Here is a 72,089-nt window from a genome sequence, read left to right on the forward strand (position 1 = left end):
TGATATTGGTGGAATTCTATGGCTCCCCGAAAATTACCATTTGAAGGAAGGACTTGAATTCGATTTCACTTTAATGGCTATTTTCTTTTATTAAAAAGAGAAATATGTCATTCTTTTCATTAATACTATAATTATTGTACCTAGTAATCTTGAGATGTCTTCAGCAATAGAATATGTTATTATAAAGGAACCAAGCGAATATCGGATTTCGTATGTTTTTGAGGATTTTGGAAGCATTTTTTGAAAACAGGTGTGTGTCTATACTGCCCTAGTTTACAGTGTTTATAGTGACCTATAGCATCCGTAGTGGCACATTTCCTAAAAGGTTCAATGGAGTTTGGTTGATATCACAGTTCTTAACTATTAATTGCTTGTAATGTAGTTAACAAAGCTGTGGCATCTGCTATTAAAGGGGGAGTTTGCAGATGTTATGCAGGCGGCTCTTACAATGCTGGTTCTTGTAATGGTGATCCTCAGTACCACTTGTTCATTCGCTGTCGCCTTTACTATCGTTTCTAATATCACCCGTACTATCTGCCAAATGAAGACGCCAAGAGAAATGGAGGTTAGAGGCCATACATGAAAAATAAAAGAAAGGTTTATTGCATTTAGGATACCTATAATAGTCGAAGAAAACGCTAAACCTCTTCAACAGCTTGCTTGGCTGTTCAATTGACTAAAGAACAGTGTCAGAAGCTGCGGAAGTTCTTCAATTATATTTAAACCTATATCACGTGCTAGGTTATCCAGACCATGGACGGCCGTATCCGAAGCCGTAAGTGGATGCGCTCGTGTAGGGAGATGAGAAGGGCGACGAGCCACCGATGATACGGTACTGTCGACCAGCGGGGAGTGGGTTAGCGTTGTACACTGCGTCGGCGCTAGCACCAGGGGCGGTTCCGGGCTCGTTGGTGTCGATCTTTGCGCGGAATCCACCAGCGTCAGCGATGTACTTCACCTGGCGGTAGATGCCGTTGGCGTCCGAATACCCGTACATACCGGTCTTTGTGTTCGAGGCGTCGCCTTGTTCTTTCTGGTAGGTCCTGGTGCCGTACTGGTCTTGGTTGTTGTAGCCGAAGCTGTACGGTTGGGCTGGCTGCATTAGAGACAGCAGTTTAGTACGACAGCCTTCATTAACCTACAAGCGATGTAAGCCATAAAATAATTAATTCCGATGGTTGCCTTCATGCACCCTGTACCTTTAATCAATGTTTTTCCTCCCCAGGAAGCCCGCGAGGTGGTGCAGAGGCAAGACCTCGACGTTCCCAGGTGAGAGGCCTAGGCCGCGCCACTGAAATTGCTGGTTCTCAATAAAGATTATTTCTCCTCCTCCTTAGGCTTAGGGACGGCTGCTTGCCACTGGACGCCTTCCAGAAGAAACTTCGCATATCGTCACCGTGTTGTTCGATTTAACCAGGCACAATTCATGCTTTCTCGGTACATATTATCAGCTATTTCTACTTAAGAAGTACTACAGCGACATATTTATTCTGAATGTAGTGCTTGATTTAAAAGAAAGGTTTTATTATACAAGCGAATACAAATGCATGACTCAGTTTGAACGGAAAGACTAATGATTTGAATCCTTGTTTTAAAAACGAAATGTACTTCCCCCGAACCTTGCGACACGCGGAATCTATATTCTCACGCCGAATGTTAGTGATTGGCAGCGCAATCCTCATTTACGCAGGCGAAGGAAGAGCGCTGAATTTTCGTTAGTTCCAAGCGTAACATACTACGATCGCATGTGCGCAATGTCCATAATCATGGGTCTATACGGACTTGAAAGGTCGTAACTGACATTTATCCGGCGTTTTTGTCCATCGATTAAACAAGTCCTATTCGGGTTTTCTTTCTGTTTCTTTTGAGAGATTAAGATGTACGAGATACTGCAGAAATGTACTGGGTGAGTTGTGTTTCTTTTTTATGAGAGGAGCACGCGAGGGTTAATCTCCGTCGCAGTAGTATTTGTGGAACTTTATCTTTGGTGCTTCTTTCGTACTTGTGGTATTATGAAAACTTTGAAAACACTTTGTACGGTAAAACCGCGCTGTTTAAGTAATAGTATTCTCTTTTAATGACAGCGCACTAAAGTAAGAGCTGAGGATTTTACCTAAAAAGGTCTAACGACCGGCACTATGTCCTTTAAAATTTCATTAAGGTCGATGCTGATTCCGAAATGGCAATCTGGTGCATAGCATGACAACAATATTTTCTGACTTAGCTTGGGTACATTACTTTCTGCAAAAATGTCTGATAAATATTGCAATTACCGCATTAATGGTTTCACGCGAGCCGTATTTTAGTCGTTTTCGAGACTTGCCATGTGCTCTGTGTCTCATCTTGCAGTACTTTATATAGCGCCTCCAAATGTATCCAAATGTACTCACGTAATACTGTTCCTGACGTGCGAATGTGGCAGCAAAAGAAGGGCCGAAGGCCCCACTAAGTCCACCGCCGTATCCACCGCCAAATCCACCAAATCCGAACTGACCGCCGGCTGCAGCCATGGAGACCATGCAAAGCGCGAGTGCCTGCAAAGAAACGGCGCGATACTTGACAGAACTTGCAGTGTTATTCGTGCGACCCGTTCGCTGTTGGAAATTAAGAGTACCCTACTCTGGACTTTAGGCAGACCATTAAGCGTGGTGTTAAACCGTACACTTTACTCGAGTGCAGCCTAGCCATCGCTAGCGAAGGCAAGATACTACAATGCAGGCTTATCTGCACCACTGCACAGTACAATACAAGCAAACGCACTTAAGTATAAGGGTAGTCTATGGCTGTTTATCATTTCCAGAACGCTAAAAATATCACGTTGCACAAAGCTAGTGTAGACTCCTTGCACTGCACTTGCAGTTGCCTGGCTCGGTGTCCTCGGGCCGATTATGCTGAATTACTGGTCGCTTGAAGAAAGGAATGACGCATTATTTTGCGTTCTACGTGACGTGTGTACTACTGGCGAAAATTTTTGTAGCCATTGAGATCCCGATTTCCGACAGCGTCTAACTGCGATTTTGCGCCGGCGTTTGAAAAAATGTTGGGTATCTCGGTAAGAGCAGTCTGTAGTTTTCAACAAAATAACTTCTTGAGCTAAATCATGCGGCCTCCTAAAGACTCTTTCGGGCGCAAACTAAGAAATACAAAAGAAGGATCCCACACAGAGAAAGCAACATGGTACCTTGCGTGTTTGCTGTGAACTTTCACGTCGTAATTTGCGCAAACAAAGAATTTTAAAGTTCACTCGTTAATGCAAGTTTCTGCGACATATTGCCATTTTAATTAGCACAAAGTGGCGGCTCCTCGTGCTGGTTGCAGAAAACGCCACAGTTTGCGGATGGTTGCCTTGGATGGCGAAAAGCCTGGCTCGCCATCTAATTGGCTTCATCGAGTGATTTCGGTAAGGAGGAGTTCATAAGTAGGCCCGGCACCTTTCGCCGCGCAGGAAGGCACGGCTATGGGCAACATACAGTAAATTACCGATTGCGATCATACCTGTTTTCTCGCTTTGCAAACAAAACGTGCGCTACCACCCGTTTTTACAAAGTATGCAGGAGCTTTGTCCATAATTTCGGTTGATTCTGAATGATGTAAACCACACAGTTACAACAGAAACGTGCGCTGGGTTATAGCGACGTATTCCTTAATGGCGAAGCGACAGTTATCGTTACGGGATTCCTCTGAACTAAGGATCGTAACAAACATAAGGTTTGCGATTCTCCACCCTCAATCGGTCCTACGGCCGAAGGAGGATCGTCTGTCTGTCCTCTATTCACATCAGTACTGCTTGAGGCAAGGTGCCCGGTACGACCGCTGCTGGCCCCTATGTGTTTGAAAACGGAATTACAGCGGCTTTGAGCTAAACACAGCAAACAGGCAAACCTTGACATCCAGTCGGCAAAATGCGCAATCCGCAGCTGTGCACGCTACAAAAGCTTCTGGCTGGATACCTAGCTTACATATATTAAAATTGAATGGTCGAATTTTGAGGTCCGGTTTCATCCACGAAATGTAATTAGTAGTGTAGCTGGACCTATTAAGGCATCACTGACAATAATTGTATGTTGTGAACACTCCTCGACTGCAGTCGTAGGAAGTGATTTCGAGCACGGCGCTTACCTGAGCGAGAAGAGCGGCCGCCGAACACATGGTGACTGGAGAGGGCGAGTAAACCTTTTCCGCACGGAAACGTTCACGCGCAGGTCTGCAGATTCTTCCTTCCAAGACGTGCTACAGCAACGTGTCGTTCGCTCAGAGCGTGCACAGGGGTGTAGAAGGCACAAAGTGTTACTGAAGTGCTGTGGCACGGTCCAGCATTTTATACTGCGATTTCTCGGCCGCTATGTGGCCGGCGCTTGCGTGTGGCCTCCTTGACACTCGGGCCTCACGCTCCTCCTTCTTTTTGTTGCTGCTCATGCGTTCTTCATTGCCCCAGTGGCTTTCACCACAGCGTTACGTCTTTCTTCATGGTGACGCAAAGCCGAAAAACGAGACGGAATGGTTACTACGCATAACACGGAAACGAGAAAGAAAGAAAGAAAGAAAGCCACCGTGCCGATGCACTATAAGCTTTCGCCAACAAAACGCTTGCGGTAGCTTCATTCCTGTGTTCTCAACATACGCGACTGAACAAACGGGTCTCTCATAATCATATCGTGGTTTTGTGACAGTAAACCTCATATATTATTATTAAGACTGAACAAACTGAGCCAAAAAATTTCGGATAAATTAACATAATATTAATTGTTGGGGTTTCACGTCCCGAAATCACGATATGTTTATGAAGGACGACGTAGAGGAGGGCTCCGGAAATTGGCCACCTGGGGCTCTTTTAATTGTACCTAAATGTAACTACACGGGCATCAAACATTTTCTCTTCCGCCCAAAAATGCGGCCACCGCGGCCGCGATTCGACCCTGCAACCGTTGGGTCTGCAATCGAGCACTATAACCACCAGACCACTCGGATAAACTGTCACCGCTAATGATATTGACAGTGTAGTTGCACTTCTTATAATCGAGAACACGTATCATTGGGACGCAGTTTTTACTTCAGCATGGACCTGGACAATATGGGAGCTGATATAGAAATGTCTCTTGAATGCAGTAAAGCGAACTCTATGTGAAGCCGATCTACGTGCAGATAAGTTTAGAAATGTTTTAACGTTATGTGGACTGGTGTTACAGCTGCTTAACAACAATTAAGCGGTAACTGAATCAATTTTGTGGTGCTCTTTTTGGTTTCATGCTTAAGGACGCCGATTTATCACCAATGTAGTTGCAGTCTCGACGTGAAACACATTATTTTCACATTCCTAATACTTTTTCAGCCTTCGTATAAGAAATCTAGTAAAATTTGTATAAAATAATTAGCTAACTTCGTTATGCGAAAGCTATTTGTACTTTAACGTCCATTACAGCCGAAGAAACTGTTCGTGACAGTGCGTCCACGTCTCTTGCGTTGCTTCATGAGCCAAATGATTCTAGAATGACCCGGCGCGGAAATTCTCCTCTGACCTTACCCGTCAGAAGCTTCTGTTGGCCTAGTCGGTGTTTCCTGAAGGACGTGTTTCTGCGGCAAATTAAGACGCCATAAGTGAAAGAAACATGCAGCCGAGTCATCCTCGTGTTCGTTTTTTTTGTGGTGTCTTAATTTGCGGCAAAAAGCATGTCAATGACCCTACCCGCATATCCGAATCCGACCGATGTGGATATGGATGGAGTACTAGTTAAAGCTCTAAATGACATTATTGCGCACGTACGCGCAGCGTGGAATTCCGCTCAACGAAGTCTTCATTTGTGTGCCATCGCCTGCGTTAAGTCACCTACGGTGGGAAACCGGTCGGTGTTGACATGTGTCCGGCACTCCCGAATGCCGCCGGACAATTACTTCTGTTTTACGTTTTCGCCACCATATTTCCTAAAAATGATAACACTTCTTGTTAACCACTGTCGGACTGTGCACGGTGCGCGCAAATTTACCTCGCAGCATATGGCATGCGAAAATTGCACCGATGGCATAACGCCATATTTTGACTTGGACATTGCGAAAGCACCTTGTTGGCAGCTCGTTGTTCACCAATTCATCAAACCGTATATATGGATAATTACGGCCAGCAACTAGAAACGTGGCTATTATGCGCGATTTCTCAAACAACGGTATCCGTTGTGAAACTTAATTTATTACTTTATGAATTTGTTGGCTCCCTTATCCCCTTTAGTTATTAATTCCCCCTTGACTTCTGCGCTTCAACATTCTTGCACGCATACAGAAATCCAAGCAAAAGCACAAAATAAAACCTGGTTATGTGGCTTTGGCTCCGATTTCAGGGTCATACGCATGACTAGTAATAGAACGTGGCCTACTGCGCAGGCGACATACGTCCCGCTCCTACGTTTTACCAGCTAATCATTTTAAATGATCGACATTGCTCTAGAAATTACGTCTCGATTATCTCAAATCTATTCGTTGCTGCTTTCAACACGAAATTCCTAGCAATTCTAACTTGCTGGGAATCAAAGACAGCAGTCGTACATTACTTTCTGGGTTTTCCATCACCTTGTAGAGGTTGCAGTAAAGCGCGCATCTCTCTTATTAGGAGAATATTCAAAAACTTAAAACCGGTCCTTATAATTAACGGAATGAGATCAAAATGTTTTGAGCATTTGGAAGTCACTTTATGAAGCAGCAGTAAGAATGTTTCGAAAATGGGCATGCTATAATATCACTTGGAGGAAAAAGAAAAAAAAATTAAGAACTGTGCAGAAAGAAAGTAGATACACGGATAAGTCGAATAAGATGTTCGGACATATTTTTACATATGTTTGGGCATATCTCTTCCTATGAGTTTCAGGTCAAGAAGATATCCGAAGTAGCGACCCCCGGGAATAGACAGACAAGATTTATAGCTACACTTCGCCAGATTGCGATTCACTATGCCCTGTTAGTAGTCGGACTGGCGTGGTATGATGTAGTTTTGGTCAGTCTCAGCTTGGAGCGACTGGTCTGCTTTTTAAGGTTTATTTTACCGTATTTATGACGTAGTAAAACAGTGTCACTACTGGCTTCTTGAAATTGTTTTTCACCTTGGGCCACGAAAAACTCAGCGCTGGACATCGTCGTGATTGGCTCAAAAGTTTGTTTTACTGAATCATCCTTAGCCTGCCCCGTTATATTATGTACGCGCTTTACGCGTTTTATTGCACGACCTCGACACGGATACTTGTAAATAGTATTCTTTCAGGACGACGAGAAGCACGCTCCGCGGTTTAGTCACGCTGCGCTTCAGTACTTGCGGAACTATTTTTGTCAAATTGAGACCGCGTTTCTCGATGTATACGAGGCGGTGATTTATCTGAAAGTATGTCGTCCGTTCATCGTGTCAGCCGACATGCTATGCATGAATTATATCAAGAAAACCTTAGCTACTAAAGTTCTCGTGCGTTAACACTGAGCTTGTGTAGTTTATGCATGTAATCGAAGGGAAAGAAATTGAGAGACAAATAACGAATATGAGTAAGGAGGTACATTAATAAGAATCGAAATGTATGATTTACTGCCGTACATTAGGGAAGGAGCGAAGGGTGAAAGACCCCTCCTTCCCATTCACCAACAGTGACTCATGCATTCACGCACGCACGCACTCACGCGCGCAGAGGGATTAGGGTAAAGCATACGTTACAGCATGATGATTAAGAATAAACTTTTATTTTCGAGACAGTACACAGGGCCAAGCCTGGTTTGTACCCTAGGTGCGAGGTTTCTTCATTCTAGGAACACTCTGAATTTCACTGCTTGCTTGGCCTTCGCGATGAAGCGTCGTTTGTTTTTTCATGTACTCGTTAGGACGAAGTTCTCGCTTTGTTCTCTGGCATTGAAGTATTTCGGTGAGGGTGATGCGTCTGTGTATAGCTGTCATGCGCACTCGATGATCAGGTGCCCATGGCACCTGATTCCCGATCTGCAAAGCCGTTTAAGCTACAAGTGATCTAGCTAGACAAGAATATAGACAGCCTAGATAGACAAGTAGGCCTATACCATGGTCTTCTAACGAATTCAGTTCACATGTATTTTCTCAGAGAGATTGTTACATTGTCTTCTGATTAGATAATGTACTATATCGTGCTGCTATTTTGCAGACCACTTCCGGCCATATAAAAACACTCACGTGCGCTGGACCTCCGTTACACTTGCCCGTTCTTTAAGTACTCGCTACTTAACCTAGCCGTAAGGGAGTATGCCACATTTTCAATTGTTTTCCTTTTTATTCTACATCCCCACAAAATTAGAACCACACGGTCGTAAATGAAGTAATAGGCAGTTTAAGAATTGACTACACAGGCCGTGTGTTCTTTGCATTCGTGGATTTGTCGCAAGCGCGCCGTAGTTGTTTTATAATACCGTTTGCACACCACACACCTGAAGGCAGAAGATTCAAGATAGAGCGTTCATAAAATCAATGTAAAGCAGCTTTGAGGGCGGCTTGGGTATGCTCACAATTTTCCGAAAATTGGAGCCCGAATGCTATCCGAAGGAGTGTTCACGGCATAACGCATTGAGAATGGTACAAGACAAAGCGACTGCGTACGGAAAGCCCAAGATACGCCGTTGTAAAGCTACGTAATGGCTGCCACTTTGTTCAGAGCTGCGAAAGACTTGTCACTACTAATACGGCCAGGGAGACGTTAACATTAGCGGACATCTTTGACATATAACAAGCGATACACAGAAAGAAAAGTGCTTGAGTGGTATGCAAACATTCTTTTTCTTGTGTTTAATTTTTCTGCCTCATCGCCGTATTGAAAGGAGCCTCCTCTTATTCCTTACAGGCCTTATGTGATAATATTTATTGGTTTTTTTTTATTCTTAAGCCACCGCCGAAAACCATCTTGCAATCGTGCCTGCCAACATCGCATCTAATGTGTGCAGAAAGAATAAAAACCAACAAATAAAACATTTGAAGCACGAAAACACTTGGTAGCAATGCTAGAAATAGCGTAGTCTATCAGATATTGCAGAAGAGTCGAGGGCGGCAAATGCCTACCGAATATGAAATATTACGGAAAAGTGATGTAGGAAATTGGGAAAACTGAAGAAAATGCAAGAAACAGGGGCATGGCAAAAATATTAAACTAAAACAGAGTGAGTGGAGCGTAGATTTCTTGGGAAAATGATGGGGCAGCCGACGAAGCTTCCAATGCGTTTGCGTTGAGGAGGCGGAAGCATAAAATTAAGAAAAAGAAAACACTGACATGATTGCGGCAAGTCCTAGTAACGGCGAAGGCACATTTGTGTGAATGATGAGTGTCCACAGAAAAACAGTCAACAGTGCTCATGGAAAATGAATGAAAGAAGCAGAGAGTCTGATGGCCGGAACAGCTGCAACACTGCAGGCAAAGAAATGTGGTTCATTACGGTCCTAGCGCTGACCAAGCTACAATGTTTGACGCCTACTTCTCCGAACATCGCTTATACTCCCTTGACATTAAATAGAGAAAAATATATATGGGCATGGTCCACAGAGGCAAATGTTCGATCGAAAGTTCTTCTCGTCCCGGCAATCATTTCTTGCACGAGTGAAATGTTTTTCTAGCTGCCTATCGGCCGAGTCATAAGGAATGTTTATTAAATGATTCTCTGGTAGATGAGCTCCGATTCTTGTCACTGTCATTTGCAAAGCACGCTGAATCATCTTTCGAATGTAGATTTCAGAGGATTCATTTGTGTTATTCTTTCATAATTCCTGTCTTCTTGTGAAGAAAATCTTTGATGGACGTACGCAGTTCGGTTTAATTACGATCTTCCCATGTGAGGACGGCTTCATGATGTAGAACGGCCGTTCTGCTGGTATAGTGAGTGAGCTCTGCCAACGAGCTCAACATTGGAGACAGTTGAAGAAGCGAGGAATGGCAGCAAAGTTCAAGCTATGTAGGATACAATTTAACTATAATCTCAGACTTTCTTTTACATTAAAACACCTTCATATGTCATGTCTCAATTATGTTTCTTTTATGAAGACGTTAGTCTGACTACATGGCAGCTTAATCGCTACTACAGTTCATTCTGTGCCATTAGCACTGATATAAAAGGAATTTCATTATTATTAAGGTGAAAGCGTTATACGCCTCACTAAACACGAAACTTGACCGTCGGCATCCCGCCTCCTGCGCCGTCTGGGACGAGTGGGACAAACAATCATCATCACGTGATGAGGTTACAAATTCTGGCGTGACGTCATGTGACATAACGCCACATAATGCCGTTGTAGCGCCCTCCTTTGGGCGCTACACTGCGCCTACATCAGCGTACAAAAACCAAAGCCGTTAACTGTGTTTTGCATCTTCTTACAAAATTGTAATAACTTATTTCTTACATTTTCAAAGTTCGAAAAGGCAACGAAAATTTGAAATGGAGGTAATATTCTTATTGTGCACTGATAAGTTATGTTGTTGACATCACCAGCGCACAGAGAATCCGAAGAAACAAAGATGGAGCATCTGACCAATACAATTTTAACAGCTGCCGGTCCACACGGTGAAGCTGAACCACCGCATCCTTGTATCCTCAGTACCTTTCAGAATTAAAACTGTCATAAAATTACAAAAATATAAAAGAAAGAAGTTCGAAATTCGAACATATTTTATCTGCAAAATCGATGGCTTTGAAGATCCTATCACTACCCTTAGTTACGAGTGCTAGTTCTAACCTTTATCTCCCTAGGAGGCACTTACTACAAAAGAAGTATAAATCTGGTATAGGGGTCAAAAAAAGCGATAAAAATGCGGATGTAGCTCGTCTATATGTTTTCGTTTTACTATCGTATACATTTCCTTTGCGTCTGGCGTTAAAATAAACGAACTAACCTGAAAGAAACTTCTGTTGCTCGCTTCTGCCTCGGAAATGATTGGACTTCCACCTGCGCAGTCTTCGATAAAAAACGCGAAAGAGCAGTAGAGTCTACTCCTTTCTTTCTTTGCAGTATTTGCATCCTTCCATTTTTACGCTAGGTACAGTTGGCACTTCATTTATTGTTCTTTACTTTACACTTTAACTGCCTGCAAACTTTGATGTACGCCATCCACCGACCTACTTACGCTTCGTGCTGTCAGGAAGGGATTTAGGTACGTATATTCAGAGGAAAACAGGAGCGAGAAAGGTAGAGCTATCTGTGACTAGAAGTAGGCAGCGATCAGTTGCTATCTGCGGCTGGCGCTGCACCGCTGTCTTTTCCCTTCTATGGTTATTTCTTTAAATTATGGGACATAGTGATTCAGTGTGTTTCTAGCATTCTGTTTCACCGCCCCGACATGTGACTGTTGCGCTTGAGTTCGTGGTAGTGACTTCCACTACTCTGAATAAGATTGTGGGTTCGATTCGACGCAGTGTCGATGGTTGTAAATTGAAAAAAAAAAAACACTTGTTCATTTGTTTTGAACTAGTGGCTAAGCAAACACAAGTGCTCTCAAGCTATTTGGCAGCCTCTTTACTGCACCGTTACTCACGACTGCATCACTTCACGCCTAATGTCCCAGCAATTTTAGCGACCATCTCAAGCGTAATCGAAAAAATATCGCGCTTATTTATTTACTTGGAAACAGTGACTTGCTAGAATGTTTCGGATAGATAAAAATATTTGTTCACGTAGGAGTCTTACAACTTTGGCTAAATGTCGTACGAGTGATGTACATTGGAAGGTTTATTCTAAGGGTATCGCTTCTCATTCCAATATTGTATTTGGTTTATATTTTATTTTTAGTGCTGGTTAGTGATAAGTAAAATATGGTTAATGTCATCGAGTGTTGACTAATTGGTGGCTTTGATAGGTAATGTCGGCTATTGTTGGCAAAATGATGATTAACGTTGCGTCGCCAGTGTTGGTTAAATAGTAGCAGTACAAATTATTCTTAAGTAAAATGACTTCTTCTTGTGCAACTCGGTGCTTGGATCGGTTCGGTCATCTAACCAATTTTTAAGCACTATTTGTTTGAGCGTGGAATTTTTGGTTCAATTTCTTTTTGCCCTTATTTCCGGCAGCTTTCTCCACCCTATCTCGGTAAATTTTCGGAATTTCATCACAACGCAAAATCACATGCTCTCCCTACTACAATTTTGTCTGCGCTGGCTCCAGTACTGGGCCACTATATTATACTAGAAGCTATGTCTTTTTTCCTTTGTTTTTCCATCTTGGCACAGAAAGACTTCTCTGATCCAGTCACTACCGTAACTTTGCAATTGTGCTTTTGTTTCTAAGCCACAAACGACGGGTACAAGAAGATGAAGTGCAGCGTGCACTCTCTCTCTTAATAGAAAGTTTTCGTTAACTTCTGTTAGCGTCAGCTCGTTTTTCGCACTACACTTTGCACAATGCTATTTGCAAGCATTTTACTATAGCTTGTTCAAACATGCAGCGCGAGCAATAGTTTACGTTCGATACAACATTGCCCTAAACAAAGAATCTATATCTAAAGCAACGTTGAGGTATAGTCCGTGCACTTTATTTGCAAAGTAAGTCTATTACAGAAGTAAGATAGCTAGCAGCAACATCTCCTGTGTGTGCAAGAGTTGTACAAAGTAGCAGGACTAGGCTATGTGTGTACGAACAGGGCGGGCACCGCTTCGTGGGTACCACGATGTTTTCGACCCTAAATGGTATTTTGCGAGCGATGGCCTTCCGCGGCGAACGCTAAGAATAGCGGAGGTCCACTACGCTCAAAGCAGTCGTCGCCTCCTCGGTGTCTGCATTGTGAATTTATGCTTATTTTAGCGTGTATCCTGGGCCACTATCTCTATACTAAAACGCTCCATTGTCGGCTATAGGATCATTTCGTCCGACGCGATTTTCTAGCCTTTCTAACAAGTACCGCTTGCTTATAGCTGACCCTATAATGAAGAACTCGGTGGCTCGTTTACTAATCAAAACAAGAAACGAGAGCAAGCTTCGCTCAATCAGTATATAAGCGATGAGCGACCATTAGTATCATGGCATTCCTGAATTGCAAACGTATTTACTGTTAAGCGTGTTTACTGTTTGCTGTTGAGGCCAGTAAGCAAATATTAACTATGTGAAAATACTGGTTAACGTGCCAGCCACAGGCTGAGTTAATAGCTACAAACAGAATTATCCATTTGACACTGGACTGTCTGGTTTCATCACCGTCACCAATTCATGCCATTCGATACTTCGCTTAATATTCACACATTCACTTAAATAAAAAAGGACTCCTGTACAAAAAGATTGTATGTAATTAACCAAAGCTTGGTTTTCTCGAGAACAGCCGATTCAACTACAACCATGCAGGCGTGACAAGGTAACCGTGGATCGCAGCGTCGTACTGTATTGGTTTAGAGAAAAATAAAAATAAATCAAACAAACATTATTGGTAGAAGCTCCTAAGAGTTTACACGATAATTCACGAGAACAGGGCTTTTGCCGAAAGGCAACCTCGGGGTGATTGTTTTCGACTAGAGCCTTTTCTAATCAGTACTATGCTGAATGCACTTCACATCAAAGGCACTTATCCTTTCTATTAATTGCTTCCCGTCATTCACAAAAGAACGCGCCTGTCGTGGAACAACAAATGCGGAAGTACAAACTACTGCGTGCGACAGCGGAATGAAAACAAAGCTGACTGAAGGCTTTTGTCTTAGCCTCCTGCATTTTCCCGCATTTTACTCGGAATTGGGGAATGTTTTCTGTCTGTTCAGTAATTTTTGCGCACATTTTACAGCGCCAATTTTGTATTGTGTGCTCTTTATGTTTTTTTATGTTTTGCGAATTGCAACGATGCCAAGCAACACGGCAATGGATGCAAGCCTCCCACCATTTAGGATTTAAAGCTTAGGAAGCTTCCACTAAGCTGGCATAGAAGATTTCCGCGTAGTCTACAAGTCCGGCCAACTTCACTTTTGTTCCTCTTAAGCCGTCAAACAAAACTTTTATGCATCACGCTAAGAACATCACCGTCGTAAGGCACGTTGAGCAGATAAAACGGTGCGCAAGAATCAGTAGCAATGATCGTTTCCTTCGTCATAAACAATATATCATGTTCAGTTCCTTTGATATTCCTTTTTTGCGTGATTTCGGTAGACTGTATAAACAGCATTGCTTGGGTAGCGATGGGGACAACTGGAATTTCATGCAACCGTACAAGAAAGGGGGAGACAGAGTGCTTACTTAATGAATACGAGAGGCCTATTGCCTCGCGATATCACAATAATAATTAGAGTTTCGCATCTGAAAACCACGAAACGAATATGAGAAACGCCGTAGTCGAGGGCTCCGAAAATTTTGAGCCCCTATGGTTCGTGTTACGTGCGCCTCAATTTAAGCACACGGACCTTCGACATTTTGCTTTGATCAAAATGCGGCCCCCGCGGCAGGGACTCGATCCCGCGACATTAGCGTCAGTAGTAGACGACCATGATCACTGGACCACCGCGGCGGGTGCCTGGCGGCATTCCTAGCTTGCTGCTCCGTATGGACATGATGAATGAATCGGTGTAGGCACTGCACCAAAATTCAGAGCGTATACGAAATGCGCCAGGATCGCCAACAAACTACAGCGTTTCAGTGAGGCCTACCAAACTAAAGTAATAGCTACGCATGGTTTGTTTCTGCATATTTGTTCGAAGGACGAGAACAAGTTAATAGCATGATCCACTATCATCTACGTACAGAGAGCGAACACATATCATTAGAATATTGATTTCGTCACTTTTGTACGATTCGCACGACTTAGCTACTGCCTATTGCACCACCACGTAACTTGATACCAAATCTAAAACGTGTTTTCGTTACAACAGGAATAGATTAATAAGCACTGTGCAAAACGCAGGAGGCAATATGCTTGTTTAGCTGAGCTCAAGATCGAATACAGCTTTTAAAATCTGTGTACATCTACGTAGCAATCTTTTCAAAGGCGTTGATGAGGCATCTGTGCTATTTCCACGTTCTCATATTTTAGTATCACGATCACTTCTCATTCATTCAACACTCGCAGGCGACTCCACATGTCACTTTCGTAATGATTATATATATATATATATATATATATATATATATAATTTCATTTTATTCCTGCCCTTCTATACACAACAAGGGAGAGGTGAAGAAAAGGAGAGAGGGAGCGAGAGGGGAGAAAAAGTTTGCTTAGTGATATTCTGTCTAGTTGAAGAATAATGTAGCTGCAGAAAGTAGAGCCGGCGAAAGTGAAAACCTGGTGCGCGGTTCAGGAAGGGATAAATTGGATGCAACTGCGGTATCGGATACTGAACTCTTCTTGGAGGACCACCTCTCATACTTATACTGCTACGGCAACCACTCCTTCGACTATATATATATATATATATATATATATATATATATATATATATATATATATATATATATATATATATATATATATATATATTGTTGAGGTGTTTATTAGACGGCAGTCGGCGACGATGCTCAATGGCGACAGTCAAGCAAGAACACGAGCTCAGAGCGCGAGCGGGAAGAGCCCAAGAGGACGACCCACTAGAAGGCTATAGAGAGCGCAACCCCTTACTCAACTCAAAGGCTTCGCTACAATTACCCCGGGAACGAAAAGGGAGCCGTCCGGCGACCTAACAGCTCGTCACTATGAGTGGGTCATAGTAGGCCTTGAGGCGCTCCACGTTGACTATGTCGCGCCCTCGACGGCGCATGTCCGAAGATGGTTCGATGGGTTCGATCACGTAGTTGACCGGGGATGTGCGCTCGACGACCCGATAGGGGCCTTCGTATTTCGGCAGTAGTTTTGAAGAGAGGCCAGTTGCAGTGGTAGGGACCGAGAGCCATACGAGTGCTCCAGGTAGGAACGTGGACTCAGAAATGGTGGTGCCACCGCGAATGCTCTTCTGCCGCTCTTGTTCCTGCGTTGTAAAAGTCTTGGCAAGCTCGCGACACTCTTCCGCAAGCCTGGCTGTGTCAGAAATCGGCGCACACTCAGTTGAATCCGGCTTGTATGGGAGTATCGTGTCGATGGTGTGCGACGGGTGCCTTCCGTACAATAAGAAGAAGGGTGAAAACCCAGTTGTGCTTTGAGGGGCGGTATTATAGGCGTAGGTGACGAAGGGCAGAATGGCATCCCAATTTGTGTGATCGGCGGCGACGTACATTGAGAGCATGTCGCCGAGCGTGCGGTTAAAGCGTTCGGTTAGGCCATTCGTCTGCGGGTGGTAAGCAGTAGTTTTGCGGTGAACAGCATGGCACTCTTTGAGAATGGCTTCGACGACTTCCGACAAGAAGACACGGCCTCGATCGCTGAGAAGCTCCTGGGGTGGACCGTGACGCAGCATGAATCGGTGTAGCAGGAAGGAGGCAACGTCGCGTGCTGTAGCCGCTGGGAGGGCGGCGGTTTCGGCGTATCGCGTTAGATGGTCAACAGCGACGATTGCCCAGCGGTTACCAGCCGATGTCAGAGGAAGTGGTCCGTACAAGTCGATGCCCACGCACCCGAACGGACGGTTAGGGCAAGGTAATGGTTGTAGACCAGCGGGTGACACGTGCGTTGAAGGTTTTCGGCGTTGGCAATCGAGGCAGGAGCGAACAAACTTCTGCACGTAGCGGTACATCCCTCGCCAGAAGTATCGTTGTCGAATGCGGTGGTAAGTTTTGGATACCCCAGAGTGCGCGCATTGTGGATCAGAGTGAAAGGACTCGCATATTTCAGAACGCAGACTGCGGGGTATCACAAGCAGCCACTGGCGGCCATCGGCGTTGTAATTTCGTCGGTGCAGTAGGTCGTCACGAATGGCGAAATGGTGGGCTTGACGACGCAACGCGCGAGTGGTTGGTGTTGCCGACGGATCAGTGAGCAAGTCAATCAGCGAGGCGATCCATTTATCCTTGCGCTGTTCGGTAGCGATGGTGTGAACGTCGATGGAAGAAACAATAATGTTACGTGACGAGCATGGGGTATTATCGTCAGGCAAGGGCGAGAGCGAGAGGGCGTCGGCGTCAGCATGCTGGCGTCCGTTGCGGTACAGCACACGGATGTCGTAGTCCTGTAGGCGAAGTGCCCAGCGGGCGAGGCGGCCTGAGGGATCCTTCAATGACGACAACCAGCATAGTGCATGATGGTCGGTGATGACATCAAATGGGCGACCATACAAATAGGGTCGGAACTTCGTAAGGGCCCAGATGATCGCCAGGCATTCCTTTTCGGTGACGGTGTAATTGGTCTCGGCTTTAGTAAGCGTACGACTTGCATATGCCACGACATATTCAGGGAACCCCGGTTTGCGCTGCGCAAGAACAGCGCCAAGGCCAACACCGCTGGCGTCTGTGTGTACCTCTGTAGGGGCCGTAGGGTCGTAGTGGCGTAGTATGGGAGGCGACGTCAACAAACGACGGAGCGTTGCGAAAGCGTCGTCGCACTCTGACGACCACGAATGGAGGGACCCGTTACTTCCGAGGAGCTTCGTCAGCGGCGATATGATAGTCGCGAAGTTTCGAATGAAGCGCCGAAAGTAGGAACACAGTCCTACGAAACTGCGCAGTTCTTTGACGGACGTCGGTTTCGGGAACTCGGTCACGGCCCGAAGCTTGGCTGGATCGGGGAGAATTCCGTCCTTGGACACGACGTAGCCGAGTATTGTCAGCTGCCGTGCTGCAAATCGGCACTTCTTTAGATTCAGTTGCAGACCAGCGTTGCTCAAACGCGTCAACACATGCCGGAGGCGTTGAAGATGCGTGGAGAAGTCTGGAGCAAACACAACGACGTCGTCGAGGTAGCACAAGCACGTGTGCCATTTCAGGTTTCTCGAGGTCACAAATTGTAGGCCTTTCACTGAAGGTTTCAGTGAATGGTTCCTTCGTATGACGGTGCAGGTCATAGCTCCAGCGTCTGCAAGTAAGAGCCAAGCGACAAGCGCTGACTTGCGAGAACTAGCGCGAGTAAACAGCACTTTTTCATTCCCGCTTTGGGGAGCACCCATTCGTGGCAGATTATGTAAAGAAAGAACAGAATGGAGCGAGATACGATTTGACCGAACGGCGATAAATGTGACTACGCCTACGCGTCCATCGATTCATGAGAGCTTTAGCAGGGAAAAGCAAAAAAACGACGACAGATTTCTGCTACCTTTTCGCGGTCAAATGCAAGGCGGAAGAGAGTGCCACACAGCAGTAAACTTCGACGGGGATATAATTCAAGGAGAATTCAGCCTGCCCAGCACATGTAGACAAAGTGCACTTTGCTTTATATTCTGACAGGTTCGGGTACGTTGCATTCTTGTCCAGCGTCTTGATGTAACGCTTCTTAATAGTTATAGTTCTACTTATTTACGACACTTTTAGTGATGGAACTCGTTTTGAACGCTTGCTTCATATACCTGCGTGCGCACAAACACGCGTGTGAGTATTTTGTCCATCTGAACGTACTCAAGGTAAATCGAGAAAGGGCGGTAAATCCTCGACCTGCTTAATCGATATCGTATCATCTCGCATGGTACCGTACGATAGCTTTGCATCTTCCGCGACCTGGAAAGCCAAAAGGAACAGTGGAAGACGACGACATGTTATCGAATGTGTGGTTTATAAACCCAAACAGTTGTACGCACACTCAAGGTGCAGATATTAACGCAATAATGATTCTGTACACAACAGAACAGTTGCTGGTGCGAAAGCCTAGTTCATTCTGTGTAAGCGACATGTAGAGAATCTGAAGGAGTGCATGGCCGATTTGGAACACTGATTACCAGGCTAGGTTCCACAGAATATTTCATGAACGGGAGTCTGCGCTAACACATGCCGGCCATTTGCAAGCAACATTACACAGTTCGCTATCTTACTTGGCCATTCTTGATTGTGTAGAGGTCGCGTTGCTCGCCGCAGTTTTCGAACTCTCTCATGGCCAGCGACCGTAGAGATAGAAGCATGCGAGAGATTTTAGAGTCCGAACTGACACCAGCGAAGGGGCCATCTCTTTCAGCATACCTTCTGCTTAATTGTTGCCCCGCCACGGTAGTCCTAGTGGTTATGGCACTCGACTGCTGACCCAAAGGTCGCGGGATCGAATCCCGGCCGCGGCGGCTGCATTTTCGATGGAGGCGAAAATGCTTGAGGCCCGTGTACTTAGATTTAGGTGCACGTTAAAGAACGCCAGCTGGTCGAAATTTCCGAGCCCTCCACTACGGCGTCCCTCAATTACATCGCGGTTTTGGGACGTTAAACCCCAGATATCGTTGTCTGTCTATTCGTTAAAGGAGTACTGACACGATTTTGAAGTGCAGCCAAACAGACATTTTTGGTTTCCTTGGCATGTAGTGTTAACGCTCTCCCCACAACGCATCCGGGAAACACGTATAAACATTTAAGTTTGATTTTAAAGTTTTCATCTCCCAGCATCTGCAAGGCAGCTTCACCGAATGGACAGCCCTATGACGTTTCAAGTCAGCTCAGTTGTTTTGCGAAGTCTGGGTTCTGCATGCAGCCTAAATCACAGAAATCACTGTCGGAGGCACTGGACGACAGTTCACTAATCATGAACCACGTTCGACTGAGAGCAAAGGGCAGCACGTGCATATTTCGTGGGTTGCAGTCTGCCCGTGACGCCACGGGCAGATTTGACAAGTCACTCTGTAGCCGCCCTCTTGAAACCGAAACCGAAACTGCTGGTTGAAAGAAGCGGTATTAAAAATATATGCAATGCATCCCCAGGCACCACGACGCTCTTTTTAGGGTTCTCGACACCCGTGCTTTCATTTAGAGCAACCCGAAAAATTTTTAAATTCATGTCAGTACTCCTTTAAAGAACAACAAAAATGTTTTCTAACGTGTTGGTGCAATAGCGCGTTCTACGTGGTTTACGTTGGCATCTAGAAATGTAGACCACACTTTAAATAAATATAAGCTGCTGCAGCACTCCCGTTTGTAATTTTCCCTGTGCCTCACTGCCCCTGTCTCCAATAAGCGTAACACAGAACCATAGGCTTTTTCTAGCTTTTGTTTGTGATATTCATGCTTCAATATTCACCATAAGGTGAGACTAACATAACCATTGTTTGGCTTTAAGTCCCTACATTATCGCAATTTTAAGAGCTATGACTATGAACGCCATCTCACTTCAATTGTTTTCCGGTTACACACCACGTGGGCCTCACACAACCGACTATTGCATGAGCTGATAGTTTTCTTTCGTTTGATGGGCTTTTCACGTTTAATTAAAATATGTCTACATTCGATAAGACATAGGACATAGAGGTTTCTAAACTAGAAAAGCTTTCCAGCATGAGCAGACATTATCACGAATTCAAGCGTTGCCTACAGCCGCTGAGTTTGTTGAGTAGGTAGGTAAACGTTTGACGAAAATTTAGGAACGTCAAAATATTACTGAAGAAGCATATTAATTTAGCCGCTGTACGGATTTGGTCAACTGCGCGGTTGCTTAATACTGGTTTCTTAATACCTTGATTAACCAAGTGCGCCTCGCATTGCGACCTTCCGTGTTTCAATCACGAAGTGTACAATCGGCGTCAAATGAAGCCCGAACAGCGGCAAGTCTCCGCAGTGGTATAGTGCGCACCATCCAGTTATCGCCGTGTACCGGCGCGCATATGCGTAGTGCGGCCAAACCGGAAGCGCGCGCCTGTCAATGGTAATGACAGGACGGCGAGCACTACAGTGAAACCTCGGTGATACGAATCTCCGGGAGCCGCCTAAAATATTCGTATCATCCGAAATTCGTATCACGAGGAAGTATGAAAAATTAGCATGCGATAAAACAAAGCTCGCGTACATTTTCATTTATTGTTTTTCAGCGCCGCAGCAACGTCAGGAAGAACCCTGAATGATTGTCAGTTAAGTTTTTAGATGTCGGCAGTTATACCAGCGCTCGTAAATGTACGGCCCGTACGCGCGTATTTAATTAATGGACAGATTTAGTTGAGCGTCCTCAACAACGTAGGGACGCAGCCTGCCATAGGAAATGGCTGACAGGCTGCGTCCGTACGTTGCTGCGGACGCCCAACTAAATCTGTCTAATGAACCAGGTGCGTTCTGACCCGTGACAGCAGCAGCCCCTTCCAAATTTTAGTACGCTTTTTTTGCATGACACCGGAGTATTGCAGCGAAAGTAACAAAAGACGCGCTTTGACGCGATGGATCAAGGCCACAAAATTACAATAATAATAATATCTGGGGTTTAACGCCCCAAAACCACCATATGATTATGACAGACGCCGTAGTGAAGGGCTCCGGGAATTTCGACCACCTGGGGTTCTTTAACGTGCACCTAAATCTAGGTACACGGGCCTCAAACATTTTCGCCTCCATCGAAAATGCAGCCGCCGCGGCCGGGATTCGATCCCGCGACCTTCGGGTCAGCAGTCGAGTGCCATAACCACTAGACCACCGTGGCGGGGCCACAAAATTACAGAACCACGGTCTTGTGTTATATTTTTTTATCCCTGAGGTGTTGGGAATGTTTTTTGGGAGATTTACGACCGTGCCCGCACAAGTGTGGTCTCAGCGGTCGCGCATGTTCACGTTGTGAGGCCTGACTCCTTCGCCAATTGACCGTGCTCGCCTTATTTCGGGCCTTGTCCACCTTTCATAGGGTGTCTGATGCACAAGGCAGGCACGTGTAAACACAGTACAACGACAGCAACCCGCGTCGACGCGTTAGAAAAAAATCACAGCATATCCACGGAGTGAATGATGATGAGTGGGCGAAACTGCGGAGTTTCATCGGTAAACCGTGAATCTTCCGTGAATTCTGCCCAGTACATCATCACCGACGTGAGATCGGGCGCGTTTATACTAAAGGTTCGATGAGAGTTATGACGACTTGCAGCTCACTTTAATTTTACGTGTACGCTGTGAATTTTCATTGTTTAGAAAACCATTGCTTTAGAAAACATCTGGCGTCTTTCGTTAAGCAGCTGGCGTCTCTTCGTTTTGCTTTAGAAACATCTGGCGTTCTTTCGTTTTGCTTTTAGAAAACATCTGGCGTCTTTCGTTGATTTATTTCATCAACCAACGGCGTTTAGAACAAAATTTTTATTGGTTAATCACGCACAGGAGAAATCTCACCAGGCACTACCTTGGAGGTAAACAATGGCTGCTAATGGGAATGAGAGACAGAAGAAGTCGGCTTTTAGCTAACACTTACACTTCTACTTATACTAACGTTTCCTACTGGAACATGCCAATGGCTGCTAATGGGGAATGAGAGACAGAAGAATTCGGCTTTTAGTTAACGCGCACGCTGCGAATTTTTTATTGTTCAACAACGCACAGAAAAAATCTCCCACTGGCACCACCTTGGAGGTCAAGATCTGGTACTAGCGTTACGACTGGTTACGCACTACGACTACGACAACTACGAGGGACGAACGGGTGCCGCCTTAAGGAGCTTCGCCCCTAAAAAAAAGCATAGCTCTAATGTCCTAGAGCTGTAATCTAAACTCGAAGGCACACGGAGGCACATAAGAGCCTCAAAGATTCGCGCACACAATTTCAGAGGCCATGAGGTGTCTCTGAAGGTTTATTCTGACCATAAGAAAAGTGTTTTTCTTACACCGTGATTTTGACAATTTGGCGGTGCGGCGCGCATGCCCACGTTTGCGTTCCCGCGCTCGCACGTGCTTGGCGCGTCTTCCGCGACAGCGCGGACAGCACCTCTTCGTACCTGGGCAGTTGCGCACGTTCGTATCAAACGTCGCTGGGTAAAAATAGGTTCGCAACAACCGTACTCCGTTACATTGCAGGCCAGTGGGCCTTGGCCGGGACCAACGAAAAATTCGTATCACACCGAAATTCGCATGAACTGTGATTATATCACCGAGGTTTCACTGTATACCATTGCGAAGGCTTGCCGCTGTTCAGATTTCATTTCACGCCGGTAGTACCTTGTTCTATCCGTTTTTCTTTCTTGGACGCCGCTGCAAAGTCTCCTAGCGTTAAATCTGGTGTATTGTCTCCTCCACACTCTGAGCTCACGTTTTGCAAGCCTGCTATAGCATATCAAGTTCTTTCTTTAGGTTTTGCAGCTTCACATGTTGCGCAGCACTATTGCGTCTTGAGCCTCGGCCATCGTACACTTCCCTTGAGACATTGTCTAGGCGTCGTCATCAGCATGCAGCGGCGCAAACGCTTTTTGGTGCTGGTGGCTGTAAGGAAAGCGCTTCTCCGCGAGTTACTTAGCATCTTAAAGAGATCGCTTATCTCTCACGTGACGCTTCACAGCTCATCTATCACTCCGGAGTTTAGTTAAACTTTCCTCGACAGTTTAAGCGATTCTTTCGAAATAATTCATCAAGCACGCTTTATAAAAGTAAAAAAATGAATAACAAATGAATAACCTGAAATCTGAAGATCAAGGTTTTTTTTTTTCGCGGAATATTTCGATATGAGCGATATTGCCGAATTTAGATAGCTTCGTGGTACGACTTTAATCATATACTGTTGACATCATTCTTACTTCGCCCACAATTTAACACTGGAAAGTTGGCGTGCCTCCCACGCCCAGTTCGCATCCCGGGACACGGTCATCGCTGAAAGTATATGTATATCAGAGAATCGTGTCTTTCATTAGTCCTGTCCCGGATTCGCCGTCGCTACAATGAACAGAAAACTGACTGTTCGACAACCGCCACTTGGTTGCGAATAACTCTTGCAGCTTTCATGCGCATATCCTCAATTCCGATAATCTAATGGTTGCGCTGGTGTCGCAGCAGTGGGTATTGGTATTTACTGTGCAGTTGTGATACCTTCCAAGGGTCCTTAATAAAGAGAAGTATATGTGCCAGTACCGCGATATGATTACGAGGCACGCCATCGCGGGGGACTCCGGATTCGTTTTTACCAGCTGGGGTTCTTTAACCTACACCTGGACCTAAGTACACGGGCGCTCTTTCATATCGCCGCGTCAAATAATTGATTGAGCACAACGACAAATGATTGAGTATATTCGGTTTGAATGGCAATACAAAATACATGAAAGAAATAAATTTGCGTATGATCTATTTGCAAATTCAAGCACATTGTGCTAGCAAGTGGCTGTAAAGCAAGAAGGGTTGCTGAAGAGGAATTTTGGGGAAGTTGGAAAAAAAGAACTAGCAGTCGTAGGTGAAGTAGTATGGTATTGGAAGAAGCGCTAGTGGCATGAATAGTGGAACGGTGCAGAAGAAGAAAACTATTTAATTGTCTAATCTTGCTATAAAGGGGACCGGAGTAAACAAATGAACACATAATAATGTGATAAATCGAAGGACAAATCGGTAACGATCTTGTTCTGTCTATAAAGGCCGCCAGCGAAACAAATTATTAAAAAAAAAATGAGGGGTACGTACAAATTGCGTCAGAAACTCTCAACCCTTGAGCACCTGAGAGTAAGTAGGTGAACCCCTGAGCACCTTGAACACCCTGTCAGATGGAAAACGCATCTCTTATATCTTTTTTTTTCCACACTAGCTTCAACCAGGCTACAATGTCTGAAGCGTCCTACACATTGCACAATTGCTTCACGTGTAAGATAAACATATTGCCGCAGTATGCAAGGCCTCTAACCCCTCCCCCTCTCCGGTACTTCTATAGCGAAAGTCATCTCTTGGACGTGTGGACTGTTTATCTACATCTAAATTTAATTTTTCCGTTATTATACCAATCTCTTGATCACTTTATTAACTGTCACGTAAGAGATATACCGAGTTTAGCTGTGCAGTTTATCGCATTTTATTGTATTTTTGCGTTTTTTTCTATTTATTTTCATGCAACTCCCGCATTCTTACATGGTGAAACTTAGTACTTAGTCGTTCGCTCTTGTCTAGGCGCAGTTTCACGATCTCGCTGTAAATATCTTTGGGGTATAACGGTCTCCTGCCGAGCTCAAAGTTGCGTTTTACAGGCGGCCGTTCAATGTGAATGAACTACCAGACGCCAGTGTACAAGGCTTGAGTGCAGGTCAAGAAAATGCAGATTGCCACAATTACTGAAAATCTTCCATCTTGACGTGCATTATAGTCACATCGTGCTTTTGATATCTAAAGCTCATGTTTAATGTTTTCCTCTTTACTTTTATAGGTAAAATAGCATGCGTACTGCTTCACAAAAAAGTGCTAGAATTACAATAAATCATAGCATACTACTGTTGATTATACTAAATGTAAAAATGATTACATTAAATATCTGATCCAAGTTCGCGCTCGTAGAAAGTTCTCGGGGATTCTGTACGAGGTTTTCTAAAGGGCAGATGGTAATATCGTATTGAGTCACACGCTTTCGATGGAAGGAATGCTGTAAGTAATATCAGTCACGCTAATATTGATTGACTGCTATGTTAAAGCCATGTTTGGGTAAACTCGCACAGTTACCTAAGAACATATTTAGAGCGTTGTACCTTCCAGTTAACGCTACCATTCAAGCCTTAGGTCAATTTCGGGCTACTGGTTTCAAGTCTAGTTAGCCTTCTCTTCCTTCTTCTAATAAACTATTTCCCTCTTTTTCTCTCTGGTATAGTTATGCGTGGTTTTCATGTCTTGAAACGCGCATTTGTTGTGATGGTTTTAATAACTAACTTACCAAGTTGCTTACACACTATGAGAACCTGCCGGGTCTTAGCTACTTAGCTGCGTGTGTCAAGCTTACATATGCCCGAGGCGGCAGGCTTTATTGTGCAGCACTCAGAATATGTCATGTACACTCTTCTAAGTAATATGTGCCGTTATGGTTATAAACGAGGTTAAGCTGCTATCGTTCTTCGTTTTTTTAACAATCCAACTTTCTAGGCACTGACAACGCCAACCAACTAGGTCCCTAGGCAGTTTACTTTGCTTTTAGAGAAAAGTATGTAGTTTCCATCAGGTGCGATTAGTTAAAGCGTTATAATGGAACTACTGAAACAGTACCAGAGATATAAAGTGCGAATAAGTTATGTACCGATTAATAAATGTTAAACTCCTTCAAATCTCAGTTAGAGACACTAAGTGTGCTTAGCTGTGTCTTTGTAACTGCTTGTGTCCCAGCGAGAACAACGTCATTTTTTTGAAGGAAGCTGAAATCAATTGATTCACTTATTGAACCTTTAGTGTCCTACAACACGACTAAGATATATTGAATTGTAATTGCTGTGCCCTTCTTTAGATTCATGTACAAAGCACAGGGGTGAAACAAGATGTACCAATCCACTTTCAAGTGTATGTATATGCCTACAATGAGGGTCTTCAATCAACTCAAATCCTTCACTATACCGCGTCCCTGCCTAAAGTATATCTATATTGTTTCTCTAGGCGCCTACAGGTATACACGGCTACAATATCACTGATCCCTCTCATTCGTTTGGACACTCCAAAATCTCCGACTTTCGGTTGCTTGCCTTTACGCTTCTCCTTTCTGTTTGCGTATGTGTTGCTCTAATTCGACTAAGATTTTCTGCCTTTAAATCCTAGTTACGGGTAACTTTGCGCAAACTGTCCGCGCATATAAGCTCTAGAGTTTCGGGCCCAAGGCAAGTCGCTGTCTACCTTACTTAGACAGAATAGGGTCGATACAAAAATTTTCAGGAATGGCATGGAAGCGAGTGTGAACGGATCACAGAGGCAAGTGAGGCGATCCACATTGTGGCAAATGGTACGCGTTATCACACACAAAAATGGTTCCTTTGACTGAGCATTTCGGCCGATTTCTCTACAAGTAATGAAACATCATCGTCAAAAGAACTCCTTGTTGTCCTCCTTTATTCATCGAAAGGTCGCTGTCATGCCTCCAGGACACATAACAGTCGCTCGGTCTCTTTTGATACTTCTTAGAACTTCGTACTGGTACGGCGCTGCTCAGTTTGAGAATGAAGAAAAAGAGGCAACAGCGAGGAAGGAAACAGAATAACTCTTAGAACTTGTCATCGAAGACTAGCTGATTGCGCCTACTCCGGGATTCATGACTCTTTGTTCGGTAGAAATCATTGGTTCTAAACGTAGGTGCATCCGTTTGAAACAGCGCGTCTGTCATTTTATACATATTTTTTGTCAATTCTAATGTCTCAAGTATGGCGCCGGTATACTATCGACCATGGAACACAGCTCTGCTTTATGTATTGCTGCATTCTCAGAGTCGCCTCTCGGGGCTCTTCCCAATTGGCTAGCTAAATTGCATCGCTGATGCTGTACTTCGCAACAAATCGATCCGAAAAGTGCCCACTCTGCGTTGGCGTTTTCCGAATTGACCCTTAACCGTTTCGACAGCAGCTCAGGGCACGGAACCTTTGGATGCTATTCCTTATGGCTTTAGATATGAAACGTGTTCGCTCTTACGCTGCGAGATTAACCTCCAATTTAAATGCAGCAGATGCGAAACGCGAATTGCAGCCGAAGGTACATTTTGCCCCTTTCTTTTTCAGAGGTGTGAGAATAGCTGCACCGTCAGTAATGAGCCACATGAACTCGACAGCTACGCGCGTAGCCTGAAAATGATATGGTCCTCATGTTTCTGTATGAAAGCAGCTATGATTGTTCACAAATCTTCGAATACTTCGTGATAGGGCTTAGTACTTCAGTCAAAGTGTAGGAAAATTTGTGAAACGAACGCTAACGCACCATTACTTTGTCATCAGCGTGGGCAAGAAATCAGATTCGAGTGACTCAGGAGGCAAATGGCTCACGCAAGAGAAATACACTAGTGATCGGAAACGTATAAAACATCTACAATATTTAGTGGATGATCGTAGTAAGTGAGAACGTTACTGACACATCCCCGAACTAGACTGATGATGTCGTAACGCATCATTGTAACTGCGTGACCACCAATTATAGCATTCAAGTGTTGATAGTAAAAAAGAAATAATTCAAGTATCGGATGGACGACAGACCGCTAGTAAAAGAAGGAGAAAGTCGCTATCGCATTTCCTACTCAAGTAAACCCGACCACGGCGGTTACGCTATCTATCCGGGTAACTCAGAGTATGGGCGACCCGTGCTTTTATTGCAATGGCAAAACATGAATACTGGAGGAGCATTTCTGTCTCAACCGCCGGCATCGACGTCGCTGTGAGGTTCAGTATGAAGTTCAAGTTGCGAAAACATCAGCCAACGCGTCCTATGTTCGATGCGCGAGTGAGATCGCGCGAGGGCAGCCGACAATTGCGACTCTAACGGAGAGGTAACGCACAGTCACGCGAAACGCGCATCGAGAATCCCGTTGATGCGGCTGCGTAGCTCAGGCAGCACCTGCGTACTCTGACTCGCCTGGCGTGGTCGCGAGAGCGCTACCTTGACATGGATCAGCAGACGGGTCACACATTTGTACATGCTGTGTGCCGCAATGTTTGCGTTGATGCGATAGACAGCGCGAAGACCGCTTCGCTCGCTGCAGCAGCCGTATTTTCTTACGCCAGTGTTTTGTTCAGTCACGCCAGGTCGGATGCTAAAGGCGTCAGCAGCTAGCGTTACTTCGTATAAGATTCCAATTTGTTGCCATTGCAGTCAAACCTTCCACCTGGCAGCGAAAGCGGCCTTTTTTTTTTACTTTACCGGCAGTTCGCATGCAGTGCGCATAAAGTCTAGGTGAGTCGAGATGACTTCGACTTTCAGGGGTCTGCGCTGTTTTCTTACGCGCATTGCTCAGGAGGCACGGTGAAACAATATAACCTTGCATAAATAAGACGATGATGCCCGCTATTTTGAAACAGTGCAGCAAGACACCTCATCGATCAATGGCCTGTCACGTGAGAGGCGCAGTGCGTTGGTAGGAGAAATTTAAGCAGCGCTGGCGTCGTTTCCGGCTGCCCCTTCCCTCCCCCCCCCCTTTTTTTTTGCGTTGTGAGTAAAATGACTTCTCTGTTTTCCTTTGCGAAACCATCGTCATGAGCGCCTGCCAGTGTGCAAAGTCATTGGGTGAGTACAATTAAGTGACCATCTAAATATGCGTACTGACGGCGCACATTTTAAGCCGTATCTTTTCAAGAGAGAGATAATGAAGAGGAAGGCAGGGAGGTTAACGAAATGGTAGCATTCAGTATGCTATCCTACACTGAGGCAGGGAAATATGTGATTCGAAGGAGAGATAGATAAAAATCAATAAATAAACACAAGCACACACACATGCACACACTCACACACATGACAGCGTTCCACTCCGAGTTGTTACGATGTCGGTACGAGACATTGGGTGACCGAGAAGAGGGACATATACGGGGCGGTTCTTTGCGCGATAAGCGAACGGCCGGTGCGCAGCTCGGTTGCCGTGGCGATGAGACTGTTTGCTTTAGCTCTGCTTGGCACCCCAACAATGCGCATCTACTTGTATTCATCTTCTTGTAGCGCAAAAAACCAGACGTAGACACAAGTAAGGAACACATACACAGGACGGGCGCTAGACATCAACTGATTTATTACTACAGACAACATAAAAAGCCAAAAAACCGTCGGGCATGAGCGCATGCGCACCATCACACTCCGAGGTGCTTCCTTATACCTGCATCACCACGTGTTACCACCTTACATCTGCAAGAATTCCTTTCAGATAGTCAAGCTCTTTACGAGACAAGGCTATCGACGCAACACTGACACATTTTCTGCGCTGTCTTAATGACAGATTGCGAGAGCACAGTGCGGCAGTTGATGCACAGGCAGCGGGGGGACATTTGGCGGACCATTGCCGCCGGTGTGGTTGTGCTCCAGAACTCACCACTGCACGTGTGCTTAAGAAAGGCAAGGACCAGGCAACGCGAGAAATTATAGAAGCGTTTGCTATAAGTGAGAATGAAAGAAAATGTGTCTCTGATTCCAGCCAAAGCAGTCGCCGAAGAATCGCAAAAAAAAAAAGAAGCAACGACCATACATCCGGCCTGCTACACTTCGCTGATGCTGAGCGGCGCTCTGCTGTTTTATTCCCCTTTTCCAAGCGTGTTCTATCATGTTTCCACGCCCTTCGCCGCTCCAAAGGCTGCGTTTTGTCGCTCGCTCACTAACTTTCGTAGGCTGGAAAAAAAAAAGTGTATTGCGCGTGCAGGATTGTTCCCTTTTTGGCCTTCCTGCGCGACGTTCATGTATTTCTCGGTGTTTTGTTTTTCCGTCCCCTAGTCCAAAGCGTCTATCACTGGGCCCTCTCGATCGCCACGCACCACTTGTCAGCGCAAATGCAAAATTTCTACATGTGTTGATTTGCACTCTTTTTCTGTGTTTGCTTCTCTCTCGTTCTCTCTCAACTCAAATAAATCGGGCTGCTGCCGCACCACAGCTTCGCCTACATGTGTGTGAAGCACTTCAGCGACATCCTGCCGTATAAACAAAGAGGAAAATGTCTTCTGTATATTCAGATAGTGCGAAGTCCGAATTCGAAATTTAGTCGATGCGAATCTCACGATGACTGTATGCAAGGCTTCCCTTTTCTGCGTTACAACAAAATTTAAGGCTGGAATGCTTTTGCGATATGCAATATGCTTCGATTCTCACAGCTGGAAGAAAAAAAAAGCTACTCAGTATTCAAAAGAGGTAAATCAAAGTGGTTGGTTGGTTGACTTAGGCGCATTAACGTCCCGAAGGCTTTAAAGCACGCCGTGGTTGAGAGATCCGGATAATTTCAACCTCATTAGATTCTTCAATGAGCATTGACATCGCACAGTAAAAGGGCCATGAGAATTTCGCCTCCATAGAAATACAACCGCGGTGGCCGGAATGAAAGCCGCGCCTTTAGGGTCAGCTAATGAGTACCCCAATTCAAAGCAAGTCGCTTGCAAACATAAAAGCAAATGAAATAAGAAAAAACTATAGAGTCAGCTTTGTATGAATATCCTTTGAGTAATACAGAATCGGAGGCATATTAAAGATGTGGGCAGGAGGGATGAATTCAGAAAATAAAAACACGACGCTATCTGTGTTTCTGTGTTCACACCTATTCCCATGTTTCTTTACTCATAACGTTACACCTATCACTACCACACCAACATGCTCAAGTGAAAACCTTAGAGAACCAGTGGCGCTTATAGGAACTCGGCGAAGTGGCACATACCCAAGCTGGCGCCGATGTAGCTGACTGAAGACTGGAACATACCTTGTGGCACATGCACTGTCCATCCAGGGGCACACATCCAAGTTTGCATTGGAGGCCAATTTGAACAGCGAGACCGCCACAAACGCACAGCGGCACGCAGAGGGCTAACAGGCAGCCGATCACCGGCAGAATGTGGTGGTGGAAATATAGTGGCATGGTATGCGCGTACCCGGCCTCCCAAGCGACGAAGCCTCGATAGTGCATCGATAATGACACTGCCTTGCGCCAAGAGTGTACTGTTTAGTGCTTCTTAGCGCTCTTCAAAACACCGGTATTTGCCAGCGCTAGGTAGATAAAGGGCGCCTATGGAAACAAAACCTAAAAGGCGCCCACGCACACGAATGCGCACGCTACAACATGCGCGCACACACAGCATGTAACAGCCCACTTTCACACAGCACCCCTGTAAAAACGCTAACACGCACTTAACGCAAGTACTTTGGATCAAAGAAACACCGTTCCAGAAGCACTGTAGGGAGGGGAGGGGGGCTCGTTTGCTAGGGAGGCTGCGCATACGCGGACAATTGCTCCAATGTTCAACTGGCGCGCACCGCCGGCCAGCAGCCGCCTGTGTGACGTTGCGAATTATTCTGCGAGCAGCTGTACTTTTCTCAACGGCCCACAATTATAGACTGCGCGATCTGCGGGATAAGCTTACACGCATGATAAGATGCGTCACAATGAATATGTAGTCGATTGGAAACCCTTTTAACGTGAACGACGAGAATATTTCCTTGGTCACTTTCTTCAGATTCCAATGTTTTCTTGTGCGCCGCGCTTCGTGTGTTTGAACATTTCTGAAAAAAAAAAATCACAGCATATCCACGGAGTGAATGATGAGAGGGCGAAGCTGCGGAGGTTCATCGGTAAACCGTGAATCTTCCGTGAATTCTGCCCAGTACATCATCACCGACGCGAGATCGGGCGCGTTTATACTAAAGGTTCGATGAGTTATGACGACTTGCAGCTCACTTTAATTTTACATGTACGCTGTGAATTTTCATTGTTTAGAAAACCATTGCTTTAGAAAACATCTGGCGTCTCTCGTTAAGCAGCTGGCGTCTTTTCGTTTTGCTTTAGAAACATCTGGCGTTTTTTCGTTTTGCTTTTACAAAACATCTGGCGTCTTTCGTTGGTTTATTTCATCAATCAACGGCGTTTTGAACAAAATTTTTATTGTTTAATCACGCACAGGAGAAATCTCACCAGGCGCTACCTTGGAGGTAAACAATGGCTGCTAATGGGAATGAGAGACAGAAGAATTCGGCTTTTAGTTAACGCGCACGCTGCGAATTTTTTATTGTTCAACAACGCACAGGAAAAATCTCCAACCGGCACCACCTTGGAGGTCAAAGCGTAAGACTGGTTACGCACTACGACTACGACTACGAGGGACGAACGGGTGCCGCCTTAAGGAGCTTCGCCCCTAAAAAAATGTTTTAACGTCCCTTGCGCAAATGGGGTTATTTAGAGAAGCACGCCGTTCACCGCACCCCATTCTAATGTTTAAAGAATTGAAGAGCCATTGCACTCCGTGAATGCGAATGACCAGCGAAGCTGTTTAGCACACAACACAAAGACGACACAAAATTTCGAGCGATAGCCGATCAGACACCCTGCAACTAAATCCAATATCTCTGTCCAGAAATTCCCTCCTGAATTTAGCGTATTCTCCTCTAGGGTTTTCCTTTTTAGCAACATGCATCTTTTTTGCAGGTATGAGCGTCGTCTTGTTTGGTTTATTTGCTGAATGCTCATGGCGTTTCGTGTACGATTTTGGTTGGTGTTTGCCGCCCGCGTGTTTCCTTCTTCATTTTTAATGAACCAGATGTAAATAGGGGGGTTGGCCTAGTTTCTGTGGCACAAACCTGCGCTTGGGGTTTTCGCACACAGACACAGCCTGGTCATATACAGGTTCTCTGCAGAACAAGATGAGCTGGCAGTGCGCTGAAAAAGTTTAAAATATGAAAGGAGGTATTCTTGGGGAACTATGCATCACTCTTAATTGTGGGTGGCTTTTGCTTCAAAGGATCATTTGTTCATCCTTTGTTCAGGGTTATGGAAGCACAGATGGATCAGTTCGGAAGGATGTGGCCTGAAGAGAACATATTCAAGAGAGCGATCAAAACACAGCACCGGCCATTACGTCATACTTCGAAATTTGAATAGTGGAAACAGGCTCTTTTCACAAAAAGCGCGTCAAGAATATGAGTGCATGCATTAGCAGCAGCCTTGAAAATATTTACGGTGTAAGGCCACCGCAAACACAACCGTCTTCTGAAAAACAATTTCATTTTGGGATTCGTGCGCTATTGTCTCCGTCCGCCGCAATATTGTCCTTCGTGGCCTCCGAAATATGTTCACATACCCCTTTAAAACAGGACAGCAGGCCTGGCGCACAAAGTGAATTGTCATCATCTAGATTTGCACGATAGATGCCAACAAAGCACGTCAACCACATTGTCGTTGGGCTATTAAGTTGAGCTGAGTTCTCAAGGCCACGCAATGATGACTGTGCCGCAGACTAACATAAAAGAAGAAGCATGGCGGCAGTTTCAAGTTATTCACTTCAACCACAGAGAAACGAAATAAAATTGGAGCATGGACAAGTCAGCAGCCGTCGCGTTCGCTAAGGATAAGACATTTATATCAAGGCCTTCTTAAAATAACGCGAAAAAGAAACGTTAAGTAACCTTCGGACATGAAAGATGGGGAAGCGTGCAGTGTCGTAAAAGTCAATTGCTCACCCATAAATACGGTTTGCTGCAATTCTGCTGGCACAAAGGGAGCCATGCCAGCAGCAAAGGCAAACGAAATTGCGAACAATGTTCGTATACGTTTGCGTCTTTCTTCTAATGTACCAAAAACGGTGTAGCAGAAAAACGTATTGTTGCATTTTTCAAGGGCGAACTGTCGAAAAAGCTATTGTCTGTCGACGAGCACGCGTTCAACGGAAGTGTAAATAAAAATTTAAACTATTTATTCATTTCTAACGTAGCAAGTCATGTTGTTCGTAAACAACTCGCTTTCGACTGCATGAAATTTTGTTTCATTGTTTCGCCCGAGACAGATGACGATTTTCTCGTTACTAGGCAGTTCATTTTCGTGATAGTCCTGTCTGGCAGAGTACACTCAGTGCGTAGAGAGCGCACGCTTTCCTCATAATGTCCAAAAGCGGCACGCGGTCACACACTGCACATTTTATGCCCACCACCGAATATTTTAGCCAAACGTCAGTTCGTATTAAGTTACAAGCTTGTAGCTATAGTGACTACAATTAAGCATTAGGCGCGAGACGCCGAATTGTTGCTTCATTTCATTAAGGTGGATCAGGACTGGCCAGTACTAGCTTTAGCAACCAGCATTCTTTCATCCCTTTTTCTAGCAAAGTTCATTCATGGGAGATGACCGAAAGAAAACAAGCCCGAAAATGAAAGAGATGTGATGATTCCCAACAAAGCTACGACGCATGTTTTTAAATGTAGTGTCTGTACGCGCGCTGACAACTCCATCTGGTAAATTTTTTCACCTAACGATTGTGCTAGGCAATAACATTTAAAGACGATGTTCAACCATGCAAGCGCAGAATTGTGCAAAAGGTATAAAGGTAAGAGAATGTACAGCGTGTGCGGTAAATGTTTTCCACGCTACGGGGAGTTGTAGTATAGCTGATGGAAAGTGCTCAGCTGCGAAATTTTCCTCCGCAATTCCAATAACTGGTGTGTAATAAGGTTCATTTAATCACAATACCACTTTTTCCACGAATGTACGCGCAAGTGTTGCATCTAATACCCTGTAATTATGTGTCGAATCTACTTTGTTGAACAAAATGTTTTATAGTAGCTGCTGGTCACCAAAGCACGGACTACTCATGAACGTTTTATAGGAATGTTTTTGCGGGGATTGAAAGGCATAGGGTGAAGGCAGGAGTGGCGCAGCCAAGTAATGTAGGAGTATGCGCTGTGAATATTGTGATGCGCCGGGCGAGATCGAGTTGCTATTCACATTGTTGCCAAGGCATCAAATAGTGTATATAGCTGGAATGTTGAAAAGAACGAGCAATTCTTGTGAATAATAACAGGGGTTTAACGTCCCAAAACTATGATATGATTATGAGAGATGCCGTAGTAGAGGGCTCCGGAAATTTCGACCACCTGGGGTTCTTTAACGTGCACCTAACCCCCGTAAGCAGAAGCCCTCCTTGACTTGACCCAACGTTACTAGAACAAACTCAGTTTCAAAGCTCCGTATCTCCGCCAGCGGAGGACGGTGGTCCGAACGGCGGTCGCGAGAACTAGCGGCGCTGCAGTTCCGTCTTGCTCCACTATCGGCGCGTCGTCTGCTGCCACGGCATAACGCTGCGGTGCACCGCGCAGTTGCTCGCGGCAACTGCGCGGCAACTTTCTTATTGTATTAGTTAGGTGGATGCTTAGGTGGATATGCATAAGGTCGTCTGTATGCATTGGCCCGCGTGCGTTGTTCATTGATTGGCTAAGAATCGATGTTCGGTCTATATGGCCACGCCCACTTCTTGTTTTATTTTGATGTATTCGGGTTTGACCAGCAAGGACGGTTATCAGCGCCCGACGCTGTCCGCGAAGCAGTGTTCGAGAAGCTTCGCGATCGTAGATCGTTTTGGTAAGATTGCGCGCTGCACGCGAATGTTCCAGCTTTGTCGAGAGATAACGCCGCCACCAGCGATATCGCTGGAAAGTTCGATAGCGCCTGTATAAAATCCGACGCCCTTGACCGCTTGTCACTTGATCGACGGTCGACGCTCTGTTCGCCGCTTTCAGTGTATTGCTGTAGTTTGACTTTGAGTTTCTCGGCCACAAGTTCGGCCGAATAAAGAGTTTCAACTCGGACCTGCTGACTGCTGCCTTCGTCGACGTCACGACCCTGTGACAATATTTGAGCTGTCTACATTGCGCTTAACTTCCAGGCATAAGAGTTTCTAAGTGAATGAGGGTTTTCAGCGTAATTTTTATAACTACCACCACAATTTTAGCCGCTGCCGTCTTATCTAGACCAAGAACAACCCAACACGTTTGTAAAAGCCTTTATAGTGTACAAAGAAGCGTACTTACTCGAGATACAAAAACGTTCTAGAAAAACAGTACTCGTGTTTCTACAATTTATTGAAAAAATTGTTTTTGAAAAACATTGCCAATGCTCTGCAATGTTTACAAGACACGTTTTCGCGACGGTTAAAGGGATACTGACCCAAAATCGGAAAATTTTACGAGAACTCCGTAAATGAAATCTCAGTGTGCGATTACATCGAATAGATGTCGTCTCTGAGCAATTTTTTCAGCGATAGTTGTATTTTCGGTGTCTCATCTTTCTACGTCACATCCTTCTACGGTGCCTTACACAATTCGAACAGCTCGGCCGTGATGTGTGCACCGAGCAGTTATTCGCGCGTACTCTGTCACAGTCGTCAGTATTCAACTTCAGTTTTTCAACTTCACCGAGCAGATGTTCCATGCCCGCAGCACTTACACTTTACGACAGCCGTTTGCGTTTCATGCTGTAGCCGCTCACTACGCAGTTAAACTGCTCGTCAACTACAATTATCTTTTGCACAAGTCTCCGTTCCCGAAGCAAAGTGTGGGATTGGGCTAGTTGGTATTACATTATTAAACTGCTCAGCGCAAAAGATTTGACACGGTACAGCTAGAAAAGACGAGAACCAGCGCTGGTCCTCGTCTTTTCTATGTGTACCGTGTCACATTTTTGCGCTGAGCAGCCCGTTCCCGAGCCGGCGAGTGTAAAATATTCCGCACATCTTGTTGGATACCTCGTCGTAAAATCTCTCGAAAATCCACTGCTTTGAAGGCATGGCGACAGCTGACAACTGATCGAATGTCAGTGTGATGCAACTCTCAGTCTCGGTAGCGTATATAGGTAATCGCCTGCCTTTCGTTTTGTTGTTCTATTTCTGGCGGCTCCTCCAAACTGGGCACGGGGCTTTCGCGGGACGCCGTGCGTTTTGGGGAGGATTTGCGCCAAAACCCCGAACATTTTGGCTTTGAAATGTGGGGTGGAAGTGCTGGGAACAAGCGCGGCACGGCACCGGGCGCGAGTTCCCACTTTCCACGTGGGATCAAAACCTCTTGTCTCGCAACGACACGACGATAGTGCTTTACAATGTCGTCACTCTCAAAATGAACGTCACAGACCCTGCATTTCGCAGTAAGCTTTCTATCTTGCGATGCGAAGCTTGAATGGCGTAGGGTCTTTTGGAGGTCCGAAGAAGTGTCATGAAGCGGAGTCGTCGTTGCGGTAGCCGCTCTTGCAGCCCGGCGCAAAGCAAGTCGGCATACCGCACTGTGAATCTGTTCGCCCTCGTTACGCTTCGTACATCACTTCGTACAAGACGCTAAGCCCGGTCAAGAACAGTCGCAAAAATGACGAGCTAACAAAGCGCAGACGACGCTGTAACCCACGTGCGCTCGTACATCGCCGGCGCCGATCACAACAAGCGCCAGCCGCGGGAGCTAGACGTGACTGCAGCGCCACTAGTTCTCACGACCGCCACGCGGACCGCCTCTCCGGCGGAGCTTTTAAACTGAGTTTGTTCTAGTAACGTTGACTTGACCTGCCACCTCCTCAAGGCAGCGCGTTTGAAACGCGTTTGTGCTGCATTGGCACCGCCTTAAGGCAGCGCGTTCGAAACGCGTAGAAGGCGGTGGCAAGTCAAGGCGGTGGCAAATCTAAGTACATGGGCCTCAAACACTTTCTCCTCCATCGAAAATGCAGCCGCCGCGGCCGGGATTCGATCCCGCGACCTTCGGGCCAGCAGTCGAGTGTCATAACCACTAGACCACCGTGGCGGGGCGAGCAGTTCTTGTTAGAGCACTTGTGGGATTTTGCTACAAGTGTGCAAATAGAGAGGGCAAGTTTCGCTCGTTCAACCATTTAACAGCGGGTTTATATCAATGCTTATAGTCGGATGCAACCTTAAATTTCCTCCTGAAAGGCGTATGTATACAAGCCTGCTCTAATGGGCGTCCATTTCAGATTGACGTCATGAGCCGGACAGCCGGTTACACCGCCTTCGGAGGACAATGGCAAGTGCGAAAGCGGGACTATTTGTTTAGTCGTTGAGGCGATCGGCTGCCGCACTTCGGTCTTGTGGGCGAGGCCTTTCCGGAATTCTTAAAAGGACCCTGCAACACATTTTGAGCATGCTCGCAAGACGCTGCCGATCAGTAGTCGAGGCTCTAGAGAACACGTGAGCCAAAAATTATAGCTCAGCACGCTGGCTGAAATTTACTATTAATTCTTAAAGTAGCTTGAAATCCCTCCCTCTTCTCTCGACAAATGATGCCACAAACCTAAATGACGGCGCCGTCAACCCAAAGTCCCCCCACAGTGGCTGATTTGAGCATCGCGTGCTGCATAGTTTCCGCGGCCGCCGCGAAATGCCGCGACTTACCCGCGCGCTCGTTGGCCATCACACTGAATCTAAGCCGCGCGGTCGAATAACTAACAATACAAGAAAGTGCTCAATCATGACGGGCGCTGATGAAAGGACATAGCTTCTTACCCACTTTTCATTCCCCTTCTGCGCAGCTTTCAGCGCGCTCGTTGGTACAAATAGAGAAAGAAAGCGTTTAAAGCGTGCGGCAAATCTCTGTAACTCCGCTCGTGCTTGACGTTTTCTAAAAACTTTTGCAGCAGTCGATTTGTGAGGTATTATAATCCTTTAATGGAGCCATTTGGTCATTACTGGGAAAAGTATTGCAGGGCACCTTTAAGTTGTGTCAGTCCAAAGATATATTTTTATAGCATTGCATAGCCGGTGTGATGTGCAATGGGACGGTAACAATATGAACCATCTGCCCAAGTATGAGTAAAGAATGAAATTCAGAAAAAAAGAAAACTGAAGGCAGACATGAAACGACCCTGTAACGATTTCCTGACGTTTCTCCGACTTTCCTCGCATTTGCATACCAGGTAAATTCTTATGTATAATCTTCTGTTAAGTGCTCGGAATTTTCCTCCAGACATAAAAATACGTTCTTTTGTTAACGTGCAAAGGACTATGCTCATATCTTTTTAGCAGGGCTGAAGTACAGTGTCTTTCAAAAACCCCTGCATTGGCCTTGCCTTCACATTCACATTGCGCATTCCGCCAGGTGTCCTAGCCGTAAGTGTTTTTAGCAACTGCCGTGCATTCCTCGTGCACTTAGAGATATTCGGTTGTATTTTTGTTGTACACTGCCTTTGTTTGGCTTGTTCAAATAAACATTAATTGATTCACAGAACTCCTCAAAACCACTAACAGAGACATTACTTTTAAGGGCTCGTTTTTCTTAGTTATACACAATATTAATGAGAACTAACAGGCAGCAATGCCAAGGAAAGTGTGGTACTGATACTTTCCTTGACAATACTGGTACTTAAAGTATGGTACTGATACTTTCCTTGGCATTGCTGTCTGTTAGTTCTCATTAACAGATGCACTGTTTCATGTGCCTCGAGCGTGACCTCTCTCTTGGAACACTAATGAATTGCAAATCAGTTCTGCGGAATCCCGCAAGGTGGCGGAAGGGTTATGAAAGGGAAAATAGACAACCACCCGTTTGTAGCACGAAGCCACAAGGCTTCGGGCTACAAACGCGGCTTCTTGCGTCCTTGTGGCTTCGTGCTACAAACAGGTGGTTGTCTATTTTTCCTTTCTTGACCATTCCGCCACCTTGCGGGATTCCGCAGAACTGATTTGCAATATGTGCCCAGTTGCTTCGAGTTGGCGATGAATTCGCCCCTGCGCTGCCAATTGCTAGCTTCCTGGTTAGCTCAATTGGGAGAGCGACCGCCCCGGAAACGTGTTGGTCCCGGGTTCGAACCCCAAACCAGGACGAATTTTTCGGCGACTAAGAGGCTTCATTTCTGAGAAATCCGTATGGATTTACTTGTGGCTTCGTGCTACAAACGGGTGGTTGTCTATTTTCTCTCTCTTAACTACTGAATTAATTATATCCGCTTAAATTGCTGTACTAGCGGTAGATGTCTCCTTATTTTCTGCTTATAACCACCATTCAAACCCTCAGTCCAACAAGTCTTCTCAAGTGCCGGGAACAATGGGGGAAGTCTTCGTCTTCAATAATGTGGATATATGTTTTCTTTCTCATTTTATTTCATGTTATCTGCTTGGGTAGGATGCGTATAACTAGTTCCTTCGTTCTTTTCGCACTCTTTTTGTTTTATTTCAAGATCGCGTCTTGAGCACGTTCATGACAGCTCTATCCTATATAGGACGCGTACCTTGCCACAAGGTATGAAACTGCATTCACCTTCACTTCCCCACGTGATCAAATGCCGAGATCCGCACATGAAGGTTAAAAATGGTGTGCGTACTTCAACACGTCTAGGCGAAATACACTGTATAAGGCTGAAAAGTCCATCAGAGCATCACCTTCATCTGAAAACCTATAGCCATATTTCAATTCAGAATGAAACGATCAGTGTCGCCGTCATATCTACATTCCTTTGTTGCGCCGCCGTGCTTTTGAAATATCGGCGTTTTCCCGAACACTCTCAATGAAGAAGCATCGAAGTTGCGAACGAGGCGCCCACTACTTTATGTTCGATTAACAATCATTGTAATGCTACTAATACATCGCTGTACGCCAACGCGAACGCAGAGAACTTAGTGACGGAGATGTTGCGAGGAAGCGACATATATGTTTTCAGTAACGAGTAGAAAAATATGAAGCGAACCTCAGACTGTCAAAGCAACTGGCAACGTTCTCACCCAATTCCTTTATTCCAATCCGAACTCTCTTACTACACCGACGAATCTATGACCGAGGTGAAGAAGGATAGAAAAATTTCACATCAGGCAACAAGTCATCAGCCTGTGCAGAAGCTAAACGAGAAAAGGTGTGGCATTGCGGAGTCATTATGTGCTATCTTCTAATCAAAGGCGGCTCTCCTCTATGAGTTGTTTTTTTCCACGCCATTCATATCTTTTTGCTCCGTGGAAACACAGTTAAACGAGATAAAAAACTTAAGTGGAAAAATAAACGAAACAAAAAGTTGTACAGGCGGAACTGCCGTGACCACACGCTGTGAGTGCGGTTCCACAAACTCGAGGAGTGTATTTTTATGAAGGAAAAATGCTCATAGCGTGGTCAGCGTACCTCATCTTTACAGCGTGACGAAATCTTATCTCCGCAGTACACTACTGTAATTCACTTATTGTAACTCAATTCCACAAACACAAACAAAAAAGTCAGCTATATAAAGCAAGAGGGGCCAGGCATCTCTAAGTTTAATAAGAAATATTCCTGTGGCTTTACGTTATTATTATGAGGTACTTGGTAGGGGGGAGCTCGTATAAATTTTTGCCACTCGGGTCCTTGAATGTGCACCTAAGTCCAAGTACGCGGGTGTTTATTTCGCCCTCATCGAAATGCGACCGCCGTGGCTGGGAATTGAACTATTGATCTGCAAACACATTGTCTCAGCGCACCTATATAAAAGGGGACACAATCTCTTTTATTGATATTTTCACTCAATCGTCCAAAGAGGAATTAGTCTAGCCACATGGGGACTACATTGTTGCCATTGTGAGCGTTTTATACTGGTTATGAGCACATTCGCTACTTAACGTAGAAAAAATGTTTGGCTGAAGAGCGTGATTGCGTTCTGCACGCGATGGAATTCAGCGTAGCTGAAAAGCAGACATTCTTGAAGTTGACGTGTCATGCTTGGAGCGTACGACAAATATATCCTACAAAGCTATGCACCCTCCAGCATTCGCCATTATTAATTAGCTACTTGCGTGTGGTTGTTTCGAGCGTCAACCACAAATATAGTGATTGTTTCTTTATAGTATGACTACGAAATAATATTTCTCTTAGTGGAAAAGTCATGCAGAATACATTTTTCTTAATATTGACAGGCGCTGCTTACGGCGATCTAAAGAAAGAAACTAATGACGCGTTTGCATGGTGTTCAAATGAGCAACAAACTCGCGCCAAACGTCTTCGAACCGCTGCTTGCGAAAGCGGCCGGCAGTTGGCGACACACTTCTGTGCTAACGCCATCATCGCAGCGGCTAGCTTTCTGATATTTGAATTGATTTTCATATTGTTTGTCACTGAAATCTTCGCAAGCAGTCGTACTCGGACTTGCAGTGAGCGATCTGGAAAAGAGAAAGCGATCTTTATGCAAAATTTAAGCAAGAGCGATGTCACGTTAATAGCAATCAAAAAGCAATGCTATCGAAATAAAGAGGAAGGAATTGTATACATATTTATACTTCAAGAACACAGCGGAAAGGGCAAAATATATTTTCTAAGGCTTTTTCTGAGTAAAGGTAAGTCCCAAAATGCGAAATCTGCTAAGAGAAGAAGGCCTTAAGCACAAGCGATAACAAAAGAAGTGCACAGTATTGACAACGAACACGACACGAGCAATACAATAACTATACAATCCAAACAAATTTGAAATGGTGAAAATTTAAAATTATGTGCATAAGGGAGGAAGGAGAGGAAAGCAAATTAAAAAGTCGCCAGCGAAAAAAGGAAGAAACACATACAGGAATCACGCCCATTTGATTAAAGAGGTCCCGAGACGTGTCAAGGATTCCTTTTTGGTTTTATTTTGCAACTAAACATTACAGTTTGAACTTCATAACGAAGGGAACTTATTCAACTTATTAGCACAGTAGCGCACCACTATTATTCTTCCTTTGCGTCCGCTCTTTTCTGTATCAATGTAGGGAGGAATAATGATTTCAGGTTATTAGTTTTTCTATTGATGGAATACCGAAATATTGCTGGTTTTTGCAACTCGATTTACTTTGCGCGTTCTGTCTATGCGAGCGGCAGTCTGCATATAGCAGAGCAAAGCCTTCTAATTTGTGGTTTTGAATACTACCTTAAATTTTTATATACAAGTTTCTAACCGCTGTATTCAAGAACTAATCTTATTATTAACTAACTTAAGGGAGTGGTCGACCCTCAACGTCTTTTGAGCACAAGCCTTGTATTTAACTGCAACTTTTCGCTGCATAAAATGCTGAAAAAAAATCTTAAAATGAGTGGCATATTAAAAGGTCTCTGATGGAGGCTTCTTTACCGTTCGCGCTGCGACCCATATTTACCTTAGGAAGTCTTTGATTCTAGGCTCCTTGATAAGACATAATATTTGGCTCTAAGCAGTTCCTTCAAGAATCGGCTTAGGAGTTTTGGTATACCTATTAAAACACGCAGTAGGCAACAGGAGAGCAGAGTAAAGCCATATAAACGAAGCAAGGTGCACGCCTTAAAACTAAGTTTACAACAATCAAATTAAAGTGCAATTGCCGGACTACTTACATACAACGTTTTCTATATATTTTATCTCTAATTTCAGCACATTTAGAGTCTCATGAATATCAGACGCTAACTAACTATGAGAACTATTATCTTATTTTGCCCCATAAGACTTGCAACCGGCCTTCGTTAGTGAGTTACGATTCATTATGAAAAGTTTTCCACTACACCGCTGATTCATTATATCAATATGCTTCTGTCTTCATACTGCAATACCTGAAGATAGATAATACGGATGCATTCAGCTCCAGAATAGCGTCTCTGTACACACGTACATGAAAAAAGAAATGGTGACCCTGATCTTTGAGTTAGGTTTCTGAGAATAGCACCCGTACGCCGGAGTTCGTGCTCTCTGGTGTATTCTTTCAGTTAATTAACCTCATGCTTCCTTGCGCTGCCAAAGTGGATATCAGAAGCCGCGTGGAGAGGAGCTTGTGGTTGAAATCTGTTCCGCCAGGTGTCGCAGCGATCTCTAGCTGCTCACACGAAAATCATGTGCTCTTTCAATGAACTGGTTCAATTAATTTTTTGTTAATTATCCTTATTGGCAATTGGCCCTTATCTTAAGTAAACGTATGCTCCCATATCATATGCATCCAAGACAACTCTTAGCTTGAACTAGATCGGTCCAATTTGTACCAGGGGTGCTATGCAGGATGGCCCGATCTTCTCGGGCACACGAGTTTGCTCCGATCTTGCATTACGGCGGTCATGACAGGAAGACAGTGCGAAGCACGCGATAGCAGCGTTGATAAAAACGGCTTCAAGAACGAGAATGGGCATCGCAAACGCATGTGCGGCATTTGCGGCGGTTTTCAAAGGAACACCGCGTGCGAACGCGTCAACGCTGCCACTCAGTCAACATTCTGAGAGTAGCGTAATTGTCGCGCTATCTTTTTGCCAACTGATCATCGCGCCTCCGACGGGCGTGTTCGTGGGCGTTTGTCCTCTTTCGGAAAATTCTTTCATTCCAGCTGCAGCATGGAAATTTCCACTCTCGAAGACAATGAGGGCGCACATGCAGCACTCTGGTGCAGCTCCTTTCGCTTCTCTGGAATATTACAGATAAATAAATGGACAGGTTTATTTATTTATTTCTTTATTTCAGTACCTTCAGGGCCCGAAGGCGTTACAGAAGGGAGTGGGTAAGAGTATACATAGTAATAGGAAAAATAAGAGTGAACAAAGAAAAATGCTACTAAGAGTAAACATCGCATTCAACAGCAGCTTTCAAAGCAGTGACATCGGTCAATTGGGCAACAGAGGAGGGTAGGTGGTTCCATTCGTTCGAGGTAGTGGGAATAAAGGAATAGTGAAAGAACTTGGTATGTGAAAAAGGAATGTGTACTTTGTGGGGATGGTCACATCTATTTGACATGTAGTGTGGTTTGGAAAGAAGGTCTTGTTTAATTGTGGATTGTGGTAAATTTTATAAAAAAGAACAAGACGAGACACTTTCCTGCGCGAACAAAGAAGTGGAAGGCCCGAAACTGTTTTCATAGATGATACACTAGATGTGCGTGCATAGCCTGAAAGGATGAAACGTGCACTCCGATTTTGGACGGATTCTAAGGTTTCAAATATTGTGTTAGTGCCGGGATCCCATACAGCGCTTGCATACTCGAGCTTAGGACGAACAAGAACATATAGTATGAAGAACATATAGTATGAGTTTAAGGGCTGAAGGTACCCTTGAAAAGTGTCTTCGTAGGTAGCCAAGAGTGCGATTGGCATTGTTAGTTACGTGGGTGACATGAGTGTGCCATGAGAGATTAGAAGTAAATTTTACTCCAAGATACTTGTAGCATGAAACACTTTCTAAAACACTATCGTTAATTAGGTATTCGGGAACATTAATAGAACTAGAGGTGCGAGAAACTCGCATTACCTTGCATGTATTAGCGCTAAGTCGCATGTTCCATCTAGTGCACCAGGAAGAAACTTCATTAAGATCTTGTTGCAGGAAATTAGCGTCAGTATTAGTGCAAGCATTTCTGTAAATAACAAAGTCATCAGCAAATAATTTAATTTATGATACAATATTATTAGGCAGGTCATTGATGTAAACAAGAAAGAGAAGAGGGCCCAAAACTGACCCCTGTGGCACACTAGAAATGACAGGAGACTCTTGTGAATTGTTATTGTTGGTGGTGACAAACTGAGTTAGGTTAGCGAGAAAGTATTCGATCCATCTTAATATATTGCGGTCAATGTTTAATTTACTTAGCTTAAAACAGAGTAACTGGTGAGAAACAAGACCAAAGCTTTAGAGAAGTCCAAGAATATACAATCAATGATTAGTCCGCTGTCCAATGCCGCAAAAAGGTCATGTGTAAACGAAACCAGTTGTGTTTCACATGAAAAATGTTTACGGAAGCCATGTTGATTGGGAGAGAAGAATGAATTTGTATCTAGAAAGGTTACGAGATGAGAATAAATTATGTGTTCTAAAAGCTTACAAGGTACACTGGTGAGGGATATTGGTCGGTAATTCAAAGGGGACTGCGCATCACCAGATTTAAATAATGGTACCACCTTGCCCACCTTCCAGTGACGTGGTAAAGAACAGGATTCTAAGGACTGGGAAAACAGTTTTGACAAAAACATTGAAGAATAAACATCCGTGCTTTTCAAAAACTTTGGAGTGATGCCGTCCACTCCGCAAGACGAAGACAGGTTCAGGCCACGAATTAGCTTCTGTACACCATCAAAATCAATAACAACAGGATCCATAACGGGGAAGTTATGTTCAGTAATACAGGGAAAAGACACAGCTGATGATAAAAAGGATTTAGAAAATACATGATTGAGCACAGAACAACACTCAGAACTCGGAATTGGTACGCCGTTGCTGTCACTTAAAGATATTATATACTGTTTATGACCACCTACGACGTTCCAAAACTTTTTCGCGTTCGTTACAAGTAACGAGGGAAGTGTGTTTTTATAAAACGTTTCCTTGGCCTTCTCGACTGCCTCCTTATACTGCGTAGTACATTCACGATAAGCGCTCCATCGACTTGATTCATTACTCTGTTTGGCTTTTTTAAACGCGCGCTTCTTCCTATTTACCAGGCGATTTAACGAAGAAGTAAACCAGGGGGACCGATGTTTACCTGGAATAGCACGCAGTGGGATGTACCTGTCAACCAGACTTGCAACTTTATCTTTAAAAATATTCCAGTTGGTTTCAAGAGACCGTTCTTTAAATTTTAGCATGTAGTCGTCAAGGAACACACTAAGTTCGCGGTTAATTGCAGCAAAATCTTCCCTGTTGTAATTTCTAATAAGCTTCGGTTGGCGAACAGGATGTTTAACTTTACCGTTAATGGTAAAGTATACGAAAGAATGATCGCTTAAACCGGGTAAAAAGCATAGTTCATGAACCATATCGGGGAAAGTGGTTAAGACGATGTCGAGTATATTTGCGCTTGTCGAAGATGTTCGGGTTGGTTCGGTGATAACTTGTGAAAGATGAAAGTTATGGCACAAGTTTACGAATTCTGAGGATTCACGGGATAAGTTGCTTTGGAGAGCACCTGTGGAAGACCACTTAATGCTTGGAAAGTTGAAATCACCCAACAAAAATAAAGGCGCGTATGGGAATCGGGCAATAACATAAGACAATGTGTCATGCAAATCAGTGCAAAACGAGGAAGAAAAAACAGGCGGTCGGTAGCAGCAGCAAAAAATAATGTTATGGCGGTTGATGGGTGCGCACACACAAATAAGCTCTAAGGAACACGTGGTAAGTACAACGTATGAGTGCAAGTGATCTGAAACGGCGATTTTTTTTTTATTAATACTGTAAGCCAAAGGCTCATACAGGAGTGGGCATACAAAAAAAGTACTGCCAAAGCATCCATTTAAAGAAGACACATGAGATCAAGAACGACACAGGAACAACTAAATACAATAGACAAGCTCTGTCAAAAAATAATAAAAATAAAATAATAAAAATAAAAAAAATAAAAAATAAAAGAAGTCAGCATCCACATTGGGCACCTAATTAAAAGCCACGTTATACAAAAATGACAAATAAGCGACGCAGTGAGCCATATTCGCGCACGCGTATACACTCAATAACATGTCATCGTAAACACTCAACACCATGTGCAAAAAATTGAGCATAAAAAAAGAAAAAGAAAAGCTGCAGCTACAGTACAAGGACAGAAAACGCGTAGATACTGAGTATGCGGTAGGTTTGATAACATGCTACACATCGCAGTCATGGTTGCGATAACGACTCAAGGTGCAACTCGAGTGCCGATACAAAAGCAGCCACAGATTGCGAAGAAACAATATCAGTTGGAATTCCATAGTTCTATTGTTGAGGGAAAAAAAAAGAGCATTTCAATGTGTTACAACGGGAAATAATTGGCCTAATACATTTGACATGGTTGCTTCTACTAGAACGGCGTCCGGGCGGCCACAAGTAGTCGGACTTGGTTAACTTTGTCAGGTCGTGATAAATCAAATAAAGAAATTTCAAACACGCTACCTTCCTCCGACAAGCAAGCGTAGGTATACCAGATTCGATGCGAAGCGCGGTTACGCTGTCATGTCTGGAATACTTTGTGTATATAAACCTGATGACCCGGTTCTGAATCTTTTCTAACGCGAGGCACAAGTATTTTTGATACGGGTTCCATACTATGCTGCCGTATTCCAATATAGGCCTGACCAGAGTTTTATAAGCGGTTAATTTCACCGAGGGGGAAGCCGTTGCTAGTTTTCTTCTTAAAAATGCAAGTTGTTTAAACGCTTTAGTGCAAACATTACTTATGTGTATGTCCCACTTGAGCGATTTTGTTATCGTAATACCTAGATACTTAACCGAGTCAACTCGTTCCACGCGATCGTTCATTAGTGTGTATGTGAAGTGTAAAGGTTCTTTTTTACGAGTGATTGTCATGTACATGGTTTTCTTTGTGTTAATTTGCATGCCCCATCTTTTGCACCAAGTGCTGATATTTTCTAAACACTTATTAAGTTTTATCTGATCATCGACTGTCCTAGCAGATGTGTAAATGACGCAGTCATCTGCGAAGAGCCTTATTTTTACCCCGGGTTCCATACATGAGTAGATGTCACTTATGTACACTAAAAATAGAGTTGGCCCCAAAACTGATCCTTGTGGGACCCCTGAAAAAACGGCAAGATGGTCTGATTTTGCATTATTTACATAAACGAACTGGGAACGGTAACAGAGGTAGGCTTCAGTCCATGAGACGACTTTGGAGTTAATTCCTAGTGATTTAAGTTTGTAAATCAATAAATTGTGTGGGACGCGATCGAAAGCCTTAGAAAAATCTATAAAAATCGCGTCAGCTTGCAGTCCTGAATCGATTGTAACCGCAAAGTCATGTATTATTTCTGCAAGTTGAGTGGTAGTTGACAGTCCTTGTCTGAAGCCATGTTGCACAGAATATAATAAGTTATTTTCCTCTAGGTATGTCATTACCGCCTTATTAATTATGTGCTCCATTAACTTGCAACATGTGCTGGTCAGGGATATTGGCCTGTATGTGTCTAGCAGGTGCACGAAGTAAGTCATTCTGCTCCGGGCGGTGCCACCTCCTCCCTGTCTATTATCGCGATCACAATGATAGATGTTGAAGGCCACGTTACATTCAAGTATTTCGTCGTTAGTAATACTTGGGGAAAGCCACGTTTCGGTGAGCGCTACTATATCAGCATTACACGTGTCGATAAGGGAGGACAGGTCAGTTCGCTTGTTCATTACACTGCGTACATTTGAAAAAAGAAAAGAAACAACTGTTACTGCTATACTTACATTACATGTCTGAAGATTTTCTGTAGTAGTGAATCGGTAGAAACAATGTCTCCACAAACAAGTAAATAGAAACATTTCTTGCCGCAAATCCCACAGGGGCGCTTACTTCATAGTTGTGAATGGTGCGTCGTGAGAGTGGTGAAATTGAATGCGAGACATCGTAGCCACGTGATGATATAACCTTTAGTTCTTCTTGCGTGTGTGCATATTCTGTGCGATTGAGCTTATAGATGATTCGTGCCGCTCGCCGGCGTTGCGGCGTGAGCACTGCTCTTCGGCAAAAGGAAACGCGGTAGGCGGACCCGATCTTCGCCGCGGGCGTCTGTCAATTAAATTGATTGACGCGCAAACTAGGGCAGAAACTCGTTGATTCCGAAAAGTGTTTCGGAGGGCGCTACTCAGCAGCTTCGTTGCATATAAAATAATTTGGTCAGCTTGCACTACTTGTGCAAGGCTGGGGCCATCGGAGGATCTTGTGATCACCTAGCTTCTTCCAGCTTTTTACGTGGCTCGTCTACTCAGTATGCTTGGTCTGCTTCGGAGTAATGACCATGTCAGATGGGTCTCAATATTAGTGCTATTGATTAGGAAGATCCTAACTAACATGATATTGAATTGTCCTTTCATAATTCTTAATGTTGTAATTACCACCACATTATTTACCCAGGTTTAATTTGCTAGGTCCTCAATAGCAGAGGTAATTAGCACATAACTAAATAGCACGATCCTAATTAACACGACCTCGATGAGTAAGGTCTTGATTATATTGGTTTGGATTACACGTCCCTAATTAGCGCTGTGTTAATTAGCATTAATTGTTAATTGTTCCGCGTCATTAATTTCTAAGGTTTAATTGGCAAGGTCCAGAATAGTACAGATGTAATTAGCATACTACTAATGAGCACGATCGTAATTAGCGTCGTGTTAATTAGCAATAATTGAAAATGTCTTAAATACCACTACAATAATTACTCAGGCTTAATTCTCAAGGTCCTGTACAGTACAGCAGTAATTAGTATAACCCTAATTAGTTCAAACCTAATTAACACAATCTCGGTGAGTAAGGTCCCGATTATCTTGGTTTTAATTACACGCTCCTAATTAGCGTAGTGTCAATTAGCATGATCTTAATTACCTTGATCTTAGCTTTACATGACTTCATTAGCATGGTCTTGGTAAGACGTGGCTTAGTTAGCTCGGCCTTAGCATGATTTGGCCTAATCAGCTTCGTCATAGCACGTCCTGAGATAGCGAGGTATACCGCCCAGCCAATTAGCTAATCAGCCGGACGCACGTGCTCTGGGAGCCAGCAGACGATGAAGAAGAGAACGACGAGGGCGCGCGCCGGCCTAGCAACGCGCTAGAATGTACTGGCTGACCATGGTGATTCAACACGTGGCCTCGGTGATTAGCTCTAGCAGCGGTGTTGTAAGGCGCTCGGTCGGAACTAATCTCATAGGCCACGGTGCTGATTATTCTAGAGGATACTTAGTGCAGACATTAAAGGCTGGTTCACACCGGTGACTAAGTTAGTCGCAAAGCGACTGGTCGCAAACGGTCGCAAATGGCCGTCTTGGTCGCAAAGCGACTGCTTTGGCTCAGTCGCTCGCTGCTCGATTTTTCAGTCGCGCAACTGCAGTCGCAAACCTCTGAACCAATCAGATGCGCAGGAACAGGACGTCAGCCTATTTTGCGGGGTAAAGCAATGCGAGCTGTATACGAGCAGACGTGAATTCTATATGGTGACGGTTATAAGTCGCACGTAGGTGTGAACATCGGTCGCTTTGAGTTGCTTTTTGACTTCCAGTCGCAAACGGTCGCGCGACCATTGCTAGTCGCCGGTGTGAATGAGCCTTAAACGCTTGAAAATGAATTCAAGCGGCCCGCGCACACATAAAAAATGTAGTTAGTAGAGCTTTCTGCCACTTTTCCTGCATGGGTGCACTTCTGCACTCAGTGGAACGACATACAAATGAAAGAAGGTGCCTCTAGTTTGACGACACCACCCAACCTTCTCAACCGTCCTTGACGTGATGCCGCGTTCCATCGTAACCAATGGAACGGAGCGCGCGCTGAGGGATGGATTTCACCTTCTCGTACTGTTAGCTCGTTCAAAAGGGGGTGTCTCCAGAGCTCGGAAAGATCCCGAGTTTCGCCAAACTCGGGCCATCTTGCATAGCACCCCAGTTTCAGTTTTCAGAACACACTTTCTGAATATTTGAAAAACCGGATTGTTCGGCCGGAAGCGCTTGCTCGACCGCAAGTGCTTGGAAGGGAAATAGAGTGCCATTCATTACTCATGCCACTAATAACAGCTGACGTAGGTGTTACGTTTGGGTGATTTTTTCTTGCAGAATCTATACTCAACACAGACGTTTACCGGCTTTTCGTGCTGCGGCCCCGGTTGTATTAAATGGTTTAGTTGTTTCATTAAATATTTAGCTGTAAATGTGGGGTTGGGTTTAAAATGCGTGATTTTTATGTCTACGTTTTGTGTAAGAGCTAGTGGCAAAGTACCGCCTTGTACAGTGCAATCGCCGCTGTATCTCAGCCCAAAGTTACAAATTATCTCGAAGGCTCCAGCATTTGGTGTGAACGAGCTTACCTCAGTTTAGATAATTCTCGTATTTTTTTTAAATAAAAGTAACCGCAATTTTTCTTTCCTGATGTCCGTGAATTTTTCTTTCGAATAGGCTGTTGTGTGAATCTATGGCTGTTTTGAAAATGGTTGCCTTACTACTCAAAAAGTATTGGAATAGTATTCCATTTTTATCCGTCTTCGCTTGGGTTCTAATATTCGCTATTTCGACAAGCCTACTGAATGACAATGAACTTTATGCTTTCAGACTGGTTCCGGGAAACTGAGCTTCTTGGAGCTGCTATGTAAGATAATTAAAAAAAAACTAGATGTGTTTTCTTGATTCCAAAATAAAGGATCAAACTAAGGCCCATAAAAACAATTTACCATAATCGCTGGTTAGTGTACAGAACCATTACTGCGGCAGAGATTCGGACTGCTGTTAAAATATTACGGCGCAATCCGAGCTGCAAAACATTTACTTGAAGTAGTCGTTCTTTGCACTACTACGACGAATGTTCCTTTAGGAATGATCCAGTTATAACAACAAAAGAAAAGCCAATTTACCTAAATAAAACTTGCTGTCAAAGGTACCATACGTCCGTTATGTAGGGCAACCAGCCTTAGAAGGATATGCTGTAATGACCGTGGTCTTCATTTTTAATCGCCTTCATTTTTAATTTCTGAGGGAGCGTATGTTTTCATATGCTTCTGAAACTGGAACAAAGAATGAATGAATATTTGAGATTTGATCACACGATTCCTGTTTCCGGAAGTCATTAATTGCGCACGCTGCAAGAACGTTGTAATTATGAATAGCAGAAAGCCTGACACGTGTACGTGCTGGTCACTAATTTATTTGGCTACTGTGAACACTACAAGGTAATACGTGTGCTTGAGAGGACGTCAGCACAGTTTAAAGAAGTTTTGCTTTGCAGTTGCCTATATATAGTTTTTTTCTCCAGACGAATGACAGAAAAAAAGACTGAGATATCAAACTCAAAGGGGCCCTGCAACACTTCTTGGTTGTAATGGAGTAGTCTCACTATTAGCACATGATGCTACACGAATCATATGCCGCAAGAGTTTTTAGAATCCGGCAAGTACGAGTGGAGTTACATGTATTTGTGGCATGCTTCAAGCGCTTTCCATTCGTGCCTCCCTCCTTTCGTGCCAGCAAGCGCGCTGAAAGCTACGCAGGGAGGGGGATGACAATGGGGGCTAGTGAGATGCATCCCTTCGTCAGCGCGAGTCGTGACCTTGAGACATTTTTTTTTATGTTCTTTTTTTCGAACGGGCCGCTTACGTTCAGTCTGATCGCGAGCACGCGCGCTGGTACGCGGCGGCCTCCCGGGGCGGCTACGGTAACTACGCAGCTTACGATCCTCAAATAAGCCAAGCGCCATGGACGTGGGTATATGGCGCATAAATTTCGGTATAAGGCATTGTTTGTAGAAACAAGAGAAAGCGATTGCTAGTTGATTTTGAGAATTAATTGTAAATTCTCGGCCGCGTGCCACACTATATTGTTTGCCTGGCGTGCCCTCAGAAGCCTCGACTGCTGATCGGCAGCGTTTTTTTACCATGCTCAAAAAGTGTTGCAGGGCCCCGTTAACGCTAACTAGTTGCCGCAGCTAAAAACTAGAAATTAATAATATATTTAGAAATATGATCTGACAGTTAAACATTTTTATTTGTGTGCCCTTGAGATCCTTATTCCTGTCCCAAGGTTCTGTGGTGTTAGCCTCTTTTTATTATTTGTTTTCTATAGCGGGACATCTACGTGGGATATCATATTCCGAGATTTTCGAGTAGGTACTTCCTGTATATTGAGACACGCTAACTCGTGATTTTGCGACACTTCCGTCATGTGTTTCCTTTTTAGATATGAAAACATAGCAAGGCAGGCAGCGTTAGAGCTCAGTGTCCTAGGATCATGGAACTCATCTCTAATTAAGAAGAAAAAAATCAAATAATCAGAAGCACTAATGAAATGCGTACATTCGCCATAGTGCACTATATCACAACGGTGGTTGCACACTGTACGCATAAAATCACCAGCGTACAAGAAATATAAAGCCAGCAGTATCTTATTGTTAAGAAAGTGCATCCCTAATTTAAACAAACTGCGTTGTGAGCTCATTAATGCTAAAGCAGTGGAGACCCAAACAGCCGCAGAAACGCAGAAGCTGCACACCGACAGAACACGAAAGTGTAGAAATTCTGCTTTCCCTTCGAGGGGCAGTTTCCTTAACAGCAGCAACCTCTCGGTTCAACTTCGGGCTGTCCAGAGGGCCTGCGAGAGGGCGGAGGACCACGGTCTTCCGGTCCCTACGTGGGAGCGGCCCGCGACTGCTAGGTGTCACAACGCAGTTGCTCCGGACCGGAATAAAGTCAGTCTGTCCGTCCGTCCGTTTGTAAGTCTGTCTGTCTGTCTGTCTGTCTGTCTGTCTGTCTGTCTGTCTGTCTGTCTGTCTGTCTGTCTGTCTGTCCGTCCGTCCGTCCGTCCGTCCGTCCGTCCGTCCGTCCGTCTGTCTGTCTGTCTGTCTGTCTGTCTGTCTGTCTGTCTGTCTGTCTGTCTGTCTGTCTGTCTGGTGATGCCTGTGAGGAAACTCTTGGTTGGCTTCACCTGGCGCACGATAACGTGTACATACAATTGCCTACATGATGCAAAGTTGCCCTTATAATGTAGTAGGTCTGATATTGTTGATACTAACTGACGCCTAGCAAATACTACAATTGAATTAGGCTGGCGCGAAATACGCAAAGGTATACGCAAAGGTGCTCCCGGACATTGGGCAACAGGCCTCGCTAATAATACGTCCAATGAAGCCACGAGCTGCCATCGTTTCTTACGAACGTTATCATCGTCACCATTTCTTACAGAACAATTCACGCTTTTATCAGAAAGAGACATTGCAGAATATTCTTCGCTCGGAGGCAATAGCTGCGATGAATGTATGGTAACTCGCAGGTCGTTTTTATTAAGGGTTATTAGTATACGTTTATAGAAGCGCTTCCAAACGTAATCATGTATGGAGTAGTTTTGTTGCCTTAGTCATTGCTGTCAAATTCTAAGAGTTTGCGACTTTCTGACTTACCTTTCAGGCACCTTTACACGTGATGTTCTTAAGGCCTGATGGAACGCCAGCGCCACCCATCCTCACTACCATATGGGTCTTGCTCATGCACGCGTGACACGTGCAGCCAACCTGGTCCCCAGCTAAGAGCGGCGACCAAGAAGCGGGGTAGCTGGCATGGGGCTTGGTGTAGTAAAGGTTGTCACCTCTCAAATAACTCTCGCATCATGTGTCGTCTCTGAGTGCCTTAGCTGGCCACCTGCTCTCAATCCACAGCCCTGAGCAAACAGCCCATTGACAGCCACGCTGCATACGCCATCTCACATAATATCATCTCACAGTTTGCGGAGTTTTGTTCAAGCCCTCCTCAGCCAGATTTGTGTCATGAGACAATATAGCAATGAATAATTCGCTTTCTTCACAAAAGCCCTTTGTTAAAACATCCAGCAAACACATCTCAACGAGCCAGCAAGGTGTTGCTAAATGTCATGCAATGCTAGACAGAAACCGTGACGATCAGACTTTTAAATGCGAAGCATTTTCTATCTATCTATCTATCTATCTATCTATCTATCTATCTATCTATCTATCTATCTATCTATCTATCTATCTATCTATCTATCTATCTATCTATCTATCTATCTATCTATCTATCTATCTATCTATCTATCTATCTATCTATCTATCTATCTATCTAGCCGCCTACGTCTGGGTGCTCTCATGATCGCCTCCTTAACTTGGTGTAGACCAAAATTGGCATGGGAGGGTAAGATGATTTGACGAATATGACTGTCGGGTCAGGACATGCATAACGCTAAAATCCTGCCGTGTACGTCATCAAACCCTTTCCTCCAGACACGTGTGGCACATACCCGTTTACCCCGGGCCGCGGTGTACGGGTATGCGCCACAGGTGATTGACTGTTTATATCTACCCAGGAACGGCGAGAACAGACATTGGTAACTTAAATGCGAGAGCGTTAATAAAACCGACACCGGCAGCGTTGACCCGACGAATGGACAGAATGAAAATGAGGATCCCAGCAGGAATCGAGCCCAAGCATTCTGCGTGGCAATTAGGTATTCTGCCACAAAGCCACGCCAGGTCTATAAACTGGTTTGGAAAAACAGCGTATGCAGGCGTAATGGCGGTGCAACGTCACTTGTGGTTCTGGAGCCAGCTATCTAATTTTGCAAGAAAGCAATAAACACTACATGATACTCCTACGATGTGTACTCCTACAATACAGCCGTCATATCAGATAGACGTCTGTGGTTCCAGTGTTGGCTCCGCTTTTATACCATTATACCAGTCTAATAAACATTACATTTGTATTCCTATGATTCAACAAGCTATATTGAAGCACTGCTCGACCCCGGAGGAATTCATTCGCGAAAGTTACGTATGATATTCACACCATCGCACGGTAAAATGCACTTAGTCCGCCAGAACGACGCAGTGTCCTCTTGATTTCTTACGAGGCTGGGCGATGGCCTCATGCTGACCGAGGATGATGCCAGTTTGACTGACAGTCGCTTTATAGACTAGACTACGTAGGCCACATACGCCCAGGTAGTCTACGAATACGACAAGCGCCATCCACTGATGGTCTACGTAGCACTATCCAGACCTACCAGCCTCGACGGCCTATACCTCACCAACACGAAGGGTGACTTCAGTTTCCGACATGTCGCCGGCTCTATCGACAGACCATTTGTCGACGAAATGACGGAGACATCCACGATTTCCAATATCTGTACAATACTTCATACTTCACTGCACATGGAGCCCTCGTCACCGCGATTACGACCGGATCAAATAACAAGTGATGACCAGCTGCTGGTGCTCAATGACCACGGTGATGATGACCCTGTTCAAGAACTGTCAAGAACTTCTTCCACACATGCACACGGGTTCGTGAAACGTGCGTGCGTTCTCCATCATAACGGACAAGTGTAAGCCCTACAAATCAGCTTACCGCTTCTGGTGTTGGCAATAGCCACGTTGCCGTTGGCAGCGTTACCCAACTGTAAACAACTGGTTATATAACACATATGCAGCTCTTCAACATATATCTGTGCCTATAAAATTTATAAAAATCTTAAGGGTCACTTTGTAACGTTTCGCTCAGTAAAAAGATTATGCCACTGTCACCTTGCCGCCACATGCTTCGCGTAACATCGACTCCCACGATACGTGGGATCTGCCGAATTTTTGCTTCCGTTTCATTGAAACGAATGTGGTCTGTCTCAATATTTTCTTTGAAATGTTGAAAACTCTGAACCTTTGTCAGAGCGTGCAGGCGTTTTGCATGAACCCTAAACGTAGCAAGTACGGCTACTGTACAAAGACATTGAGTTATAAAAAATAAGGCAACGAAAAAAATGGACTGCCTAAATTGTACCCGGCTCAATATCTATGAGGTAATGTGAAATCGCGTGATTCCCTAAGACTTCCAGAGCACATTGAGTCCGTGAAATAATCTTCATCCATCAAGAATACTTGGGAATGCAAGGTTGTGCGCGGCAATTCCTTAATATACCGCTCTAGGCCATGGGCTCCAGCAATTTCGCGAAGGTCTTTTACTTAACGTTCAATCGTGTTTATTCTGAAATAGCTCCACCTATGCTTAACTTTCTTCTCATTCTTTTGTTGCGAGCGCATTTATCGTTTGTCCTGTTTTTGCTTTTTCCTCCTTTCTTGAGCCACACGCATCGAACGCTTCCCTTGAGATATCGTCTAGACGTCCTCATCAGCATGCAACGCTGCAAGTGCTCTTCCCTGCAGGCCTCCGTAAGCCAATCGCACCACGGTTTTGAGTTCCTCAGCATCTTGGAGAGATTGTTTATCTATCACGCGAGGCACGCAGCTCATCTATCACTCGGTACTTTAGTAAACTTTACTGAGGCGTTGGAACGAGAAGACTGTACAGCGTGCACGCTTGAGATAAAATGAAACATCACGAAGATTGGTAGAAAAGATTAAACTGAAAGTTAGGACGAAAGCAGAACCTTAGCAGTCTTCTTTTTGTGTTAAACTGTACTAAAATGACGAGCGAAAACTGGAAGCTGTTGAGAATATTATGGAGTCCCATCGAGTCTCACAGACGTTAGCTGTGTCGTAAGCTTTGCTCTAAAGTGCGGAACACTTCCCGGGCGGTCGTATGTTGTCATCGTATGCGCTCATCGTATGCTGTCATCGTATGCTTTCGTCGTCGTCTCATGTCACTAGGCGTCACGCAGGAAAAACCATGTATGGCGTAGCCATGTGTATAGCATAGCCATGTATAGCAAGAACTTGTTGCTCGGCGAGTTGGTGAGTACATAACATCTTGATTTTTGGGCTACGAAAGACGAACACATGAGATAAGGCAGTACAGGCGCTACTGACAACTGGTTTATACTAAGTTATAACAAGGGGCCAAAAAAGGAAAGTGAGGGTGAGAGGATGGAAATGAGGAGTGGGAGCGTAAAGCATAGCATAGTCGTGTATAACATAGTATGCAAGTGGGTAGAAAAAGCGAGTGAGGGTGAGTAGAAAGGTAACGAAGAGGAGAGAGGGCACGACTGCATCACAAATGAAGGATTCCATTCCCGCCATGCACGCCGAGTAGGCTGCTCGTTTGGAAAGCCTGCACGCGCGTGTCCGTGAACGCGAGCGTCGTTGAAGGGCCGTGCTTGTCATAGCTTTCACAGAGAGTGCAACTGCATATGTTTTTTTTTCTTCTTCTAAAACCTCTTCGAAACTGTCGCAACGTCCAATTCTATATTTTTGGGCAGATTCAACAACTTCAGTTTTGATTTGCTTCAGTTCACCCTGCCAGCACTAATATATCGGGCAGAAAGTTGTAGAATAACGAAGACACTCGAGACGAAGTTAAGAACCGCGCCGCGTGCATTGGAGCGAAATATGATAGGCACAACATCAGGAGAGATATACAGCACATTGGATCAGAGAACAAACTGAGGTAGACGATATGTCTCTTGATAGTAAAACGAAGAAATGAACCTTGCCCGGTAACGTCATGAAAAGGACAGATAACCTATGGTCACTTATGAGTGACGAATTGGATACGAAGAAATGTGAAACGGAGGCGAGGACGGCAGAAGGTTAGGTGGGGTTAGATGGGACGGCAGATGGTTAGGTGGTTGTGTGCGAGAAAGAAACTTTCTCGCACAGAACGGAATCGGCTTTCTTTCGCAGTCCAGGGGAAAGTGGACATCACTGAGAGAGGCCTTCGTCGCGCAGGGGACATCAAGTAGGCTGACTGTGATGATGATGATGGACTGGCGTGCAGCATATGGCTAACGATGACAATTTTGCTCGGACGCACTCCAAAGATGGGCGGCTCGTTCAATCTGTTGGGTCCCGACTGCAATGGTGGGAATTTGTAAGTGTGAATAGGATTTATTTAGCTTACACAACGGGTACTGGATCGGTGGACAATCTTACCAGCAGTGTGAAGTGACCCGCTATTTGCCGTTCTCGCTGCTTTCGCGAAGCAGTTGTCGGCACAGCTGCACTCGATACATGTGTCGTAATTTGACGAGCTTCGCATGCGTGAGGATGTTTGCTTGGTCGTCAGGGCTGTTGCCCTCTGTGTCTACTAAAGGGAGCGAGTGTGTCTGTTGGCCTCTTATCCTATTTACCGCATGATGACCTGGTTGTTACGGCCTTGCAAGAAGGCGTGTCGCGGGTGCTGAGGGACCGCTGAGTCGTCCTTGCAGGCGTGGTGGCACCCGCACAGCGCGACTGGCCTAGCACACAGGGTTCGAAGCCCCAAACGCCTGATCGATGATGATGATGATGATGATGCTGATGATGACCGCTTCGTGATGGCGCTTACCCACAGAGGGGAATAGGCCAAGAACCGGGCGGCTGATGTCCGATCGGGGTTCCAGGTGTCTGGTCGTAGTGGACAACACCGATTCTGTAACGGTATCGGCTACGCTTAAAACCCTGGACAGCGGCACGGCAGAGGAGGCTGCTATCGCCCTGGCTATTATACACGCTTCACAATTACCAGCACCGGACGAACCAATTACCGCGGTTACCGATTCACAAAGTGCCTGTCGGAACATAGCGAAAGGAATGGTCACACCATACACACACCGTATCCTGACATCAATACACCCCACTTTGTTACACAGGGTGCGTATCGTCTGGACACCTGGACACGCCTCTCTCCATGGCAATGAACGCGCTAATGCGGTAGCTCGAGAGCTCACAAACCGGGCGCCATCGGAAGAGCTGTCCAACCCAGACGATGCACCAACAGCACCACTCAACTACACTGAAACGCTACAACACTACCGACAAAGCCGCATGTACTTCCCACCACCACACAAATCACTCAACCAAGAAGACGCTGTTGCCTGGCGGCAGCTTCAGACTAATTCATTCCCCTGCCTTTACATCCTTCATCTTTTCCACCCCATACAATATCCCTCATACTGTCCCTATTGTGGAGCGAAGCCCACGGTGTATCAATGCACCTGGGAATGTCCACAACCACCGGGCTGCCGCCCTATTCCTTCACCCTCACAATCCTCTTGGGAGACTGCGCTGACCAGCTCAGAGCCGCAGGAGCAGCGTCGGCTGATCCAGCGGGCACGTTGTGTGGCGCGAGCCAATGGGGCCCTGAACTAAGGGCTCCACCCAACGAGGATAATCCTTGAGGCCTTCACAAATAAAAGTTGTCTCTCTCTCTCTCTCTCTCCAGGTCCAAATAAAGTTCATTTCACCTCCCCGAACGCGGCGAAGGCCGCCCGCATCACTTCGTCGTGCTCTTTCTTCGCATAGCTATTTGGCATTCGATAGCGGTGAAACCGAAACTTACTCATCACAGTTGGTAGTGTAATGGTTATGGTGGTTGCTTTCGGTGCGTGTGGTCGCGAGTTCGATTCCTGTGTCATGCGTCCTTGTATGTAAATGTCATGACTGCGCATAAATGCCCAGGTGTCCATTTTCTATTATGCCCCAGTGATGAATACTACTAAACTTTGGCCTTGAAACGGTAACAGATTCTTTTTTCGCAACCACTCTAGGGCCGCGCATAAAATGGGGCTATAATATCTCTCAAAAGAAGTAAAAAAAACTCCGAAAGCTCTTCATTGAAGCCTCCCAAAATTAGTTAAATAAGAACACTGAATTTCTTCCTTAAGACTGTTACTTCCACCTTGTCACTTCATTAACAAATGGTATAACCTCATTTTAAGGGAGTTTTCTGTGTTTAACTGTAGGATGTACGCTAGGCGTCGAGCCCAAAGCTCCCTCAAAAGGCTCAAACCCGTTTGCTGTGCATTGGAGGTAACCGTACGTCGAAAAGAGGACGCCGCTGTATTGTATACGCGATCGTGGACGTGAAGTTCGTAATTCCAGTGCGCACTAGCACGCAGTGCGCGCTCACCGCACAATACATAGACCACGTAGTCCGATAGCAACAAACGTTTACTGCCCTTACGTATTATTGACACAGCCTCCAAAACACGATACGATACCTTCGGCGCATGTTATGTACGGCACGTCAGACGCCAAAACCAAACGTTTACGTGTGCTCCGAGTTGACACAACGAGTATTGAACCAAAAGAATGCACATCACAGAGCTTCGCATGTAAATATCGTTCATCAGTGATCAGCCATGAAGTGAACGTATACATATACAGATGAAAAGTGACACCCGGTACTTTCCGCAGTGCATGCGATGTGCACCGGATATGCGCAGCAGCTGGGGATTGCGTAGCATTCGTAAAAAACACAAAAGGAGCCGCATGCGTGTATCGCCTGCGCCGCTTGCACGGCGATAAAAAAAAAAGACCGCAAAAGTTTCGCGACTCGCTCGATGCGCGCATGCGCTTGCAAATTACGCAATGAAAATCGCCATATGTTTAGCTGCTTACTCGCTAGGAGGCGATGCCGGTGTTTGCGATGTGAAGGTTTCGCGAATGTGACGATAGGCCTTCGGCTTTGTATTCCTGCTTCCATGCTGAGGAACCAGGTGCAACTAGCGAGTACGAAATATCACTTTAGCTTGATATTGCGTGTTTTGTGCATTTAACACTCAGAATAACGGCTATGAATTTCTCTCCACTAGTGGGACGCACGCCCGAACTGCCATGAAGTGCTTGATGGATCACTCGGCAGAACGATGTCGAAAACAAAGGTAGACGTCACAGCTGCGCACGCTACGAAGAAATGGCTCGATCGACGTTATTGCTGCTTTGTAAATTCCCACGAACATAATGCACTGAATAACAACGTTCAGTGTTACCGATTTCCATAGCTGCAGTACGAAGCAGAAAGGCGAGAGCGCTGGATACGGCCCTTGAGTAAGTGAACGAGTCGCACTTACGAGTCACATGATAAAGTGTGATTATGTGGCATTGCTGTCATTGTTTTGCATATCCCTCACGGAGAACCATGGTAATTTAATTATGAAGATCAGCAGAGCCTCTTACCTCGGTGCGCGCCTTGTTACACGCAGTGAGCAGCTAGAGGCAGACTGAAGACGCGTGATAAACATCATGCACACCGCGACCTCCCATAATCTGAATTCGTCGTAACACACAGCATCGCGCAGGTGCGTTTTGAATGATCAATGTCCATGTTTTACCTAGGAAATGCTAACACGTGCGTAATACAAGTAAATCGCAAAATCTTCGTCCTGGCGGCCTTCAGGTTTGTTTTGCCTTCGGTTGTAACCCGCGAATGTGGACACGCACGTATTCCCTTTTGGACTATATAGAAACGGAAGACAATCGTCCACGGAACATTCGAGGATGCATGATTAAACAGTCCGACGCGCAGGACGCGAGGGCTAAACGGAGAATGCAACTGAAAAGGCGAAAATTGATGGGCCTGATGATATACACCACTGATCATAAGATATAGCTAACTGAATTGATTGTTTAGGTACTTCATCTATTTGGCCATATATATATATATATATATATATATATATGTGTGTGTGTGTGGGGGGGGGGGGGCGTATTGTAACGGTCACTCAACACAAAGAAGAAACATACACTAAAATCTGCTTTAATCTAGCGACCATTGCCTCCAGTCTCGCCGTTCCACGCGCTTCTTCCAAGGTAAATGTAACTGGTAGCGAAGCTTCCATTGAAGCCCATACATTCAGAAAATGGCGGCTCATCAGCTGCTCATGGGGCTTAGCGCCATCTGTGTGAGGAGGGAACACTTCCGGCGGAACAAAAATAAAGCGGATTTCACAGAATATCGGGTAAACAAGTGACGTTATTTCGCTGGAACTGCGCGAAATTTGATTTAGAAGTAGTTTTCGTAGGCCCTTGATCGCTAAAGACTCGCGCTAAAGGCGAGCCGGCGAGTCCTTGACGAGCGCGCTTCAAGTCAACGCCAGCTAAACTAATATTGACTCATGACTAGACAGTGGTGTTTAAGTGTACTGCCTCTTAATTCGCCTTCGTTTTACTGTGAAACCTATTCTTGGAACTTTTATACGGCGTTCGTGGCATCTTCGCAGATGAATTAAAGCAAGCAGCAGCGTACATTTCATATATGCAGCGTTTCTTATTTGCTTCACACATGAGGTTCCTTGAAAAGTGCACGTCGCTTGTGTGCTTCTGTTCTAACAAGAAAAATGACGACTAGTCACGCCAAAATTATGACTTCTCAGTTTTATTCCGTGGTCACGATAACGCAATTTATTACACTCTACACAGTAAGCATCATTTGCAAGTGTGGTATTACGCGCAAAAAGTGCGTGGACACTACGTGCACTTTGTTTTCTCTTAATTACTGTCACGCGTAACCAATAGAGCCATGCGAATGGTAGCGCGATAAATAACTTAGCGATCTGCTCACCGATAACAGGAATAACAATGGGCCCTGCGTGTTCGCGAAGCAAAACGGAACGCCAGAATACTGATTCATGAAAATCGAGCACAGTACTGCACAGTAGTACAGCATTGCATCCTTGCACAACACATCGTTTCCGCGGATACCGAGGCAAGCGCTCGGCGGTAGGTGCCCATGGCCCGTTAGACATTGTACTCAACACGTTCGCGAATGATGAATCACCTCAAAACTTTGCGCACAGCAGAAATAAAATTCTCACCACAATAATTCAGTGAACGCATGCAAGTGCGAAACACCAAAACATGTGAAGGGGCGTGTCGGCGCAAACTTTACGAATGCGACGCTCCATGCACCGCAAGGGCTGCACTGAATAGTAATGGCTTGCGCCTCTCTTCAGAGGGCGCTAAGAAAATGTTTTGGTAATAATTAAACACTATCATAAATTCTTTGCACATTGCACCCACGTAATATTGTTAGGGGAAATAAATTTGTGCTTAGTAAAGATCGCTTCACCCTTGAATAAAACTTGGTTTTTCGCAATTAATGTTTGTTCCCTCCACACCTAGTCGCGCTTCAATCGCAGCACCCATAACACCCCTTACTGATGTCGCTGGCACTAGGTTCTGAACCGCTTTTCGCCCGAAGCTTCGTGGCCTATTGGTGATGATGATGATGATGATGTGCCTCTACGCGTGGCTCATACCCACACTGGGGGATTGGCCAAGAATTGTAGATATGAAGATTTAAAACTACTAAGTTAACACAAAAGAAAAGCAAACATAACAAAAAACTAGCGCAATAATTATTTCTACATTCAGCCCAGACTTCTCATCCTAACTAGAAATTAGAATAATGAAATAATGTGGTACCGAACGTCTTCTTTTTTATTGATTTTATTGATCCCGAGCCCGTGTCCCACTAGCCCGCGTCCCACTCCGAGGGGGGGGGGGGTAGGGGTGAACGATACCTACCATATATTGTCCTCGAGGTCAGTGTTCGAAGCTGAGCTCTTGATCAGGATGACGCGGTTCCACAGTGAGCGCGGCGTACGGTTCCTTGTGGTGACGTATCGCCCTTTTTGTTAAAATACAGGTCGTTGCACTTGACGATGACGTCGCCGTCAACATCTCTAACGTTCCATTCAACATGTACCGCAAGGCACGTGGCTCGGCTCCCTGGATCGTTGGCAGTGGCACTTGGGCAAGTCGGTGGCGGTGATTCTTTACTGGTCCGCTTCAAGGCCTGAACCTTGTGCTCGGTACTTGCTTCTTCGCTCGGCTCTTTCTCCAAGACCATTTCGCCTGACATCAACTGTTGTGGTATGCGTCGTCTTTTGACGATGTTGGGGTCATGAGAGGCTTGCCGTACGTTTTTTGTCGCTTCATCTATCTTGACATTTCTACCTGAGATGAGACCTCCGTGACGCTGTCTGCAGCTCACCCATTGTCCTCGGTCTTCAGCGTATCCATGGTGGCTCTTGAAAATGGGCGGAGTCGTGGTTTAGAGCCTCGCTCTCACTTCCGTTGACGTCGAAGTCTAGGGCAATAGGTCTCTAAAATATCGGGCTGTACAGTCGTTACGGGTCGTTGCAGTTGCAATGGAATGCCTGCACAAGCAGCTTTCGTCGGACCGACAGGATGCACTTCAATAAATTGCTCTTCACTTTCTCTGCCTTCTGTTACTTCTGCGCCTGCTGAGTCGCGCTTCTGAGCCTGCGTCGTGTGCCTGCGCCGGATTGTCTGATCCGCTGCCCTGGACAGGAATAAGACGCGCCTTTTCATACACACCCATCTCTCTCGTCCTCCGCCGCTTGTTGTAGTCGCTTCGGCTTGCCCCCCCCCCCCCCTCAAGCGTCCTCTGTATCGTTAGACGTTCCGTCAACAGATCATTAGGGTAAGTCCTTACGCCTACCTGGCTTGTTGCTCAAGCAAAGCTGGCTCTATTCTTGATGAACCGAGCGTTCCTCGCTGATGTCCTGTGTACCGACCACTGCGAAAACGGAGCCAGTGGCAAGAGCGGCACATCCTAGTCTATCGGTCAATCAAGGCTTCCCACTTTCTATCGTACAGCGCCGAAACCACCTCAAGAGCGTATTCCCAAGCCATCCTTCGGGCGTTCGATACAACCGATTCCCACCGCTTCCAGCAAATGTAATGGTCACTGAACACACAAGAAATATACACTAAACACTGCTTTAATCTAAAGGCCATTGCCTCCAGAGTAGAGTAGAGTAGATCCTAGAAACTCTGGCACATACCCACGCTGGGGGATTGGCGATGAACCGGATAGTTTTTAAAATATAATTTTTAAATTAAAGCCTAAAGTTTTAAATGCGAAGTATTTCTTAGCGAACATTTGGTACTTTGAGCGTTTCTATCTATCTATCTATCTATCTATCTATCTATCTATCTATCTATCTATCTATCTATCTATCTATCTATCTATCTATCTATCTATCTATCTATCTATCTATCTATCTATCTATCTAGCAGCCTACGTCTGGGTGCTCTCATGATCGCTTCCTTTGTGGCAGACCAAAGTAGGCATGGGAGGGTGAGAGGATTTGACGAATATGACTGTTGGGTCAGAGGGGGAGTGGAGAGGGGAGGTGGAGGTATTTGAAGAGGGTTTGCGCATGCCCAGTAAGCGTGGTCACGCCGCACACCACCGGTTTGAACTCTGCCATAAGATGCTTCGCATCTAAAAAAATCACAGCATATCTACGAAGTGAATGATGATGAAGGAGCTTGCTCCAGAGGTTAAATCCGGTAAACCCTGAATCCTCTGTACATCTGCTCAATCATCATCATATATAGAAGTGACACGATAGTTGTGGTGCGATTCTATATACACATTATATACACAATATTTATAATTTATATATCAATGCACTATATACACAAATTTACATATTGATACAGTATATAAATTTTGTTCAAGAGCTTATTTACGGATCACATTAGCTCGGGGGAACGCTTTTCTTTTAGTATAATGGCTTTGTATAATGGCGGCGGCAGGAGCGAGCCCTCGCTGCTGCCGCCGCCTCGGTGCTGGTAGTGGCTTGTGCGTGCTGTCGGCGCTGGCATCTCTAATGAGCTTCTGGAGCTCTCACCGCAGGGTCTTGGCGGTGAGCCCGCGTACTGCTACATTGCGAGCCCTCCACGCTGCTGCGTTGGCTTCTTCGGTGTTCATGATGAGTAGCGGTAGCGAAGTGCACTGAGTGATGTCCGGCAAAAGAGAAAGGAAGGGCGCCAAGAGCGAGCGCTATCAAAGGCGCGTCGCCCTAGCGGTCTCCTATCAAACTAGAGCACGCGTCGAGTGCACATGTAGCGGCATTATCATTCCTCACATTCATCATCATCGTTTTTACCAATTACGCGCTGCGCCTTTCGCGCAGCTCATGCTGGGCTCTCGAGGCGCAGGCAGTTGAAAACGAGGTGCGCCTCTAGTGGGAGTAATGACAACAAGCGGCTACGGCGCGATGGACAAGGATTGTGCCTAAGAAGCTTGGCGAGCAAGCTCCTTAAACACGTCGATCCACCTGGTAACGCTTGTCTCAACACCATAAAATGCAGCATAGCAGTATTCGCTGACTGCTTCGTATAAAACCGATTCCCACAACGCGTGCGACCTGCTGAATTTTTCTATTTAAGACGAACGAAGTAAAAACGAAACGAAAAATATTAAGAAGAGAATAATAGAATATAATATAAGCTATGAAGGGGAGAATTTGAATAAAAATAATAATAAAGTAATTTGGAAACGTAGAAAAACAGGAGTAAAGATTGGTTTTATGGCCTAAATCTCTGTGACCCTTTAAGAAACTCCTACAGGGCATGGGCAATCTTCCCGTCACTGAAAGCCTTGCTGTGCCACGCACTTCTTCTCCGTCTTTGATGCCGAGCCCGTGTCCGACTAGCGTTCGCCTCACCCCATAACAATATATATATATATATATATATATATATATATATATATATATATATATATATATATATATATATGCGATGCTCGCTTGTACTTGCTTGTTGCAGTGCAACAAAATAACTGACACTTCTTTTGCTTTGTAACCGCAGTTCGCTTTCATGAGCTTTCTACTTTTTGAAGCGTGGACTGGCGAATGAAGCTTTCCAGGAAGGCGTGCCGCGACACCAACAAAAGCGGGAATTCTGTTGTGACGTATGCACATTGAATTGCGGACGGCTCTCTTTGTACTACCCAGTTTGCGCCAGGGCTGCGATGAGGGCGTCGATTGCTGTGTTTTTCGCAGCGCCGCCTGGGCATTGTCTCACGTCTATCCCAACAGGCTGCTTTTGTTGATCATGGTGATGATGCTCCTGGGATGATTGGCACGTACCCACTCAGGTGGATCAGCCAAGGGTCGGGCGAATCATATAGTCTGATTTTTTTAAAAGTGCTAATAGAGGTATCAGTGACAATTACAATAAGGAGTTCATTTTATAGCCGTCTTTCTCAGTCGTCAACGTCCTGTTCTTTATTTCATTATGAAATATACACGCACGCCTTCTCAGTATCACTTGCGACTTCGCCAAACAGAAAGAAAACGAAAACGAACCATATTCATTCGTAATTGATTCATGGCGGTTTTGATTTCAAATGTCTAAATTAGCATTATTAATTTACTCTAACTATTCTATAATTCTACGTCATACAATTCATATATGACCACTTTTATCTATAAAATATTCATTTTTTGGGCAATCTCCCGGAGTGGATGTGAGCCGTTCATAAAGGCAATCATCAACATGATCATCTTCACGCGGCTGACATCACCTCGCTTTTTTCCACCGCTCGAGCAGCGACGCCCGGGCTAGGTGGCAGCTCTCAAGGTCCACCCAGTCGGCGAGGCTTCGCTGGAGAAGCGAGGCGCTCGCGAGGTGGCTGCTGTCGAGGTGCAGCCTGTCGGCAAGCCTTCGCTCGAGGGGCCAGGTCCTGGCTAGGAGGCGAGGCGGCACTCCTGGCCCAGCGTGTCGACAAGGCAACCTGTGACATCCCGGTGGGTCAGCCTATCATACTTGTGATAACGAGACATAGCTGACCTTAGGCGGTTGGGTTATCTCATTTTTTTTGTGTGAGGCCACACTCCAGTATTACATGAACCCGACGGGCGTGCGATGTGGCAGGGGTGCCGAAAGCAGATTTGATCAAACTGCGGCACTTTTAAAAGTGTAACATTTCAAGGGTAAACCTTCATTGTTGTTGACTCGTTTTCCATTCATGCGAGTTGGCATGCATCGCGACCGGGTAAATAAGCTTCGTTAATTCTTATATACGTTTCTGCCATAAACATACATAACATTTCATTTGCTCTTCATAGTCAAACGCTATTTCTAAGGTTATTTTCGTTATGTAACTCTGCTCGCTGCTATCTTTCCTACGTATACTGCAACAGCCTACACGCTGACGTCCTAACCCTTGCCAGTAAAGTATTCACAGAAGCGCCTTAAGAGGGTTAACAGCTTGCTCGCCAATGGTACAGAACTAGTTGCTTTAAGTAGCTGTACATTGCCATTAGGGCTTCATATCCACCGCACTCAACAATGTTCATTGGTAGGTCCCCGTTTGTCTAAAGATCTAAATTTTCGCCGTTTTTTAGCGTTCAATTCTGGGCTGGCGAAAAAAGTCGCACGGTATTTTATGCGAGTCGCCTAAAAAGAATCGAAGGCGAAAGCCATCTTCGTCTTCTCAGTCGATTGTACTACAAGCAACTCTCTTGAAAAGAACATGAGATAGTGGAAAGTTTGCTGAATCTCAGGAGGAAAACTCAATGCTTGACGGAGGCAACACCCGCGACACCGGTGTTCCTTCTGGTGCGCCTCCCGCGGTGCGGCTGTCAGCGTTCTACACTAGACGTCCGAGAAAGACTGGTCTTCTGTGTGAGTAAACTACTGCGAGTGCATCGCGCGCACCTCGAGCGCTTAATGGCAAAAGACGTGGCTTTTGACCTTTACGCGTCAGTCGAGCGCTCTGCACGTACGCTAACGTGTTGCCTTTGTGTTGCCAATCTATCTTAATTGAGTCTATCCAGATAATCTCTGATTGAAGTCGAGGACTTTGTATAGCGCTCTGCGAAAAAGAAACGTTCCATTATTTTAGTAGCAAACATGTTATAACGCGCAATGTGTCACCAACTCTGCCTAGCAGCCGCGCCATAGCTTGTGTGCTTCAAATTTTATGCTAGTTGTTGATTCTGTTCGAAAACAACAAATGCGCAGACAGGTTGCATGGTACGGCAAGCTATCTCGTGTCATCAGCCGCTTGGGAAACTCGTGAAGAAGATGACATGGGCGACGGCGGCCGCTCTAGGCTGTAAGCGCTCCAATTATGAGTGGCGCATCGGTTGCGGGCGGTCCATATTATGCCACAATTACCTCTGCCTGTGATATCGTGCTATGATATATATTCGAAGAAATGAAGAAACACACCCTAGCAAAATTGCATATTTTTACTCAATTACGTTTCGGCCCGTGGCACGGCCTTCGTCAGAATAAACTGAAGTACAAGCGTGCAGCCGCTTTTATGAGCATCAACACATGGGTGAAGTGAATGTACAAAATTGACCAAACAATATCCAAATAGATGTAATACATCAGGCTGGATCAACGGCATGAACAAGCGCTTGGAAGGATGAGCCATTGACCGCACTAGTCTCCATGGTTGCACGTGAAGAAACATGATAGCGATTGTTCAATAAACTTCTTGCAAATGTGTTAGGCACATTTCATTCAAGATATGAAAAAAAATCGAACATGAAGACATCACAGAATGACACGACACTTTTCCTACGCTCTCTTTAATACCGAACGATGCAGTGTTAAATTTATGGATTAGAAGGGATTCTGGAAATTCACGATCATGGTGCGATTTGAAGCCTGATTGTAACAGTGTGACCATGATTTTATCAATTGAATGAACTAGCAGCCGAATATGTTTAGACAATGGAAGATACGGCAAACTGTTAGCGTGTGCTCTGATTAATGAGAGGGATACGAAATGATGTTTCGGTCTGACCGATGCCAATAAATGCGCATTGGTCATTGATGCCCATGAAAGCGGCTCCACGCTTGTACTTGAGATTATTCTCACGAAGGCGGTCCCACAGCCGAAACATAAAAGAGTAAATATATGCAATTTTAGTAAGTGCGCTCCTTCATTTCGTCGACAACAAGTGCACCGGATCTTCAGAACTTTCTTTTGTTATATATATATATATTGTGACACGGACATGTAGTGGGTATCTGGCTGTTGCGCGGCTAGTTTCCCCATTATTTGTGCGGGGCGGAGAGATCGCTGGTGGTAGAGAAAGACGAAGACGTGCTGTTCGATCGGAGCTGTTCCGCTGTTCGCCCTGTTTCTACTTGTTTTCCTTTATTTACCGTGACAAACTGGTGGAGGTGCTGAGTACAATACTAATGCGCTAGTTGTAATTCAAGACGCTTCAAGTTCCTCCCACCATTTCTACAATTCCGGAGGAAAGCCGGGCACTTCGCCACAGCCGCCGCTTGTTAGGACTACCTCCCGAGTTTCGTCCCTTGAGCCCGGCAAGAATGTCCACCACAACGGCAAGCCAGACGAAAGAGAGCGATATAGACCGACCCGCATCCACCCCAAACGTCGTCTACGCAGCTCGCATCCCGAAGTCCTTTCATGGTGATGTGTTCGAGGACGTGGATGACTGGCTCGACCACTTCGACCGGGTCGCAGCAGCCAACGAGTGGAACGAGACCAAGAAACTGCGCTACGTCTACTTTGCACTTGAAGACTACGCTCGCACGTGGTATGAGAACCATGAGCCGTCTATCACCAACTGGCAAGAATTCCAGCGACAACTACGCGAAACATTCAGAAATCCAGAAAGAAAAGAGAAAGCCGAGCAGGCTCTGCAGAGCCGGGTTCAGAAGCCAAACGAAAGCGTGGCTATGTTTGTCGAGGACATGTCGCGCTTATTCAGACGCGCTGACCCAGGAATGGATGAGACAAAGAAGTTCGTCTCCTAATGCGGGGTGTGAAGGAGCAACTTTTTGCTGGACTCATGCGCAAGCCCCCAACTACTGTCGATGAGTTCTTCGCTGAAGCGACGACAATGGAGCGAGCACACCAGCAACGCTCTCTGCAGTACGACCGCCAAGCTAATGTCGCCGCTTTGTCACCTTTCACCTGTGGACAGGATTTGGCAGCACTCAGAGAGCTTGTGCGGAGCGTTGTCCGCGAGGAACTCGAGAAAGTTCGCCCTACTCCTACTCAGCCGACGGTGACCGTACTGGGTGACATCATTCGAGATGAAATCAGGAACGTGACTCAACCATTGCTCCCCAAGCGCGTGGAAGCTCCTGTTCTCTCTTATGCCGAAGCATTACGGAGTCCTCAACCTTCTACAGCCCGCCGCCCGACCTCTAGTTTTCCGGGAACGCCACGTCCATTCGTTCCTGCAAATGC

General features: G+C 45.2%; 1 protein-coding gene across 1 annotated transcript; it reads right to left on the reverse strand.

The window, feature by feature from the left end:
* Positions 1-607: 607 nt before the first annotated feature.
* LOC119392960 (uncharacterized) lies at positions 608-31,232 on the reverse strand. The gene is made up of 3 exons (XM_037659853.2): positions 30,968-31,232; positions 2,391-2,534; positions 608-1,096 (listed from the first exon to the last, which is right to left on the reverse strand). Exons 1-3 carry the CDS (start codon positions 31,211-31,213, stop codon positions 743-745), a joined length of 744 nt encoding a protein of 247 aa, XP_037515781.1. The 5' UTR covers positions 31,214-31,232; the 3' UTR covers positions 608-742.
* Between the last annotated feature and the right edge of the window lie 40,857 nt (positions 31,233-72,089).

The sequence above is a fragment of the Rhipicephalus sanguineus genome, chromosome 5, assembly GCF_013339695.2.
Source record: "Rhipicephalus sanguineus isolate Rsan-2018 chromosome 5, BIME_Rsan_1.4, whole genome shotgun sequence".
Lineage (NCBI taxonomy): Eukaryota > Metazoa > Arthropoda > Arachnida > Ixodida > Ixodidae > Rhipicephalus > Rhipicephalus sanguineus.

What these genes read in the sequence shown, in the direction of transcription:
- LOC119392960 (XM_037659853.2), bottom strand. Translation starts at nt 31,213, where the DNA reads ATGCACTATCGAGGCTTCGTCGCTTGGGAGGCCGGGTACGCGCATACC. An exon ending in CTACATCGGCGCCAGCTTGG is followed by an intron (nt 2,535 to 30,967) that starts GTATGTGCCACT and finishes GTTTCTTTGCAG; the next exon opens with GCACTCGCGCTTTGCATGGT. An exon ending in CACGTCAGGAACAGTATTAC is followed by an intron (nt 1,097 to 2,390) that starts GTGAGTACATTT and finishes TCTCTAATGCAG; the next exon opens with CCAGCCCAACCGTACAGCTT.